Source organism: Quercus suber, unplaced genomic scaffold, assembly GCF_002906115.3.
Source record: "Quercus suber isolate HL8 unplaced genomic scaffold, Cork oak 2.0 scaffold_930, whole genome shotgun sequence".
In the NCBI taxonomy this organism is placed as follows: Eukaryota; Viridiplantae; Streptophyta; class Magnoliopsida; order Fagales; family Fagaceae; genus Quercus; species Quercus suber.
In genome coordinates this window covers 58,158-130,246 of record NW_027070353.1, presented here as the reverse complement: position 1 = coordinate 130,246, position 72,089 = coordinate 58,158, and the positions used below count along the sequence as shown (strand labels likewise).

General features: G+C 36.0%; 4 protein-coding genes and 2 pseudogenes across 4 annotated transcripts; 4 read left to right on the top strand and 2 right to left on the bottom strand.

The window, feature by feature from the left end:
• The first annotated feature begins 22,243 nt into the window (after nt 1-22,243).
• On the top strand, nt 22,244-23,377 carry LOC111988488 (chitinase 10). Its single transcript, XM_065768411.1, is given in 3 exon segments — nt 22,244-22,315; nt 22,317-22,733; nt 22,870-23,377. Coding segments are annotated over 3 exon segments (813 nt in total). The 5' UTR covers nt 22,244-22,283; the 3' UTR covers nt 23,234-23,377.
• A 359-nt stretch (nt 23,378-23,736) lies between these two features.
• LOC111988487 (chitinase 10-like) lies at nt 23,737-25,314 on the top strand (annotated as a pseudogene).
• A 10,438-nt stretch (nt 25,315-35,752) lies between these two features.
• LOC136065342 (uncharacterized) lies at nt 35,753-38,226 on the bottom strand. Its single transcript, XM_065768409.1, has 3 exons — nt 38,011-38,226; nt 36,638-37,152; nt 35,753-36,551 (listed from the first exon to the last, which is right to left on the bottom strand). The coding sequence occupies exons 1-3, from the start codon at nt 38,224-38,226 to the stop codon at nt 35,753-35,755; spliced, it is 1,530 nt and encodes a 509-aa protein (XP_065624481.1).
• A 5,394-nt stretch (nt 38,227-43,620) lies between these two features.
• LOC136065341 (uncharacterized) lies at nt 43,621-44,907 on the top strand. The gene has a single exon (XM_065768408.1). The coding sequence runs from the start codon at nt 43,621-43,623 to the stop codon at nt 44,905-44,907; it is 1,287 nt and encodes a 428-aa protein (XP_065624480.1).
• A 9-nt stretch (nt 44,908-44,916) lies between these two features.
• LOC112028473 (uncharacterized) lies at nt 44,917-48,222 on the top strand (annotated as a pseudogene).
• Nucleotides 48,223-64,862: 16,640 nt separating this feature from the next.
• LOC136065340 (uncharacterized) lies at nt 64,863-66,350 on the bottom strand. The gene is made up of 5 exons (XM_065768407.1): nt 66,178-66,350; nt 65,798-66,066; nt 65,554-65,691; nt 65,235-65,447; nt 64,863-65,083 (listed from the first exon to the last, which is right to left on the bottom strand). The coding sequence occupies exons 1-5, from the start codon at nt 66,348-66,350 to the stop codon at nt 64,863-64,865; spliced, it is 1,014 nt and encodes a 337-aa protein (XP_065624479.1).
• Nucleotides 66,351-72,089: the final 5,739 nt, after the last annotated feature.

The following is a 72,089-nucleotide window of genomic DNA, read 5'->3' as shown; positions in this document are numbered from 1 at the left end:
CAACATTGTTTGGAACTTCAAGAAAATGGAACATGTTAGAAATATTGTCTTCCCATATCAGTTCTGCATTTATATACTGTAATATTTTCACTCATTTTTTAGGCATTATATTTCATAATCTTCACTTGATTATATATGGTCATCAGTGTAGAAAGTTCTTATTTAGCAATTTATTAGAGGACCATCCTCACAAGCTAATTATTTGTCTCATTCCATATTTTCTACAATGATATGTCCATGTAGTGACTTACTGAGGTTCAATCCTATCCTATTATTAATTTACTTTATTTGTACTTTTAATATATATTATAAGGTTCTGAGTATTGATTGGTCAGCTTAACATGTAAAATTTAAAAGTGAAAGATGTTAAGATTTTGCAACTTGAAAGCATTTGATGTTTAACATTTCTATGTTTGAATGGTTATTGATATTCAATTCAATAGCATCAGGTTGAGACTTGATAGTTAGGTGATAATGCCATGTCAAATAATGAATGCTCCATTGCACGTATTAGGTTCTATTTTGAGCATGAAAGACACATATTAATAGTTATGCTATGCACAATTCGTTTAATGTCTTTCTATTGTGGGAATGAGCTATTAGTTTACCTACCTATCAATAATAATAATAATAATAGTCTACCTTCTAAAGATTGTTCCCAGTATATTACTCTATTTTCTTGGAGGTAGTCACACTCAAAAGCTATTGATTGGAATGTAGGCTATTTAAAAGAGAATTTATGATTTTGCTTATATGACAGAAAGTTTTCAATTCTGCTTTTGTATATATATATATATATATATATATTGCATGCAACTATTTAGAGTTATATGCATTGATTTTGTTTCTAATTTGTTCACTTCATTGAAATAGTATCATCTCATGGTTATGTTGTTTGATGATGTGCAATTTTATAACTTTTCGAAATCCAATAAAGTCTAATGAGTAGGAGCTTTGTGCATGACTACGACCTTTTAATGAGCAAGAAGCTATAGTTGTATATCACTCTATTTTCTTGGAGGTAGTCACACTCAAAAGCTATTGATTGGAATGTAGGCTATTTAAAAGAGAATTTATGATTTTGCTTATATGACAAAAAGCTTTCAATTATGCTTTTGAATATATATATATATATATTTTTTTTTTTTTTGCATGCAACTATTTAGAGTTATATGCATTGATTTTGTTTCTAATTTGTTCACTTCATTGAAATAGTATCATCTCATGGTTATGTTGTTTGATGATGTGCAATTTTATAACTTTTCGAAATCCAATAAAGTCTAATGAGTAGGAGCTTTGTGCATGACTACCACCTTTTAATGAGCAAGAAGCTATAGTTGTAAGATTACAAGATTTTATTAACTTAATTATAAGATGAAAGGCAAGTTAAGTTGCTTAGATTTTGTGTAAAATGTAATTTTTACTTGAAATCAGTTTTCACATGCAGGTTTAAAGATAATAGATGAGGTCAATATTGTCATAGCATTGAGCAACCGTGATAGCTAATTGCGGTTGCTATTGACTTTGGTGTAAATTAAATGTCTAGACTCTAGAGCAAAGATAAAAGTGGCAATAGTGTTTATTGAAATTCTTGACACAATGAGTGTTTTTAGATGCATGATCTGCAAAATACATTATAGCGAACATTGGATTTGTGTAATGAGGTTGATTTTTAGTTAATATGAAATTGTATGTTTTTATTGTTGTAAAATTGAATTTTAATTCTGGCTTTGAGCCAAGTAAACATACAACAGTTGCAATTCTTTGCGATTAGTTTTCATATTGTCTTTAATGTTGTTGTTGTTTTTTTTTTTTTTTTCCTTATTTTCTTTTATCTTTTTCGCGGGGGGGGGGGGGGGGGGGGAATCAACCTCTTATCGATTCTTTTAGCATTTTTTTTTAAATTTATCGTGTGGTAGGTTAATTATCTTTTTATTTAACTATTCCCTGCATTGCACGGATTAACGACTAGTTTACCATATAATAAAAGTTAGGGGCAAGTGACTGCACAAAATTGCAACAAATTTTAAGATAAAAATAACATATTATTTATTCTTATCAACTTTTTTTCTATTGTTTTATCACTTATTTGGATAAAGTTATGTTAATAACAATTCCTTCTTTGGGGTGTGTGTGTGTGTTTTTTTTAATTAAAAATTAATTTCTACCTTAAAAAAGAGGGGAGGGGGGGGGGGGGGGGGAATTCTATCCTATCTTCTTACTGCCATAGTTCACGTTTTTTTTTTTCTTTTTCTTTTTCCTTTTTTCTTTTTTTTACGTTGTGTTGATGTTTTTGTCGCTCTATTCACATTGCCTCTCTTCTTTTTTTCCATTTGTTTAATTTGTATAGAATGGCAACATGTACATGAAATCGTAATTTTAATAGAATTTAAATATATAGCCAAAAAAAAAATCTATCCTATATTTCCTTACCGTAATCATTTTTTTTTTATACATTGTGTTGATGTTTTTGTCGTTCTATTCACACTGCCTTCTTCTTTTTCCATTTTTTCATGGGATGGCAACAAACATGTTGATTAGAAATCCTAATTTCAATAGGATCTAAATTCTATATCAAATGAAACTCTGTTAATATATATATATATATATATCTCTTTTGTAGAGAAGCTTACCCCAATATATGAATTCCCAAATCTCATGATAACGCAGTTATGCATTCTTTATTCGTTTTTATTTTTTTAATCAATCAGTTCAAACAATTCAAAAAAAAAAAAATCTCTTTCTTTGTTTTTTGTATTTTGTTTTTATCAAATTAATTAGGCTTTGAGTATTGGTTTCCTTTTGTTTAAGCTAATTTATATGTTATAGTTTGAGAATCAATGATTAAATAGGGTTATACATGTTTATAAAAAAAAAAATAGCTAGACACATAGTTGTCAAATCGTGAATCGTATCGTGAATCGATTTTTAATTTTTTTGTATCGTGTATCGTATCGTATCGTGTATCGTAAGATACACAAACACTTAATAAAATTTATAAAAAATTATAAATATACATATATAAATGATATATTCATTATAAATTTTAAATATGTTCAACTAATGACTAATTTATTCATCACTTATGTAATAATATTTAACAAACTAATTAAATAAATCAAACTAGCATGTGTTCATAACATACACATTAAAATTACTTAAATTCAAAAGTGATAATATATTACAAATGACTCAAAAATAAAAATTTATTTTCATCATATTCATCAAATTGCCTAATCAACCCCATCTAAGTTAACGCTATCATCATATTTATAATTTTGCAAATTTATTTCTTCATTAAAATTTTCTTCATCGTTATTCGTCATTAACATTTACTATCTCTTCTTGTTCTTTCCATTTCTATAAATTTTTTTTGGCATTCTAGTTTCTTGGACTTATAACAATAACAATTAAAATAAAAATAAAAAATTTTATAAAAATTTAAAATATTAAAGTGAAAGGTAAGTGTGTACTGTGTAGTCAATTGTAAGAGGGAGGGGAAAAAAACTTATGAATATGTTATTTTAGTAAGCTAAATTAAGAAAACTAATAATTTTGTGTTAAAAACAAATCTAACAACTTGTTAGATTCAAATAAAAGTACAAATTTTAACAAAAAATCTCATTTTAAAGCATTTGTCTATGTATCGTACGATACGTACAATTTTACGATACGATACGATTCATACGATACACACACTGTATCGTACGATTCATGAACACTTACGATACGCTGATACGATACGAAATTTTTTACACACGATTCGATACGTATCGTACGATACGTATCGCGTATCGTACGATACTGACAAATATGGCTAGACATGTGTTGATGCCCACTTTTGACAAAGGACCCAATTGCAGAAGAAGCCCAACAATATGAAGAAAGTGAGAAGAGAAAATAGTAAAGCAAGCCTAGCAAGCTGAATTGGTAGGAATAACGGGCAACAGGCCCACAAGAATAATAGAGGTAAAGAGAAAGTAAATAGGTCGAGGAAGCCAGGAAATGAATTAGTAAATTCATTGGGTTGGCTTAAAGGCCAATAAGCCCGAAAAGTAATAAGAGGTAAAGATGTGGTAATTGGGCCAAGGAAGCCCAAAAAATTTAGAAAAAAACCCATCGGAGTAAAAGAGGTAAAAAAGAAGTAAATGGGCCGAGGAAGCTCGAGGAATGAAATGGGCTGACACATTAGGAATATTGGCCAGTAAAGCCCAAAAGAGGTGAAGATATGGAAAGTGGACTAGGATGGTAGGAGCATCAGCCTGTAAGCCCACGAGTAACAAGAAATAAAATAGAGATAATGATATAGCAGAAACAATGAAGTAGCATGATAGGATCCCCAGCTAAAAGGCCCATGGACACAAGAAAAAAGGGAACATGGGCTAGGCAAGCAGGAGAGGGCCTTCACCCAAGTAATGCTCAGCCCGGGGAAGGAGTGAAAGGCAAGGGCCATAAGACCAAAAGCCCTATATGTCATTCACGCTGCAAGAGTTAAACACCCACCAGAATGTACAGCAGTATCAGACAAACACGAAGGCAGCAGAAATAATGTGAAGGCCAGAAAGAAATGGACTTAGACAGAAGTAGAGCATACACAAAGGGCCCATGCACCACCTACTTGCACCCAGCCAATACATGGGAGGTGGGCCATGGTTCAAGGGTATCAAAGGGTTTGGTCTGGCGGTAGGGAGAAAGAGGGAGTCTATTTTAGGGTTCCTGCTCAAACTTCTTTGGGAGAAATATCCTACTGGGATGGCATCTCACCGAAAAGAAGAATAAGATGGGTCCACTTGATGCATGCCATAGAGGTAGGTGAGGGAGAGGCTCAATCCTTATCCAAATGAGAGTAGTAAGAGCAGAGGAAAGTAAGAAACAAGACAAGCCATTTTGTTTGGGAATAAGGAGGGTGCAGCCAACACATTCAGTGCAATGGTAGTGGCTGGGCAACCGGCAGGCCAATGGGCAATCTTGGAAGGACACTCATATGGAGTCAAAAGTGATTGAGGGGTAAAAATGAAAAATCTTATCATGGCAAACAATATAAAGGGTGGTAGTTTTGAACAGTATAAGGGCATCAAGAAAAGAGGCATCATCACCACGAAAAGAAATAAAGGTAGAACAATGAAGAAAAATGAGAGAAAAGAAAAGGAAAACACATAAATCAGAGAAAAGCATGAGTGCTAGGAGTAGATGCATGCATCAATAGGCTACCCATTTCTCTCCCTCTTGACAAACCCAGTCTCTAAGAAGTTTAGAATGAGAGTTTAAGTTATCTAGGTCCTTTTTCCAAAGTGTGTAATCTCTATGGTAGAAACCTTCTCTAAGGTTACTCACATTGGAGATCGGCTCCCTTTTTGGACTTATATTTGCTGAATAGCTAAGTCCATATCTTTGGCAGACGAGTTTTACATTTTGATTGATGAATGACTAGTTTGTAACTTTATTACTGAACTGCTTGCTATAACTTTGTTATTTGTGGTTGTATTATTCTACCATAACCTTGTTAGATTCCTTTGTCCTTTTATTTAGATGTTGTAGGCACCACATTTTGTACCCCTTACGACTCGAGCCCTCATTCCCCAATTATGCTTAAACTCTAAGACCCAATGCCAGTTTAGAGCTCAATCAAATATTAAATTGACTTAAGGAATATTAAAATGGAAAGTATAACCTTTTAAATGAGTAAAAATTTATTTTTGAAAATAAAATGATCAAAGTAGCCCTCAGCCTGCGTGCGTGGGTCGCGACATGCGTACGTGAGCTAAAGCATGCGTATGCAGGCACATTCTTGCATACGCAGCTAAGGTTTAAAAGCATAAAAAATGTAAGTTTTTTGTAATAATGGTTGAGATTTAGAATGAATCTCACATCGCCTGGAAGCCATTCCAAACCCCATTTTCTCAACTATGAAAAGCCTTACATGGTACATTTTCAAAACACACAAAAATCTCATGGGAAAAACCTAAAATTCACTAGAAAATAGTGAATCAAAAGGAAGTTTTTTACAAAACACCCTCAAGTTATTTTTTTTTATTTTATTGATTGAGACCTTTTCTAGCCCCAATCCTTTTAGTTTAATGTTTCTAATCACGTTTCTATTGATTTGTGAATAGATTGACTGGGAGGAACAGTCAAAATCAAGCTTGAAAGCTTATTTTTTTGAGGTATTCTTTTGAACTTTTCTTTTTCCATTTCTGCCTTTAATTTGTTTCTTTGTTTAGTTTATGTTTATATATGTTTGTTTAGGTTAGTTTTAGGCTTTCTTAATGTCTTTTTTTTTTTAGCATGTTAGGTTGCTAGATTTACGTTTTCTATCTTGTTTTGGCTTCTGCCCTATTTCTCTGTTTTGGGTTTTTTGAGTAAGGATTTGCGTACACATGATCTACCCTGCGCACGCAGGCTGAATTCATGCGTACACAGACTTGTTCTAGCGTGCATGATGTTGTTACCCAAAAACCCTAATATTTTGTTTGTTTTGTTTCTGCATTCACATGTTTGTTCTGTGTAACCTCTTTTTCATATGTTTTGAGCCCCATATTTGCCTATTCACCTTTTAACATGTTTGTTTGTTATCACATGTTTAAATTAGGGTTTAAATTAAGGTTTCTTAGTTTTAATACCATTCATTCACATGTTCATGCATTGATGCCATAGGTGTTGTGCTGCTGAGAGGAAAGTAAAGGGTAAGTCATGCATTAGCAATGTCCCCGCATTTGTGTTAGAGTTTCACTTTGATGATATGATGGAACATGCTTAGATATGTTTTTAGGGTTTATGATATGCTTTCCTTGCTATGATGATATGTATGTTGCCATGCTTGGGTGGTTGCCTTGTTTGATACATGATAGGATTTCGTATGCTAAGGTTTCTTTTGTGTTTGGCTCTCTTGCTTTAGGTTGATAAGTATGTTGTTTTAGGATGAATAATGTCATGATTGTATGCATAGATGTATGCTGGTGTGTGTGTAAGTATAGATACAAGTATCGAACATGCTTTTAATAAGGTTAAAATATAAGACACAACAATGGGAAGCCAACCTTAGGGTTGGGCAATCTTGGGTGCCTAACACCTTCCTAAGAACGTACCTAAATTTCGAACCTATACTCTGGTAGTAAGATCAAAGGTCCTTCCTCGAAAAGTCGCTATATTCATGATTCTTAGACCATATAACTAGGTGGCAACTCCGACACTTTTACCCCCCCCCCCCCTTGTGTCCACATGCATAAGTATTATTTGTTAAATGTTATAGCTACTCTGCCGCATTGCATTTCCTGCTGTAATATATGTAACTGGTGGCAACTCCGACACTTTTACCCCCCCCCCCCCTTGTGTCCACATGCATAAGTATTATTTGTTAAATGTTATAGCTACTCTGCCGCATTGCATTTCCTGCTGTAATATATGTAACAGTTGTTCCTACCACGGGCACACTGTACATTCAGGACTCTTGCCAAGATGCATCTATGCTGAAATGACCCAAGTTATGTGCAAACTGGCCTAAGGTGTGTTTCACTTAGGCTAATCCCAACTCTCCTACCTCAAAATCACGGCCATGGTACAGTAGGAGAAATCAAAGCCCAACAACACAAAAGACCCACCACAACATGAATTTGACAGTTCCAAGAGAACTAATGGTCTAATAGATTGACCAAATTATCAAGATGTACACATGCATTCATTGAGAAATATGTTTATATGTTTTTTTTTTTTTTTTTTTTTAAAAACGGTAGTGGGGCTTGCAAAGCATATTGAATTAGAAGAAGCATGAAAAGCTGGGCTTGCACCAGTTTAGGTTAACGAGGATGGAAAAGAGATTAATCTGCATATTCCACAATATGTCTGCACCTTGGGAGTCCATAACTTCTTCCTCTTAATGTGCTAAAGCTTTCTTTTTTCTTTTTTCTTTTTTCTTTTTACATTTAGACTTATTCACAGTTTTATATTTTATTTTTTAATACATGATCTTTTTGATAGAATAACATAACAAATTTTTTTTTCTTAGTGAAGTGAAACTCACTCGTCTCTCTTCTCCTCCTCACTCATAAAATAGCTCAATTCTCATATGAGTCTCTCTTTACTTAACTAAGCTTTTATTTTCATTTTTAACGTTTCATTGGAAACTCAAATTGTTTTAATTATTGAATTAGGATTTCAACTTAAGTTTGGTTTCAATTCTTTTTTGGATTGTTTTGAATCTTAAACAATTCAATAACATTGTTTGCTAAAACTTGAATGAAAAAATAGAAAACAAATAAATGGAAAAAGAAAAAAAGAAAAAAAAGAACCATGATATTCAACGTTGACCTCTACTTGCCAAGTCCATTTTTCAGTTGCAGTTAATTATTAGTTCTTTGTCTTAAGTAATAAGTCTTGATGGTCACAAATTGTTGATTAAGAACTATGATAAAGAGGAATACGAATACACTAAAAACATTGATTATAAAGAGATATTCATCATCCTCAAAAGGTTTTAACTACTTTTAATATAATATTAAAAAAAAAACTATTTTCAATATATTTTCTCATTATTATTGTTGTTTTACAATACTCATTATATTGTAGCTCCATTAGATACATAATTTAGATGGACACACTTTATTAGAACCAACTACAAATGTCATAATAACACCGTCAATATGTTAGATGAAAATTCTAAAGTGATGTAATAATCATTCATTTAATTATTGGTTCTCAAATAAACTATATATTATATAACTTTATAAACAAACATGGGTCTTTAACTAGAATTATGCATCTAAATGAAATGTTTATTGCGCATTAGTTGTGTGTGTTAGACTTTCAGTCCTTATAACCCTAGGTTACTACTACAAATGTTAGACTTTTTTGTAGTAGTGCTCTGGTTATGTAATATATTATAAACCTATTACCAAAAAAAAAAAAGTAATACGAATACTACTTTCGTATTCGTATGTTCTAATAAGTATTACTGTTTCTTAAAAAAAAAATGATTTTTTTTTTGTGCGTTTGTGAATAGGATCTATTCACGTTGTTCCTTTTTCCTATTTTTATTTGCCGATTCATTATGTAGTGTTCATAGAATTGTGTGTCTATTTGTAAATTAATAAATATATTTTTTACACGTGACTTTTAATTACTATAATAGTTAATTTACTTTAGGTACAACTACTAAAGTTTTAAGTGACTCATTAATTATTAATATAATCTTCAATTCATATTGATAATTTTAATAAGCTATGCATTGCATGAGAATAATACTAGTTATAGGATAAAAGGTTTTTTGAGAATAGTTATTATAGGATAAAAGTTAAGTCATTGGGAATGCCAAGTAGATACCCCATCCAATTGCCACTTGTATGGATTTTACTAATAAGTTTGTGTTTATCACTTTAGTTTATTTTTTATTCATCTCAATTTGGAGATAAATTGATAAAATGGACTTTTTTTTTTTCCCTTCTTTATGTTTGATGTTCAAAATAGCCAAGTAGATGTCCATCCAATTGTCATGTGTACAAGTTTTACTAATATTTTTACTTTTAATTTTTTGAGCATCATGGTTTGTTCATCACTTTATTTTATTTTTAATTCGTCTTAATCTATAGAGTGAAATTAATATAATGAATCTTTCGTCTTTTTTTTTTTTTTTTTATCCTCAAAATAGAAAACTATCAACATTGTCATATGATAATATACTTATAATTAACACTTATTATATTAAAGTGATTTCAATTCTATAAAGAATCCTAACTAAGCCTTATGTCTATGCATAACCATAGAACAATGCTTCCTCACAAAGTTCTCTAAGCTGAAGCTCCGACGATAGTTACTGTCAACTTGGCTTTTTTGCGAACTTAAACAATTCTTCATGGAGTCCTTGTAGCAGTCGTCCCACCAAAGGATTCTCATCTTTTTTGAAACATCGTATACGGGCTAGTAAGGAAGCTTTCAAACTTGGATTTCTTAAAACAAAAATCTCATTTAGAGTGGTAGATGCATCAGGATCATTTGCCCTCAAGGGTGAAGGGGGCATGTATTGCCTTAGGACCGGATTTTCTTCTGAAATTGATGGTTGCACTTGAGGAGGAATTTCCAATATTTGGACGACAAAGTCTACATTGAGCATACTGGCAAACCGAGGGCTCAAGGAACCTTAGGGAAGTTATTTCCTCCAAAGCCTCCGAAGTGCTCAAAAACTTGCAGATTGCCTCGATAGTATCCGAAGATGAAGAAAAAAAGGTTATTAAGGCTTATGTTTATACATAACCATAGAACAATAAATAGTTGGTTGGCTGGACTTGGTTTCATTTTTTATAGGTAGAGAGAGTAAGGAGGAAAAATAGAGACGATTTTAAAATTTTCATTATACTATTTTAATTTCTCGTTAGGAAATTGAAAAATAAAATCTTGAATATCAATCTAATGTACTCAACAATTGTGTTCTAAAAACTTAGAAAATGGTATTTGGTAATTTACTTTAAAAAATTACTATTTTTACTTTCTTAAATTATGAATCTGTGTTGTTCACACTTCAGATTTTTGCTAGATGTTCACAATAGAAAAAAAATTTATTAGTCATCTCATCTAAAAATATATGAAGTTGTTGGTTTTACAAGTTGTTCACACTTCATATTTTGTTTCATATAAAAATATAAAACAATCTATTTCCTACAAGAACAACAACAAAAAAATCCCGCACCTTGTAACCAACAAAAAAAAAAAAAACTTCATTCCTTTGAAAGGCAAATGCATCTCATGAAAGATTGATACAATATTTGGAAGAGATGCTAATCTGAAGGGATATTGATTGAATAAAACCCCTTGTCCGACAATCAAGCTTCCCTAAATGATGGTAAATTCTAGTCTAGTAACCAGTGAACTTGATACAAAGATAAAAAGATATAATGGATTTTTTTCTTTCTTATGCTCAAAATAGCCAAGTAATAGACCTATTCAATTGCCACGTGTACAAATTTTACCAATAGTTTTACTATTGATTGTCCAAGTGTCATGTTTTGTATTTATATTTTTTTATGCTCAAAATAGTAAATTATCACCATTGTCATTTAATGTTATATATATAATTTGAATTTACATATTAAAGATATTTCAATTCTATAATAATAATTTCTTACTAACTCTTATGTATATACATAACTATAATTAATGTTTGTTGGATTAGTATGAGACTGTGTTTAATCATTTTAAACACATTTGAAATAGATAATTAGAGAGTATAGTTATAGCTTTATGATAAATCGTGATAGAATTTATATTCTAATAAATAACAACTAGTTATAAACTGTTTATGAATCTCTATTGTTATAACTATTGACTTATATATAAAAAAAATATTAGGTTATGTTTGGTAACCGTTTTTGTTTTCTAATTTCAAAAACTTGTTTTTGGGAATATAAAGAAAAAACAATTTTCTTATATTTTTGAAATCAAAAACATGTTTGGTTAGTTGAAATTAAAAATAAAAAAAAATAGTTTTTTGAAAAAAAAATAGAAAATACTAAAATATGTTGTTACTAAGATTTGAACTTTAATGATAACTCATTAAGTGAGACAGATTCATTAAATTAAATATATATTTTCATTAACTTTTAAAAATTAGGAATTGAAAACAACATTTTGCATCTTTTCAATTTCCTTCACAAATTGAGTTTTAAGAACAATTGTATTTTCTGTCCATTTTTTGTTGCCAAACAAGTTTTTAAGTTTCAAAAATAGAATTTTTTTTTTTTTTTTGAAAACAGAAAATAAGAGAAAAAAACAATTACAAAACATACCCTTATTTTTTCCTTATTTTTGTAAAGAAACTTGATATTCTTAAGGCTTGACAATGGTTTAATAATGTTGGCAACCATAGAACAATAAATTATTGGTTGGTTGGACTTTGTTTCATTTTTTAGAGGGAGGAGGTAAAAAATAGAGAATTTTAAAAATTGTCGTTATACTTGTTTTAACTTGTCAAGCTCATATACGGGCTCTCGGAAGCTTCCTTACAAGCCATGTACGGGCTCTCAAAAAGATAAGAATCCTTTCATTTGGTGGGACGACTGCTATAGGGACTCCGTGAAAAAAAATTTAAGTTTGCAAAAAAGTCAAGTGGACTATAACTTTCATTTTTTTTAATCGCGGCGAGGAAGCATTGACCTATGGTTATGTATAAATATAAGGTTTAATAATAAGTGTTTATATAATTGAAATCACTTTAATATAATATGTGTAAATTATATGTATAAAATCATATGACAATGCTGATAATTTTCTATTTTGAGCATAAAAGACAAAAAAGGCAAATAGAGAATTTGAAAATTGTTGCTATACTTCTTATTAAACCTTATATTTATACATAACCATAGATCAATGCTTCCTCGCAAAGTTCTCGGTGCCGAAGCTCTAGCGATTAAAACTCAAAAAAAAAAAAAAAAAAAAAAAAGGCTCTAGCGATTAAAACTCAAAAAAAAAAAAAAAAAAAAAAAAGGCTCTAGCGATTAAAAAAATGAAAGTTAAAGTCCACTTGACTTTTTTGCGAACTTAAAATTTTTTTCACGGAGTCCCTATGGCAGTCGTCCCACCAAATGAAAGGATTCTCTTCTTTTTTGAAAGCCTGTATATGGGCTTGTAAGGAAACTTTCAAACGTAGATTTCTTGAAACGAAATTCTCATTTAGAGTGACAGATGCATCCAAATCATTTGCCCTCATGGCGCGAAAGGCTCATTTGCCTTGGTGTAGACATTACATTTTGTACCTATTAATAAATTTTAGTCTCCGACCCCAATGATGAGCTTGACATATGTCAACTAAGGGAATTTAAAATTTTCATAATAATTTGAAAGTAATCACAAATCAAAAGTGCTTAAACCGCTTTGAAATCGATACTGAAAAATGACTTTTGCTCACTATTTTGATCATAACTTTTTCTCCGCAAACAATTTTTTACTGAGGTTTGTTTCATTGGAACGTAATCATTCTGGGCTTCAATTTGAACAAAAATTTTACCTAATCTAGACTTATATCAAGTAAGTTATGATCATTTGAAGTTCAGCTAATTGAGCAGTCCAGTTTTCTGGGTTTTAAAACTTCATTTTAAGGGCCCAAAACATCATGCTTTGATGTGGGCCGGCCCATAGACCCTTGAGAACGTCCAAATATTATTAAAAAGCCCCAAAAACTCTAATTTTAACTTATAAATACTCATCTTATGTCTCCAATCGAAACCCTAGCTAGAGAGAGTTATTTTTTGGCCTCTATCTTCTTTAAAACCCTAATTCTTTTTTTCTAAATCTTGTTGCAAGGAAACCCAGGTATTCCCATAAACTAGCACTATAACAAAGTAACAAACTATTTGTCCAAAAAAAGAAAACCATAGTAACAATTCTGTAAATATTTCTTATTAAGCTATATGTTTATAATATACAATTATATATTGGTGTTTTTTTATTATATTGTAATTGATTATAGATTTCTTAAATTTCTATTGCGGTATGGTGTTTTATAATAATTTCTTATAAAAATCAAATTCTAATAAATAACAGCCAGATATTATTTATAGTTCTCTCACTTTTATTCAATTCATTTCAACACTTGAATAAATAAGTTTTTAATTCGGCTTATAGTGATTTTCCCTCCTAAAAGTTTATGTGATTCATTCGTCAATTATGAGTTCTTCTCCGACTCTAAGTCCTCTATCTTCTTTAAAACCCTAATTCTTTTTTTCTAAATCTTGTTGCAAGGAAACCCAGGTATTCCCATAAACTAGCACTATAACAAAGTAACAAACTATTTGTCCAAAAAAAGAAAACCATAGTAACAATTCTGTAAATATTTCTTATTAAGCTATATGTTTATAATATACAATTATATATTGGTGTTTTTTTATTATATTGTAATTGATTATAGATTTCTTAAATTTCTATTGCGGTATGGTGTTTTATAATAATTTCTTATAAAAATCAAATTCTAATAAATAACAGCCAGATATTATTTATAGTTCTCTCACTTTTATTCAATTCATTTCAACACTTGAATAAATAAGTTTTTAATTCGGCTTATAGTGATTTTCCCTCCTAAAAGTTTATGTGATTCATTCGTCAATTATGAGTTCTTCTCCGACTCTAAGGCCCTGTTTGGTTTATTTTTTTTGTTAACTCATCACTCTTTACTCAATTTTTATCACTGATCACTCATCACTTATCACTCATCACTCTTCACTCAAAAATACTCTAATTTCTATAACTCAGTTTGGTGAGCTGTTTGGGTGAAATATTTCAGTGGCTTTTTCGATTCAATCACTCACCTTTATGTCACTCACTGGTCCCACAAAAATCTTTAGACCTCTTCTTCCTTCTTTTTACGCCCTTCTTCCCATGATACTTTCTTTTCTTGTTCCCACTTCGCTTCCTCTATAGTTCTGCAAAGGTATAACACTTTTCATTCTCACTCAACCCTCCAACTTTTTTTCTTCTTCATATTTTATGCTTTTTGCTATCTGGGTTTTCAGTTTCTGTCACACCCATTTGCTTGTTTTTCTTTTTCCTGCTTTTATTTTATTTTTTATTTTTTATTTTATTTTATTTTTTGTGGTTGTAGGGAGGCCATTATTGGGTTTACTGGGTTTATTGTTTATGTTGTGTTATTTATTTGGTAATATTTGTAATTTGCTTTATGCTTTTTGCAAATTTTAATTTGGTTGGGATGCTCTTTGTGATGCTTCTTTTGCCATGTGTGCTCTTTTTGGTTTCTGTTGTACACATTTTCTTGTTTTTGTTTTTTCTTGGCTAATATATGAGAGTTTATTGGGTTTTAGTTAAAATGCCTAAATTAATTCTTGTGGATATACAGAGTGTTCTGTTCTTGGGTTATATAGGTTTTTTTGTTCTTGGGCTGGGTATATACTTCCTTGATGCATTGGGTATTTTCAGTTGCTGTGCTGTGGACTTGGGAGAAGGAAAATGGAAGTGATGAAAAGTAGTGAAGTGAAGGTAGTGAAGGGCTGAAGTAAGTTGGGAAAGTAAACACAAAGTGCCGTTGGAAGTGGAAGTGGGTCTGCTGTGATTTGATGTAACACGGCCGTGGGACCTAAAAGCAGCTCTAAAATTACATATATTGCCATGGAGTTAACAAATCTCAAAACTCAAAAAAATGAAAACAAGCCCAGAGGTGTTTCCAACTTTGATAACTCATATCCCAAAATTCTCAGTTTTATTAACTGAGTTCACATCAAGAAAAAAAGCCAAACAAACTTCATGCATGTGGGGTCCACGAATTTTGAGATATGAGTTAACAAAACTCAATTTTTTTGAGATATGAGATATGAGTTTGGCAAAATCCAAACAACACCTAAGATTCCTTTTGTTGATCATTCTCTTCTTAATATTTAGCTTGCCTTTCTTTTTATATAGATCATATGGAAGATCACTTAAGATTTCTAACTTTTTATTTTATATATTGTAAGAGCAAGAAATTAACCCAAGCTTAATTACTTGCTTATAATCACAATTAATTTCTATTATGAGTTTAATACAATCCGCAATGGAAAATTTGAATAAGAACTAAATAACTCTTTACTGTCAAAATAGTGTCAAGGACTTTATTCATATACTTTTACTGTTACATTCCTCACTATGTGTTTTAATCCTCTTTTTCTTTTCTTCTTACTTTTGGAGAATCTTTTAAAAAACCGCCCCTTATCTATTTCTCTCTTTCCTTTTATACTCTCCCTTCTTCTCCTTTTTTAATTCTTATCCTTTGCTTAGTTTGCTTCATTTTCTTCTCCAACATGCGTTATAGTAGGTGATGTCTTGATGTAGTTCAGCAGCCTTCTGTCCCATCAGGCTCTTCTTTTTCTCAAGGTTATGATGAACAAATACTTTTGGACCTTTTTGTCTTATTCTAATTAGTTATCTATTGCATTAAATGCAACTATATTAGGTGGGTTGTTGTGGATTTATCAAGAAAATCTAGAAAGCGTCCTCAAATATTCACGCATACCTCGAAAATAATTTTTTGTTGCTCGGAATCATGGACTGGTGTGGGCAGTATAATTAATAGGTTTTCACCTTGAATGACTTTAGTAGTTATTCATGTCCGGATCCAAGGTGATGGGTCCTATTAGGTTGAGTTCCGAGGTTTGAGACCTTGAGGAAGGTCTCCAATGATTTCCTGTTCACCTTTGGTCCTTACTTTGGGATATGTTAGGTTGAGTTCCGAGGTTCGAGACCTTGAGGAAGGTCTCCAATGATTTCCTGTTCACCTTTGGTCCTTACTTTGGGATATGTTCCCTTCTTAGGAGGCTTCATATCTAGGAAGGACAAGTTCTGGGCCCATTCTAATCTAAGGCCCAATGCTTATTTGGGTTTTATATGCCATCTCCCTATATATAGATATATATATATATATATATAAGACGACTTCTATCTATCTATAATTTATAAACTATACATGAAAAAAAGTGGTCCTAAAAGTGGTGGTAGGGACAAAGTCAAAATTTTGAGTTAGGGGGTGTCGTTTTATACTGTTGGTTTTGTGCAGTTCTGACTCTATTACTACTTGGTTACTGAGAATTATTTTTTTTTGGTATAGATAAGAATGAAATTATTTTTGTTTATAATTTTTAAAGGGCAGGGTTGTTTACTTTGGATTAAATTGGTTAATTAAACTTAATTTTTTTTTTTTTTTAGTTTTACTATTAGTAATATTTTTTTTTTTTTTTGAGAAACTTGGGGCTTGTATATTTTGTTTTTTTATTTTAGATCTATAAATTTTTTCATGGTCACTAAAATGAGGAAAATATTAGAGTTACAAACCTTTTTTTATAAATTACTGATATGATACGGTAAGTGGTTACTTGTAAGTAAAAAAATGATGTGAGTGGTGGACTCATATGCAAACCAATAAGAATTTGCTACTAGAACAATTTGTAAAAATGTTTTTAAAAAGTTTGTGAGTATAGTATTATTCTTAAAATAATCAATGATATTATTTAAGGGAAAAAATATATAATTTTATAAAATAAAATTGTTAAAATTAGTACACACAGGGGGGCCATTGCCCCCCAGTCCCATGGTGGCTCCGTCCCTGAGAGGTGGTTATCCCATATGTATAAAAACTAATTTTGATAATTTTAGTGTTACCATATGCTCAAAAAAAAAAAATAGTGTTACCATGTTTCAATTAAGAAATATAGTTAATAATTTTGTTTTAGGAAGTAACCCATGGCTTTGCTGCTTCTCTGAATACATTATACGTAATTATAAGTGCGTTTGCCTAACGCGTTTTTGCATTTTGCATTTTAAATCCTGGGTCCCACAGAATTGTTCACAGACTAGTGAACTTGTGAAAAACGCAGCAATAAGTTTGCTACAGTGTTTTGTGTTTTAAAAATTATTTACAGTGTTTTCAACAATAAGTTTTTAATTTTCAGCAAAATAAGCAGTATCCAAACAAACCCTATATAGGACCCACGGTTCCATGGACAATGTACATATTGTTCAGGGACTGGGATAAAAAATTTATATATACATAAAATAATTTTTTTACTAGTTTAATTTACCTTCTTTTAAAAAAAAAAAAAACTTTAAATATATTTTTGCACACCTTGATCATATATCAGCCAAGCTCAAGATCAAACAATAACATAGCTCATAAATCTCTCTATCTCTCCTTGATATGATCTCATGCTCATGAATCTCATCTCATCTCTCTTCTCCATCTAACTATCTTGGTATCTCTGACTCTAAGAATAAAGAATTAGTGTTTGTGAGTATCTATCTCTTTATAATAAATTTATATTATGTGTGTGTATGTGTTTCTTTTAATAATTGTGACTGTGTGCATTATTTTTTATTTTGTTATAATATTATTTGTGTGAATTGTGGTGTGTGTGAATGTGTTTGTGTATAGTATAAATACAATATAGCTTTATATAATTTAATAATTTAAAAATATTTAGGGTTTGTTAAATGTGTATGTATCGTTAATTGTTATCATATTATAATATTTTTTTTCGTTATAAAGTTAGTGATTAAAAAAAATTGTAAAGATATAATTTTTCAAGCATTTGATTGCTTTTTTATGGTTGTGTGGATCAATAATTAATACAGTGCTAGTGGATGGAATATTCTCATTTATTTTATAATATTTTTATAAAAAAAAATGGAAAATAAATAATAACTACCTAAAAATTAAAATGTTATACAAACTTAACAAAATAAAATGGTCACACCTACTTACATTGACAATATATAATGATAACTAATAATAAACTATCGTGTAACAATTTCAAAATATGAAAATTTATAGATGGAAATTACAAAACTTCATATATATATATATATATATATTTTATAACTCGATATATTTATGTTATTTTTTTTATTAAATTTTGTTTAATTTAAGTTTATTAATAACTCTGTTGAAAAAAATAATATATAATGATAACTGATAATAAATTATCGTGTAACAATTTCAAAATATGAAAATTTATAGATGGAAATTACAAAACTTCATATATATATATATATATATTTTATAACTCGATATATTTATGTTATTTTTTTTATTAAATTTTGTTTAATTTAAGTTTATTAATAACTCTGTTGAAAAAAAAATTTCTTGAGCAGCCAATGCATGGCTCATAAATTGATGAATTGTTCTGAAATGACTTGGGCTAGAATGTGTGACCCAGCGTTTGTACGCAAGCCCTACCAAAAGGTCCAAAACAACCTAACCCAACATTGGCTGAACACCTCAACCTGACATGCACATTAGTAAATTCAAACTGTTTCCTAAATATTAAACATCCAGTATAGTCTCAGGAAAATTTCTATTAACATACAATCAAACATGATTTGAATTAAAAAGAAAAGTACATTCGTAGGAGTATTTAAAAACATTTTCAAAATATTTTGCTTCATTTTTTTTTTTTTCCAGTTGAATTTTATTGTCTTGTGCTTGGTTGGTGCCCCTTCTCACCGATGCATCCACACATCTATTCGCTTCTATGTAATAGCGCTTAACATTTGGCACATCAAACAACTGCAATTGTCAACAAGAGAAGAGAGACTATTATTAGTATCATAAAGAGTTGGAAAAAATTCAAACACTTTTTATCTATTGATTTGATTCCGTACAAGCGTTTGTTATATTTTGACTATATTTCAGCCAAAAAAAAAAATGAAGATATGCAAAACTATCTCCTAGGTCCCAGCAATATACACTTCTTCAAATCGGTTGGTGTTATGTCTGCCCGTGCACAACACAATTTCTTTCATAAAAGCTTATGAGTATTAAAGTTCTCATACCTAAAAACTTGCAAAATGCATTTTGAATAGTGTTACCAGAAGGGACTTATTACTGTATTTTGATTGGAAATTAGATTAAAATTCAACCAATTATTCTTTTGTGTGATGGCTAGGTTGCACTTACTCTACGCCCAAAATCGATGCGGCAAGCCTACACCCACCCACCATTGTCCACAATTAGTTTGTGCATGATATTTCCTAATAGTGTGTTTAGAAGTTTGGAACGGAAGGAAAGTAAAGGGTAAAGTGAGGAGGAAAAGAGAAGGAGAGGAATGGTTAACTAGGGGTGGCAAAATAAGCTCAAATCTATTTCCCCACCCAAATTCACTCACTCTAATTAAATCTAAACCCACGCAATTATTAGTTGGGTTAAATGGACATCAATTCAATTAGACCTAGTAATTATTGAGTTTTAACTAAAAACTCATTGAAGCCCATTTAACCCAAAAATAATAGGCGTAAATGCGCTTTTAGTCCCTAAATTTTGACTTTTTTCCATTTTTGTCCCTACATTTTAATTTTACAACTTTTAGTCCCGAAACCAATTAGTGCGTGCCATATCAGTCTTTACCGTCAGCCAACTAATAGAAAAAGCTGATGTGGCTAACGACACTATTAAAATAATAAAATAAAAAAACCTAAAATACAATTTAATTAAAATTATTTAGGCGTAAATGCACTTTTAGTCCCTACATTTTGAAGTTTTTCCATTTTAGTCCCTAAATTTTATTTTTTCCACATTTAGTCCCTAAAACCAATTTACGCTTTTTATTTTAGTCCTTCGAGCCCCATTTCGTCACCAATTAACGGGGGAACAGACGGGAGCTATAAAATATTATTATTTTTTAACCCTGGTGAATAAAATAAGGAAGAAATCAGATTCAAGCTCACGTGATAAATCACGTGAAGCATTTTAATGCACTTACCACCTACCTTTGGCGCGCAGGTCTTCCCCAAATCAGACTGAAATCCCTAGCTCTCTTCCTCTGCCTCACAACCAACAGCCACCATCATCAACCTAAAGAAAATCCCACTTCTCTCTCTAACCACCACCATCATCATCAACATCTCAAGATCCTCAACCATTTTAAAAAAAAAAAAAGGGGGGTCATTCTTGCTAATGAATTTTTTTTTTTTTTTTTTGGGTTTTAAAAAAAGGTGTCCAATCTATGTACTATTCTCATGAATTTATGGAGTACATTCATTCCACAAACATTAGGCAATTACAGGAAAGAATCAACTTGTTTTTTAAATAAATGAACATAAACAAATTTTTTTTCAGAATCAAACCCAAACTATTTATAAATAACTCAATTCATTTACCACCCTAGGTGGACCTCATTATGTTTATGTCTTAATATTAGGTTTTTCTCCTACTAAATAAATCACTGTGGGGAGGTAGGAATACAGTGGTTGCTTCCAAATTGTTTCCAATTTTTCCTAAAAATGAATAAAAATCCTATGTTGACTTTAAATTATTTCAATTTAGACTTCACAGATCACAACACAATACGATACTAGCAGGCTGCTTCTCTCTGAAGTCTGAAGTATGAAAATAGTAAAGGTTTTACTAAAGGATGCATTTTGTTGTATGTATCAGCTGCCTCGATCAAAAGAACTAAAAAATAAAAAATAAAGTGATGGTAAGCTGCCATTGCCAAGGTGGGTTTTACTTGCATACAGTCAGACAATGCAGCGGGCCGGGATCGGATCAGACACAAAGCCTAAAATATCTAAATAAAATATCCTTTTTAGCAGTCAAAGAAAGCATGAGACGTTTGTACATTTATGGATGCATCTTTTAGCACTTGGCTCACATTGAACTGTTTAGTCAAAGCACTACGTACCGTGTGAAGAAGGGATCATATTTGGCTAGTGCTTGCACACATGGCGTGCACAATTTTTTTTCTTTTTTGGCTCTAAATACAGGGCAGCGTACGCAAGCATGAATTGTGATGATCCAAACATAAAATATACATGTATATGGGAAATTTTTATTCCGCACACTAATCCATTCAATTTTTTAACTGAAATCGAGACTTGAAGTATTTCTAATTTGAAAGGAAATTGTGACTTTAAGTCACAATTTTTGAACAAAAGTGGTGAATGTCTATAATATGTGTAAGTAAGTGTGTGAAATAGACATGACTCTATACCCTCAGCCACAATTAGATTACCTTAAATCTCAGCAACATGGTGCTTGCGTACCCGATGAGGCTGGATCCAAGAACTTGGTGGGCGTAGGCGGACAATAATGCTTGTGCTCTATATCACAAAATTTTATACTAGTAAATATGAAATTGGGCACATTCCCATATCCCACCTGCAATTACACACACGTTTCCAACATGGCCTATAAACGTGGCTGGACTTTCATCTTATATATTAGCGATACATTTGCAAAGAATATCAGAGTTTAAAGTTCAAGTTTCAACGTAATAAATAAGCCATTTTTGGATTTTCATCATTGGCTAAGAAGATTGGAGATTGAGCAGAAATGCAGCTTTTGAAGCATTAAAAAAATGTTTATCAGAATACAAAATTGTAAAATGAGAAGTAGTGGGTCTTCCACTCTTATCCCACAACCTGAGCCGCAGGCCGATTGATGCTCCCATTCGCTCATATAAGTAGAAATAAATATGCTGGGTGTCGACATTTCCACTTGGACAATGCTATGTCAACTGTCTAGACCATCTCAAACGATGACCTAGTCAAAAAAGGCTTATACAAATGTAATTTCATATTTGTAGATTCAGAGAACATTATTGTTCAACAAAATGCTTCTTTAAATTTTTAATACCCAATGAAAAGGAGTGGAATGGCAAAGTCAAAAACTTGACCTCTGACTTTATTAGAGGAATTGTTACTCTCCAAAACGTGTCCTTTTCTTTATATCTCACAAAATTTAGGGGACACTTAGCATTGCATGAATCTATAAGAAGAGCCTTTCTTGCTCTCCCATTACCAAGCAAGCAAGTTTAACCTTTTAGACAATGGCATTCTCAGCCTCCTACTCTCTTGCTTTACTCATTCATTCTCTTCTCCTTTACATCATGGGGTACTGAAGCTCGGGGATTCCCCATCTCTTTTTTAATTAGCAAAGAGCTTTTTGACACAATATTTCTGCACAAAGATAACAATGCATGCCCAGCCAAAAACTTTTACACATACGATTCTTTCATCAAAGCATCCAGATGCTTTCCCAGATTTGGTAGCACAGGAAGCTTAACCACACGCAAGAGAGAAATTGCTGCTTTTCTTGGTCAGATATCCCATGAGACCACAGGTGGGTGGCCTACCGCACCTGATGGACCTTATGCTTGGGGTTTGTGCTTTAAAGAGGAAGTTAATCCACAAAGTGTTTACTGTGACTCCAGCAACACAGAATGGCCATGCTATCCAGGCAAATCTTACAATGGAAGAGGCCCCATTCAACTATCTTGGTAATGTTACGTGACTACATATATATTAATTATCGTGAAAATTACTATGTGTTTTGCATGCATGTGAGATTGTACGTTTCTTTAACTTTAAGCTAGCTAGGAAAATTTCTAATTTGTTGACTTGGAACTATGGCAGGAATTTCAACTATGGTCCTGCTGGAAAGGCCTTAGGATTTGATGGACTAAAGAACCCTGAAATTGTATCAAACAACTCTTTGATTGCATTCAAGACAGCTCTATGGTTCTGGATGACTCAGCAGAATCCTAAGCCCTCATGTCACAATGTCATGGTTGGAAGATATGTGCCCACAGAAGCTGACATAGCAGCCAATAGAACAGCCGGATATGGGTTAGTGACCAATATAATCAATGGACTTGAGTGTGGAAAACCCAATGATGGACGAGTGAATGATCGAATTGGCTATTTCCAGAGATATGCTAAGTTGTTTAATGTTGATACTGGACCTAACTTAGATTGTGAAAATCAGAAATCATATTAAAAAATTTCCCAGTTTGGTGGCTGTTAGCCTGTTACTATTTTGGGACATTGACTTTTTCTAATTTAACTTTTTGTTTTGTATTTTATTGTATCCGATTCTCTATAAAAATTTGAAGAATAAAGTGGAATTTTGTAATGGGTTAAATTTGTTGTACATCAATTGCTTTACACAGTTTTACACACAATCCAAAAATTAATTAAAATTGTAATTTGAAATCATGATTTTCAAGTTTGAAATTTTGACCATTGGCCTTATTTGTGAAATTTTAACTTTTTACGGTGTTTTAAATGTGTGTCCAAATCAATCATTTAAAAATTAAAACTTTAAAGTTAAATAACTAATACTTTATATGCTATCAAATTTAATAAAAAAAAATTAATCCTAAAAGTAAGAGGTTCTGTATCATTTGTTTTGTCTCAAGAAATCACAAGGAGAGGCTTGCATTACATTAATCCATAAGAAGGGCATATCTTGCTCCCATTACCAATCAAGTTTAACCTTATATAGACAATGGCATTCTCAGCCTCCTGCTCTCTTGCTTTTCTCTGTCATCTTCTTCTTCAGCTCTATTAATTTCCTTGCATCATGGGGTACCCAAGCTCGGAAATCCCCAGTCTCTTCTTTAATTAGCAAAGAGCTTTTTGACACAATATTTCTACACAAAGATGATGATGCATGCCCTGCCAAGAACTTTTACACATACGATCCTTTCATCAATGCATCGAGTTGCTTTCCCAAATTCGGTAGAACAGGAAGTTTAACCAAACGAAAGCGCGAAATTGCTGCTTTTCTTGGTCAGATATCCTATGAGACCTCAGGTGGGTGGCCTAACGCAACCAATGGACCTTATGCTTGGGGCTTGTGTTATAAAGATGAAATTAGTCCAAAAAATGATTACTGTAACTACTCCAGCAACCAAGAATGGCCGTGCTTCCCTGGCAAATCTTACAAAGGAAGAGGCCCTATTCAAATAACTTGGTAATGTTACGTGACTATTAATCATGTATACATTAATTGGGGTGATTATAGGTTTGCATTATAGACTTAAAAAAATGTGTACAATGTTATATAATTTTTGCAAATGTGTACAATATTGTACACATCAGTTTAGTCTACAATATAAAATTTATCCATGTAAACTAAGAACTTTCCTACTAATTACAATGATAATTTTGTGTTATGCATAGGAATCTTCTAAACACGAGTACATGTGGGCCATATAATATGGTACTTAGAAGATTTTGTGTTATGTATATGGTATTTAGAGAAAAAAAATTTATGTGTTGGACATATAAAACATATGTCTCATTGACATGTGAGTCTCATGCATAAAGAAAAATATTTTATGTATTGGATGTATGAGACACATGCCTTACTAACTTGTGGGTCTCACGCGTGTAGGACTTGCATATCAGTGAAACATGCGTCTCATATATCCGGCATAAGAGATGCTTTCTTGATTCTTAGAAGTTAGTACATTTCTTAAAGCTAAAAGTTTTTTATGAGAAACATCTAATTTTTCTTGACTTGAAACTATGACAGGAGTTTCAATTATGGTCCTGCTGGAAATGCCTTAGGATTTGATGGTCTAAAGAACCCCGAAATTGTAGCAAATAGCTCCTTAATTGCTCTCAAGACAGCTCTATGGTTCTGGATGAGTGAGCAGAAGCCTGCCCTCATGTCACAATGTCATGGTTGGAAGATATATCCCCACAAAAGCTGACAAAGAAGTCAATCGGGCAGTTGGATATGGGTTGTTAACCAACTTAATCAATGGACTTGAATGTGGAAACCCCAATGACAGACGGGTTAATGATCGGATTGGCTATTTTCAGAGATATGCTAAGCTGTTTAATGTTCATACTGGACCTAACTAACTTAAATTGTGAAAATCAGAAATCATATTAAAAAAGTGTTCCTTACTATTGCTATGTTTGTTTTCTAATGTTTTCGAAAAGAAAAGTGGCTTTTTCATAATTTTTCTGTTCTGTATTGTAATGTATTCTATTCTCTATGAGATTCAAAAAAATAAAGTACTAATATTTTGTAATGCCTCAAACATAATAGAAAGGTTACAAGGGACACGCCCTTGAGTTTATACTTTTCCTAAATCTCCCATTGATCCAATTGTGGCTTGCATGACTAATTAATCTATCTCCATAAAGTAGAATGGAGAGAGTACTATATTCACTACATCCAGAGAATTGCTGGTATATGAATATTCTTCATCTTTATATTGTGTCCAATGTCAAACTCATTCATAATGGGATGCTTAATTTAAAGAGAAGTGATACATCCACAATATTTTTACAACAAATCATAGATAATTAGTTGTTATTAATTCAAATTTGAATCTACCATTGAGATTACTTTTTTGCCGCAACAATAACAACTAGTAACAACCTCCCATTTAAAATTTATTATGAAAATGTTGTGAAATGCTAGCACGTATTGTCTCTTCAAATTAAAAGTGCATTTAGCAATATCAAAAAGCCAATTTTTGGGTTTTTTAAACTTATTTTGGAGGGCCTCACATTAAACCCAAAAAAGATTAACAATCGATAAATGCATTTATACACACTAGATCAAGTTATTCATGCTTATTGTGAAACTCAATTCAATGCATTTCTCACATTCATGCTTATTGTGAAACTCAACTCAATTCAAGGCATTTCTCACATTCATGCTTATTGTGAAACTCAATTCAAGGCATTTCTCACAAACAACATCAAATCATCCGCTTATTCATGGATATACTTGACCAAGAAAAAATGACCTTAGCCATTTTTATCACTCTCAAATTTCACAATTAATTATGATTATATATATATATATATATAGATTGTGGGAGGAAGAAGGGGAGCGGTGAGATTGAACACAGACATGGAATACTAAAAAAAATATATCATTACTACTAATTACCACTTGAACCCTTAATTATGTGGGTTTTTTTTTTTTTTTCAAGTCATGGTTGTTTAGTGGATTGGGAAATACCGGAGGTCCAAAGCGGCAAAACGCAAACTCTAGCATTAGGCCGTAATGTAAGCATAGGGAAGGGTTGGAGAGAGTTGGCCTAGAACCTGAAGATCCTTTCTTTTATGGCATAAATGCACTTTTAGTCCCTACGTTTTGGTTTTTTTCTATTTTGGTCCCTACATTTTAATTTTACCACTTTTAGTCTTAAACCAATTAACGCATATTATTTTCGTACTTTCTGTCAGTAAACTAACGGAAATATTTGAAGTGGCTGGCGGAGGAATTAAAATATTATAAAAAATGTCACATCAGCATCTAATTTTTTTTATAAATAATTTATCAATTTTAACTAAATTAAAAAAAAAACAGAATTAAAAACATTAAAATATATAAATTTAGATCTAATTGATTTTAAACAAGAACACACAAGAACATATCATAGATTTAAACATTAACACAAGAACATAAGAGCACAAACCCAAAACCAAACACAAACTCAAATTTAAAAACACAAAGAACACAATAACAAACATAAACTAAATTTAAAAATTTGACCATAAGCCTCTCTCTCCCTCCATTACCAAAAAAACCCTTTGTCTCTCTCTTTCTCCGATGGCTCTCTCAGACAAATCTTCACATCAGTCTCTGATCTCAAGCTTCCTCTACTCCTCTTCCTCCATTGTCTCCACCTTGCACAAATCCTTCGGTCTTGACAAGACCATGCTCAATGTTGTTGCTCCAGTAAGCTCCAACAACGGCGTCTTGTCTTCGACCAAGAACTTCGTCATTTCAGAGCCAAGCGAGCCCGACAAGATCGAGATGTACTCGCCGACCTTCTACGCCGCCTGTACCATTGGCAGTATTCTCAGTTGTGGTCTCACTCACATGGTCGTCACTTCTCTCGATCTCGTCAAGCGCAATATGCAGGTCCAATTCTTCTAGATCCCTCGCTCTCTTCTGTTTTCAGCTTCTTTTTGGCTTAGGTTGTTGATAGTAGGTTTTCTCTAAGATTGGTGGCTGTGGCGTTGTGAACCCCAGGCAGTGGTGGTTATTGATTGGTTTGGATTCGTTGGTTGTGGTGGGTTTGATGATTTTTCTGGGTTAGAGGTTTCATGATTTTTTTAGGGTTGGTTTTAATATTTGGGTTTGATGATTTTTTCATGTTAGAGGTTTTGGTGGAGGATAGGAATTTTGTATGAATTTTTGCATGTTTATTTGATAAGAAAATACAAGAAAAGAAAAAAAAATCTTAGATTATTTTAATTTTCTGGGCAACTCGAAGAACATGAAGAACATGTTACCCATTGTTCTTCCGAAAATAATGAAATTTTTTTATTTAGTTAAAATTAATAAATAATTTTTTTTTTTTTAATTTAGATGTTGATGTGGCATTTTTTAATGCCAAGATAAATTCTTTTATTATCTATATATTACTAAAAGATGAAGCGTAGCATTTAATGTTCCTACGCTCTTATTGAGCCACATCAGCAGTCATGTCATTATCAATTTTTTTCTAATTTTTTTTATACAATTTTTTAACATTTAAAGTGAATTAAAAACTCTATTATATTACAATCAAAATATCATATTTAATTTATCTTATTTATTATTAAATTTTCAATTCCATTTTAACTTTTCATATCCCCACTACTCTCTATCTTAACTTTCTTCAACCTTTCTCATTCCATTTCAACTTTTCATATCTCCACTACTCTTAATATTAATATCATTCTATCTTTTTATCTTCCTTTATTTTTTACTCTTCTTATTCTTATCCTCATGCTATAAAATTGTCATTCTCCTCTTATTCCTTGCATAATTTCTATTTTTCCACACTCAAAAGCCTCTCTCTCTCTCTCTCTCTCTCTCTCTCTCTCTCTCTCTCTCTCTCTCTCTCTCTTTATATATATATATATATATTTTCCTTCAATTGTTGGTATATATATATTTTTTTTAACTTTAGTGTAATAGATTGACCATCAAAACATACTGATGCAGTATTGAAAGCTCCACCAAATGCATCGTAGAAATCAGTTTTAGACACCACTAGAAGTCAATTAGTTTGCTAAAATTGGAATTGACAGGTAATCCAGCTTGATACGATTTAGTTTTATATTTTATGTTGTTATCTTTTCTATTCTCATTGGTGGTTAAATGTTATATTATTGCATTATAAAGATAGTATATAAAAATATAATATTATTTTATTACATAGCATAACTAAAATAATATGGTGTTTATTGCTATACATTTCATTTTTATTATTTTATTCTCATCTTATTTTATTCAACATTTAAATTTAGCAACATCCTCCATATCATAATTATTTATATGTTGTCTCATTTTTTTTAAAATTTAACATATAATATTTTATTCAATAAATAAAATTGTTCTTATAAAATCTTCTCATGAAATGTTACAATGCATCAATGGAAAAATGAAATACAAAACAAATATCAATTTAGAAACACTCGATTTAAAAAAAAAAAAAAAAAAGGAATAAACAATTTTCTTATAAAGTATTCCCATAAAACTTTACAGTGTATTAATAGAAAAAGAGAATACAAAACACATGCTATTTTAGAAACACTAAATTTATAATAATAATAATAATAATAATATCAAATCAAATGGAATAAATATGGAATAAATAACACATGCTATTTTAGAAACACTAACTTCATGACAACAAAATGGAATAAATATTTAGTACATTAGAATTATCATCAAATTTGGGAAAACAATAGGATGTTAACAAAGAGGGAGAGAAAGATATTAGTAAAAGAAATCAAATGTCAATTAAATAAATTAATTAGTAACCGTTAATTGGAAAACAAAGAGACCGATGGCTAAAGGAGTAAAAAATTAATTAAAGATGACCTTAAGAATGTTATTATAAACTTTACAATGCAAATAAATAAATCGTTAAATTCACTTAATTAAATCATATAATCAACAATTAAATAAAATCATACAAAATTTAAACCTGATATTAATCAAACTCTAATCTAGAAAATCATATTTGTGGGGAAAAGGGGGCCAGGCCCAAGTTAATGGGCTGAATGCCCATGAGAGGACTGTTTCACATCCGAAAAGAGGGATGCGGAAAAGACAAGGCCCAGCTGGGAGTGGAATCCTCTTGATGAAGGATCATCGCTGTCCGAGGAGGATATCTCCAGTCCGAGGAGGACATCTCCTGTCCGAGGAAGATGTTTTGCTCTGATATGATATCGGAGACTAATTGAGTAGGGGAAAAGCCCGAATGACTGTCCGAGGACTCCACCTGATCAAGATAAGCTCAAAGCATATTCAGGAACGATAAGGATGGGGAAATGTCTGAGGGAAAGGCTGCTGCCACCGTATTCAATGCATTGCAACAGCTTTTCTGGCCGCATTTATGTGGAGAAGACCTCAGAACAGTGCATCCCAACCTACCGCCACTCACACAGAGATGAAAAGAAGCTGTCTGACGTGACAGGTACTTGAGCAAGTTCATGGATGGGGAGCACGTGGACGATGGAGATGAGGGTAGGAGTGACTATATAATAGAGGGGAGCACCTGTCAATTGGACCCCGGAAGAAGGGGGGAGAAAAGAGAGAGAAGGGAAACAAGAGAGATGAAAATATCCATTGTTAACCCCCCCCCCCATTACGTTAAGAGCTTCCTTCCTTTATATAACCTCTCTTCTCCTCATCTCCATCGTCCACTTGTACCTCATCCGTGAGTCTACTTGAGTATATGTCATGTCAAGCATCTCCTTTAGCTCTGTGTGAGTGGAGGTAGGTGAGGATACACTGTTCAGGGGTCTTCTCCACATAAATGCGGCTAGAAAAGTTGCTGCAGAGCATTAAATACGGTGGTAGCAGCTTTCCTTTTAGATATTTCTTCATCCTTATTGTCTCTCAGTGTACTCAGAACTTATCTTGATCAGGAGGAGTCCTCGGAAGATCATCTTGACTTTTTATTCGTTCAATTGATCTATACATTTCGCGTCAGAGGAATATAACCTCTTCGGACAGAAGATAACCTCTTCGGATTATAATCACTCTTCTCTCTGAGGGTCCCACTTCCAGATGGGCCTTGCCCTTACCACCTCCTTCTTCTCGGTCGCACAGTAGTCCTCATTCGGCCCACAATGTTGGATTGGGCCATTTTCCCCCCCACAATAGCCCCTCAAAATTTTAATTTTTCCCTCGCATCCGAGGAGAAAGAATAAGATTTTGATCTGCCACGTAAGGAAAAAGAAATAAAAATAAAGAAATTTAAAAGAGGGAAGTCATAAATATCCCCGTTTACACACGCGCGAGCATATAGACAAGCGCTTCATTATTGCCGCTGTCAGTTCCGTATTCCCAAAGCGCTGTATTAATTGCTCCAGGCGGTGTTTTGTCCTTTGCATCCAATGGTGGGTTGTTGATCCAACGGACAGGGTTCTTCTTCGGGATTTGGACGGGATAAATTACACCCTTTCACCTGTCCCTGTATATAAACCCCTAGAGGAGGCAGTTTTTCTTTACTTTATGCATCCTCAGAATACCAAGAGAGCTCTTTCATTCAAAACCTTTCAAGCTTCTTCGGATTTCTGTGTTCTTTGCTTCCAGGATCCACCAAGAGTCCATTTCGAGTCCAGGGATTATACCCCAATCTTGTTTGTGTAAGTTTCGGCACTTCTTGATTCTTTATTTTCTTCTTGGCTAATATTTTCTACCATCAAAACCCATTTCCTATCCACTACTTCAATCGTTCTCTAAAAATGGGCAAATTCCAACATCTCGTCGATAGTCCGGCGTTGATAGAGGAATTTAAGCAAAATTATGGTATACCGCGGGGGGTGAATCTGAGATATTGCCCTCCGGAGTGAATACTAATGGCCCGAAGAGAAGGAGAGGTCATAATCCCAATGATAGCCTTCATTGAAGGGGGAATGACCCTCCCAATGGGTTCCATTACCTTGAACTACCTTCACAACCACAAGCTCTCTCCTGAGCAGTGCGCGCCCAACACCTTTAGGATATTAGGAGTCATCGATGCCTTGAACGAACAATTAGGACTAGGGCTGACTTGACATGACTTGGCATATATGTATGAATGTCATAGCCAAAAAGGTGCGGGATACTACCGTAAATCCCGATCCGATATCGTTAGATTGTTCTCCTGCCTTCCTAAATCAAATAAAGGGATGAAAGACGACTATTTAATCGTCTCGGGCGCATGGCATGACGGTCTACACTGTCCGACTGAGTCAGGAGAGCCAGGTGTGACTCCTTAGACTTAGGATTTCTAACAATAGTCTTATGATCTTTATTCTCCATAACCCTCTTTTTTTTATGTCATCATATTTCAATCTTCTGACCAGATCTGTTTGTTTGTTTGTTTACAGATAAGGCACATACTGCTCCTCGGCTCAACCTTATCAACGCCCCCGCCCTTAATTATCTACTATGCTCGGAGATATTCGTAAGTGAAGACGGACAGCTCCGGTCCATCCCACTCATACTCGGCTATACGCCCAAGAAAGCAGACATCCAGCCGGTTGGCAATGCCATTACACAGGGTGATTACCGGCTACGGCGAATAGACGTCGCTCGGCGACACTTCTTAGCACCATACAACCTTCAGCCTGTTCCACACCCTAACCCCCAGGGCATTCCTTTGCTAATCCGACCACTTCAACAAGTTCCTCTCGAACCGGTGGCCATAGGAGAAAGGGTCGACTCTTCATCCACTTCGTTAGAGGAACAGATTGACAAATTTAAATTTGAAGGGGACGCTTCAGGGGGGGACAAATAATACACTCTATAGATTTCGAGGAGGAGGCCGACAGGCAATCCAGCGTCTGCCAACCACTTTTGCTAACTACAGTCCCTGAAGACTCTTTCGAGGAAGAAGAGATGTCTGATTTAAAGCTTCTTTTGAAGAAAAGGGGTACTAAGACTGAGTCCAAGGGGACGGGGACTTCTCGGCCAGTGGTGAACTTACCTCCACCCCCACCCCCACCTCAGGTCTCTGATCCAGCCTTGAAACCGATACCGGATCTAAAGAAAAAGAGGTCTCTCGAGCCTGAGGAGCGGGAGGTAGTGGTACCACCAAAGACCACCAAGCAGTAGAAGGTGGTAAAGGACCACCGCAGCAAGAGGGCCTCTTCGGTGGAAAGCAGGGAGGAGCCTCTAGTGGCCGACGTGCGCCGGGGGCAACGCACGTGGTCTCCCAGGCTGGAACTAGATGGTGTTCCTTTTTCCTGGGAGACCTCGGTTAGGAATTATGACGGGGGTAGAGCTGGGCTCATAGCTGAAGCTTTGGAGCAACCACTGCTCCTCCCCCGAGATATGGAGTCATACAGGCGCTTCAGCCAGTATGATCTTTTCATGTCCCTGAAGAGGGACCTAGCCATGGTAAGCGTGCTCACTTGGCTCTTCGGTTGGAGTAGTAATTTTCTATATTTTATACTAACTTTATTACTTTACTTGTTCAGATTACACAGCAAGTCTTCGTGGCCGAAGAGTGGAATTGAAAAGCCTACGTTGAAGCCCAAGTGAAGGCCCATTCTAGGTCCGAGGCAGAAAAGGCACTGGGCAGCCTAAAGGAGGAGGTCTCTCAGATCTCGGACCAGCTAAAGGGGGTGACCCAGGAAAGGTATAGCCTCAATGCTGGTCTCAGAAATGCTGAGACCCAGGCCGAAGCCCAACGCAAGCTGCTGAATGACATTCAGAACAATCTGGCATTTGAGAAGGCCCTTGTGAAGGAACTTCACGCCGAACTCCAGAAGGCCAAGGAGGCTACCAAGCAGGCTCAGAGGGACGCTCAGCTGGCAAAGGAGGTGACCGATGCCGAAAAGAAAATGGCCTACCAACTGAGAGTAGAGACGACCGAAAAGGGTCTTACTGAGCAATTTGCTTCGATCGCCCGGGACTACTGCGACATGACATGGGGCAAGGCGATGAATGCTGCTGGGGTGTCTGCTAACTCGGAGCTGAGGCTGCCTAAGAGCATCTATTATGACCCAGAAATCCGAGAGCTTCCAGAGTTTGATCCCCCTCCTCCACCACAATTCTTAGAGGTCTCGAAGCAACCTTTGGTCGGCGAAGCTCCCCCAATCATCCTTGAGCCTCCCAAGGATTCCAGCCAGCCAAGTGATCAGAGCACCCCCGCTGAGCCACCTAAGGAAAAGGGTGAGGTCGTGGAAGAAAAGAAAACATCCTGGGAGCCCAAAGATCAAGCCCCAGCAGAAACATAGACTTTAGTTGTTGTTGTTGTTTTTTTTTCTTTTTTTTTTCTTTTTTTTTTACTCTTGTTCTCCCTTTATGTAGGGGGTTGTAAACTATCTTATTTTGATCAATAAAGTAGTTTCTCTTTTACTTTTGGTGTATTTGTTGCATACCATATGGTTTTCCTTTGCTACAAGTAACTTCACTTTGTAATTATGGCAATGTAGGCAAACATAATTACTCTATCCTGCTGATAATATATATAATTAAAATTGATTCCGAAGAAGACAATACGTAAAGGTTACTGTTAAGGGATGATCGTAACAAGTATTATAAGAGTTGGACAGATCCTTTTGCATGTATACTAGGAATGCTAACACAGGTTAGAGTTGACATTAAACACAATTAATAATGTCAGGCAAGATTTATCCCAAAAATAACCTTCAATATTAATAACAGCACAAGGATATTAACTAACTAAAAATCACCTGGTCCGAGGGTCACAGGCATGATAGGGTTTAGGTTAAAATACTTATGGGGAATGCCCAAGAAGTGTTAACTAACCCAAATCATCTGGTCCGAGGACTACAGGCATGATTGGATTTAAGTTTAAACATTTAGAGAACTGATAAGGAGTGTTAACTAACCCAAATCATCTGGTCCGAGGACTACAAGCATGATTGGATTTAAGTTTAAACACTTAGAGAACCAATAAGGAGTGTTAACTAACCCAAATCATTTGGTCCGAGGACTACAGGCATGATTGGATTTAAGTTTAAACACTTAGAGAACCAATAAGGAGTGTTAACTAACCCAAATCATCTGATCCGAGGACTACAGGCATGATTGGATTTAAGTTTAAACACTTAGAGAACCGATAAGGAGTGTTAACTAACCCAAATCATCTGGTCCAAGGACTACAGGCATGATTGGATTTAAGTTTAAATACTTAGAGAACCGATAAGGAGTGTTAACTAACCCAAATCATCTGGTCCGAGGACTACAGGCATGATTGGATTTAAGTTTAAACGCTTAGAGAACAAATAAGGATGACAAGTTATCATAATGAACAAAGAAATGATTCAATTAATAATAGTACCTTTTGAGGTTATTTGCATTCCAGGGGCATGGTATTACATGACTATCCAAATCTTCTAAGAAATATGCCCCAATGCCAACCCCTGAAGTAATGCAATATGGTCCTTCCCAGTTTGGCCCTAATTTCCCCCAGGCTGGGTTTTTTGCAGTGCCAACGACTTTTTTGAGTACCAAATCACCGGGTTCTAAGGGTCTTAACTTGACGTTGGCATCATAGCCCTGCCTAAGTTTCTGCTGGTAATGAGCCAGCCGAACCATTGCATTTTCTCTTTTTTCTTCGATCAAATCCAAGCCTGCTTCTAGGAGTTCATCATTGCTAGTCGGGCTGAACGAGCTAGTTTTTAGAGTTAGGAACCCCATTTCCAAAGGAATGACAGCTTCAGCGCCATAAGTCATCGAAAAAGGAGTTTCTCCAGTAGATCTGCGGGGCGTAGTTCTGTAAGCCTAGAGCACGTGTGGCAACTCTTCGACCCACTTGCCCTTCGCATCATCCAATCTCCTCTTTAATCCATTAACTATGACTTTATTAACTGCCTCAGCTTGCCCATTCCCCTGAGGATAGGAAGGGGTAGAGTATCTATTCGTGATTCCCAGCTCGCTACAATATCTCTGAAATGCATTACTGTCGAACTGTAAGCCGTTGTCCGAGATGAGAGTATGAGGAACTCTGAAACGGGTAATGATATTCTTCCATACAAATCTTTGCACATCTACGTCTCGGATATTGGTCAGAGGCTCAGCTTCGACCAATTTCGTGAAATAGTCCATGACGACCAGAAGATACTTCATGTTTCCTGCGGCCTTTGGGAATGGACCCACTATATCCAAACCCCACTGCGCAAACGGCCACGGACTAGATAGTGGGTTGAGGACTCCACCTGGTTGGTGTATGTTTGGTACGAATCGCTGACCTTGATCGCACCTCTTTACATAGTCATGGGCTTCTTTTTGCATGTTTGGCCACCAATACCCTTGGGTAAGGGCTCGGTGGGCGAACGACCTACCTCCAGTGTGACTCCCACAAATTCCTTCATGCAACTCTTCTAGTAGCGACTCAGTCATCTCTAGATGAATACATAATAAGTATGGTCCTGAGTAGGATCGTTTGTATAACTTTCGGTCTTCGGACAGCCAAAATCTAGTGGCCTTCCTTCGAATCTTGTCAGCCTCTCCCCGCTCTTCCAGCAAAGTGTCATCCTTCAAGAATTTGATTATAGAATCCATCCAGCAGAGACTATCTCAGATCTGGTGGACTCGGACTGCATCCCCTCCTGTTCCAATAGGCTCATGGAAATTCTCGACGAGGATAACTCTCGGCAAGTCTTGCTCCGAAGAGGTGGCTAGTGTGGCCAAAGAATCTGCGTGCATATTACTACTTCTAGAAACATGTAGCAAGCTGAAAAATTCGAATTTCGCCTGCAGATGTTTGATTCGATTTAAGTATCCTTGCATTCTTTCATCCTTCGCTTCAAACTCCCCCTGTACTTGGCCCACAACTAATCTTGAATCCGAGAACAACTCCACTGCCTTTCCTCCCATTCTTCGAACCATAGACATTCCTATCAATAGGGCTTCATACTCTGCCTCATTATTGGTCGCACCGAAATCCAGCCTTAATGACTTTTTAATGATGATTCCTTCTGGAGATGTCAAGACTAGCCCTACTCCAGAACCTTTCCAGTTTGCAGCGCCGTCTACATACACTTCCCAACGGGCAGGATCTTGTTGAGAAATCATGCCAACCGATTTTCCATCCATGTCTCTCTTTGTCGTTACCTCTTCTAAGCTGGGCTCCGTGAACTCGACCACTAAGTTCGCAAGGATCTGCCCTTTAACTGAAGTGTGAGGCATATACTTGATATCAAAGGCTCCTAAAATAATACCCCACTTGGCTATCCTCCCCGTGTAGTCGGCACTTCGAAGTACTGTCTTAAGTGGGAGTTGCGTGAGCACAACGACAATAGGTGCTTGGAAGTAGTGGGGCAATTTTCGTGTTCGAAGTACTACTGCCAAAATAGCTTTTTCCAATGGCAAGTATCTGATCTCGGCTTCATGTAGAGACTTACTTACACAGTAAACCGGCCTTTGTATACCTTGATCCACTCTTATCAGCACTAAACTTACAGCATAGGGGACCATTGCGATATAGGCAAATAAGACCTCATCTGGTTCAGGGCTAGACATAATTGGTGGCCGAGCCAAGTAGTCTTTGAGTTGTTGGAAAGCTGAGACACATTCTTCAATCCATTCAAACCTTTCCACTTGTTGATCAGCGAGAAGAAGGGTTTACACTTATCCGGGGACTTGGAGATGAATCGGTTCAAAGCCGCTACCATCCTTGTTAACTTTTGAACCTCTTTCGGATTCCGAGGAGGCTGCAGATTTTGAATAGCTTTTATCTGATCTGGATTGACCTCAATTCCCCTGTGCGTTACCATGTAACCCAAAAATTTGTCTGATCCCACACCAAATAAGCACTTCGAGGCATTCAAGCGCAACTTATGTCTCCTAAGGGTTTCAAAAACGTTATCAAGGTCCTTCACATGCTCAGAAATAACCTCGCTTTTTACCACCATGTCGTCTATATAGACCTCAATGCTTTTGCCCAATTGTGATTCAAACATCTTGGTCATCATTCGCTGATAAGTAGAACCCGCGTTTTTCAGACCGAATGGCATCACTTTATAATGGTAATTACCAATGGGGGTAACAAAAGCGGTTTTCTCCTAGTCATTTGGGGCTAACGGTATCTGATGGTAACCTTGGAAAGCATCCAAGAAACTCATCCGAGGATGACCGACAGTAGCATCTACTAATTGGTCAATTTTCGGCATAAGGAAAGGATCCTTAGGACAAGCCTTTCTCAAGTCCGTGAAGTCCACACAAACTCGCCACTTTCCACTCTTCTTCTTTACCACCATCGTATTTGCCAACCATTCGGGGTAAAAAACTTCTTTAATAGCCCCAACTTGTTTGAGTTTCATCACCTCTTCTTCGACTGCATCCGCATGCTCTTTGGATGGCCGCTGAGGAGGCTGCTTCTTGGATACACTCAGTGGGTTAACCCTCAAATGATGGCAAATGAACTCTGGGTCCACTCCTGGGGCTTCATAAGTACTCCAGGCGAATACGTCAATATTTCTTTTAAGGAAATTAATTAGCTCTTCTTTCTCTGGTTAAGGTATCTGAGATCCGATTTGAAAGTATCTTTCAGGATTGGTCTCAATTAAAACCTGCACTAGGTCCTCGCATTTAGCGCCTTCATCATGACCTTCGATGGGTGGTAACCGACCCCTTAACTGCTATAGGTCTCCCTCCGCCCTGGCTGAGGATTCAATTTCTGGCTCGTGTCGTATGGCAGCCACCAAACATTGCCTAGCCGAGGACTGATCTTTGCGGATTTCACAAACACGCCCTTCGGATGGATATTTGACTTTTTGATGCAGAGTGGAAGAAACAGCCCCTAGCGTGTGTAACCAAGGTCTGGCTATAATTACCGTATACGGGGAATAAACATCTACAACAATGAAGTTCACTTCCACTACTTTTGAGCCAGTCTGTACGGGCAGCCGTATCTGTCCTTTCGGGGTGACCATCCCTCCCTTGAAGCTGACCAAGGGAGAACAGTATGGAGTTAAGTCATCAAGCCTGAGGTTCAACCCCTTAAAAAGGTCAGGATACGTAATCTCCACCGCGATACCCTGGTCTACCATCACCCTCTTCACATCATATCCCCCGATCCTAAGTGTGACTACCAAAGTATCGTTGTGAGGTTGAATGGTTCCAGCTTTATCTTCGTCCTAAAAGCCTAAAACGGGCGGGACAGCCTATCTAGAGCTCCTCAGATCTCGGCCTATATCCCCTGCTGGTATCCGAGCTACTGACAGAACTTTGGACGGCCAGGACCCTGTTCTTCCTGGCGCTGCGAAAATGACGTTAATAGTACCTAACGGAGGTTTCGTAGAATCCCTCTTCTCGGACTTAAAGTTTACTTGACCTCCTCGGCCACTGGAATGGTGCAAAAGATGCCTCAACCTGCCTTCACAGACCAACTGGTCCAAGTGATCCCACAAACTTCTGCAGTCTTCAGTGGCATGCCCATGGTCTTGATGGTATTGACAATGGAGATTGTGATTGCGCCTCTTCGGGTTCCCTACCATTTTACTCGGCCACCTAAAGAATGATTCATTATTGATCTTTTCCAGGACTTGATGAACTGGCTCCTTGAATACTGTATTGACTGCTTAAGCATTCGCTGAGCCCGACTGCCCAGCGAAATCTCTCCTCGGCTTATTGTTGTTGTAACGATCCGACCTGAAGTCCTTCCTATCCTGGGGGATAACCTTATCCTTACCCTTCCCTTGCTGCTGATCTTCTTCAACCCTTTTATATTTTTCAATACGGTCCATAAGTTGACGCATGTTAGTGACAGGCTTACCGGACAAGGATATCCTTAAACCATGATCAGTGGGGAGACCCAACTTAAATGTGTCTAGGGCCATTGCATCAAAATTGCCCTCCATATCGTTAAACATCTCCCAATATCTATCCGAATACGCCTTAAGGAACTCACCTTCACGCATGCTCAAGGATAGCAGGGAAGACAAGGGCTTGGCCACCCTTCGGCATGTGACGAAACGTGAACCAAAAGCTTGAGTGAGCTCTTGGTAGGAATTGATGGAGCCTGCTTTCAGGTTGTCAAACCACCTCATGGCCACGGGTCCAAGACTAGAAATGAATACCTTGCACATTAGAGCTTCATCTCTGGAGTAGACAGCCATCCTTTGGTTAAAATGGCTCACACGTTCCACAAGGTCAGTTTTACCGTTGTAGATAGTAAAGGTTGGCTGGTTAAAACGCCGAGGAAGTTTCGCTCCTTCAATCCTACGCGTGAAAGGTGACCTGGAGATTTGATTCAAAGCCTTGCTCATGGCATCATTCCCCACCCCTCCATGTGATGGCCTTTGAGGTTGCTTTTTGCGAGGATGTTCATCCTCATATGAAAAAGATTCACTGATTGGAGTTCGAGACCTTTGTTCATAAGTGATGTCTTGTTCGTCACCTGAGCCATCATCAGAGTGCGAGGCAGCACATTTTCTTTTCACATGGCGCAGCTCCCTTCTTAACCTTTCAATCTCTATTTGCATGCTGTTTTTCTCTGCATGAGAAACATGACTTCCGCCACGAGGTTGAGTTCGTTCAGTGTGTGTAGTATGCACACTGCCTTCACAGTCTTCTCTTCGCTCCAAATTGAGAAAAGGGTCTATATGTTGGGACACCCCAGATTCTGCCGGTTGTTGCCCTGGTTTAGCCATGATCAACTGCTGCTACTTCCCCCTACACTCAAGCTCTTCCCACAGACGGCGCCAATTGTCGGGTTAGGATTTGTGGCCTAAGCTCAAAGCAATGAATTTGTAGAGTATGGGTGAAAGAGCTAGTTTAAGTATAGGATCAACAACAACGCATCACAACCTTCAAGCACAAGCCAACATGAACTTACACGTAAAGAATGGATATCTGAAGAGCTATATTATTGATTATCTAATGAACACAGATCTTAGGGTTACAGTCAAGTTCTTTCCTTTCTCTCTCTATTTCTTCCACCCCCCCTTTATGTTAGGAGCTTCCTTCCTTTATATAACCTCCCTTCTCCTCATCTTCATCGTCCACTTGTACCTCATCCGTGAGTCTACTTGAGTATATGTCATGTCAAGCATCTCCTTTAGCTCTGTGTGAGTGGAGGTAGGTGAGGATACACTGTTCAGGGGTCTTCTCCACATAAATGCGGCCAGAAAAGTTGCTACAGAGCATTAAATACGGTGGTAGCAGTTTTCCCTTTAGATATTTCTTCATCCTTATCATCTCCCAGTGTACTCAGAGCTTATCTTGATCAGGAGGAGTCCTCGGAAGATCATCTTGACTTTTTATTCGTTCAATTGATCTATACATTTCACGTCAGAGGAATATAACCTCTTCGGACAGAAGATGACCTCTTCGAATTGTAATCACTCTTCTCTCTGAGGGTCCCACTTCCAAATGGGCCTTGTCCTTACCACCTCCTTCTTCTCGGTCGCACAGTAGTCCTCATATGGGCTCTCGGCCCATTATGTTGGATTGGGCCCTTTTCCCCCCACAGTTATTATTAAAACTTTTACAATTATGATATGCCTCTGAAATTGCATTTTACCTTGGATGATTTGTCTGGGTGCTGGATAATTTGGCTTTGTTCAATGTTGATGACTTGGGGGAGTTGCTATATTTGTACAAAAAAATTTTGTGGTATTAGATTTCTCCTCCTTCTTTTATGCAACATTCTACTTTCTGTTTATTAGAAGCTAATTATTGAAATGTATTGTGTTGTCCATTATGTGTGATTTTGTGAATTTTGAATGCAAATTGCCATTGCTTCCATTGTTCACCTCTATGTATTTCCGGCAAAACCTTATGAGCTAATGGGGGACCGCTTCACTGAAAGTATTTCAGTTCTTGGAGACTATTTTGCTGACTGTCCTTATGAGTTTGATGTGATGTTTAAGTTATTTATTTTTCATAAAGTCAGTGTTTTGCATAGTGGGAGCTTTGTTTATTGAGTATTGTGCTTCTTTGCAATATGACTAAGATGGTCATATATCTTGTTGTGACAATTATTGCAATGATGTATGTCTTGAAATGTCTCGTTGGTGGTGGTCCTGGTTATGGAAAACCTTAAACAAACCCTCTTATATTGCACCTCTAGTCCTTTTGCCCTGGTTTCATTTCATGCTATGCATGAAAAATATTGGTTTAATTTAATTTATTTTGTTTTTATCTTTAAGCTATAGATGATAGTGATACATCATTTTTTAGATAATAATTAGTAAGGTATGTCATTCTGCCGCACCTACATGAACCTACATTACTTTTCCCACATTATGACCTTATTAAGAGTATCCCAAAATATACTAACTATATGTGTTTGTGTGGGCACCCCAATGTGATTCACATAATTATATTAATAATTAGATTTCTGAAAGAATTATTAAATTTCTTAATATTCGTAGTAGAGAAAGATTTTTCCATAGCAATAATTGTTATAAAATAAGCCTCTGACAATCTAAAATATAAAGACAACATCAATGTAATTGATGAGGACATATCTTTTTGTGAAAAATAAGAAATCCTACTTGGTCTCTACTAATCCGACAGAGATTTGTTTGGAACTGGATATATATATATATATATATCTCTTTTTTAATAGGGTATATCTTCTGCTTGGCTCAAAAGGTAAATCAAGCTACTTGACATTGGCTTGGAAAAAGGAACCATTCAAATAACCTGTTGCTTTGGCTCAAAAGCTAAACAATCCAATCTTGAAAAAATTTCTACTTGTCTCGATGTTTTATGTCTTGAAAATTCAAGCTAGTTGAGCTCTGAATAAGAAATTGTTCAATAGCGTTCTTCAGACAATACCAATTTAACCCACCTTCTAGGCTCATTTCCAATACTATCTTTGTAGGTATAGCAGTCAACTACAAATGTGGGGCCTGTTAGTTAAAAAGATATAGTAATCCTCAGAAGTGGGCTCGGGGCCCAACGGCCCAGTCCGAGGACGCTTTGTTATCCGAGGATAGCCTAAAATTTTATTATTATTATTAAATAGATAATGTAGGAGAAAGGAGTGGATATAGTGTACAGCGGCATAACGCACGTCCGAGGACACCAAAAGTTCGAGGTGAATATAACTTTCATTTTATTAAGGAGACTCCGCAAAGTTGTATCTGAACTGGAAATTAGGTACAAACCTAAGAAGGAGTCGGGGAAGGTATCAAATATCTTCCAAGGCCGTCACCTCCACATTAAATGCTTTCCAGCTAACCCTCTGGCCGCATTAATGTGGAGGTGATACCTGAACAGTGACTAAGCAGCTTTATGGCCACTGAGCAGAAAGTTCCGGTAGGTGCTAGATGGGACAGAAAGGAGCTCCCACGATAAGAACTACACGTGTACAATGGAAACGGAGGGGAGAACGGAGTATATAACATAGAAACGAATGAAATAAGGGGGGGACCGAGATAAAAAAGAAAGAAAGAAGAAAAGAGAGAGGGACTGAAAGAAAGCCGAGGAGAGTTTTTCTCAAGGAATGAACCTAAAATATCCCTTGTTACTTGATGAGTGTAACCTTTCCTGTCAAACAGCACTAGTCCTTGTACCCATGCTCTAAAAATTTATTGTTTGGGCTTGTTGGGCTGAAAACCCATTCATACTCAGGGTCAAATCCAAATTGAGTCCCTACAATTGGCGCCGTCTGTGGGAAGAACTTGATCTGTTGAGAAAGAAGGGCAGGTGTGATACTCACGATGGAAGAGGGAGTACCGTAGCAACCATTGACAGGCCCGCAACAGGCAGATGCTAATCAGCACCAGGCAGAGTCTAGGGGCTCTCAGCACAGTAATCCGTTGGTGGACCACGAACACGGGGGGGATCATGAGGGAAGTACCCGAACAACCCATACAGATAGAAGCCGCTCTCGAGGGAAAGGCCATGCTTCCCCTGTAAAGAGCGGAGGAAATTTGCAGCGTGAGATTAACAAGTTGAAGAGGGAATTGCGATATGAGCGACGAAGGTGTAAGGCTCATAACTCTAGGCACTCCTCTGAGGAGTCAGATGACACCAGTTACAGGCAAAGGTCGAGAACTCCACCCAGCGAATCTTTTTCGTGTGAGGAGGAGTACCACCATGGGCGAAGAAATAAGAGCCCGACTCGCCAGGGTCAGGGGAATGATGCCTTGAACAAGGCTTTGGATCAGGTCTTTAAGTCGCCCTTCACGCGACATATTGAGGACGCTAGTCTTCCTCGGCGATTCCACCAGCCTGTGTTCACCATTTATAATGGTCGAACAGACCCAGTGGAACATGATAGCCACTACAGCCAGAGAATGGCTATTCATTCCAGGGATGAAGCCTTAATGTGCAAGGTTTTCCCGTCTAGCCTGGGCCCAGTGGCAATGAGATGGTTTAATGGCTTGAGAACTAACACTATTGACTCTTTTGAGAAGCTCACCCAGGCCTTTGGTGCGCGTTTTATTACATGTAGAAGGGTTGTTCAACCCTTGGGGTCGCTACTATCCATGTCTATGCGGGAAGGGGAAACCCTAAAAGCCTACTCAGACAGGTACTGGGAAATGTTCAACGAGGTGGATGGGGCTCACGACGACGTGGCTATGAACACTTTTAAAGAGGGTCTTCCAACCGAGCACGGTCTGAGGAAGTCTCTGACTGGCAAGCCTGTTACTAGTGTACGTCAGCTTATGGATCGGATAGACAAATATAGAAGAGTAGAGGAAGATCAGATGCAAGGCAGAGGAAAGTCTAAAGCAGTAACTCAAGAGATGAGGGATTTCAGGCCGGACCAGTATAACAACAACCGACCTCGGAGGGACTTTGGGGGGCAGTCAGGGCCTGCCAACTCCCAGGTGGTTAGCTCCGTGTTCCGAGAACCAGTGCAGCGAGTTCTGGAGAAGATAAAGGATGAGTCGTTCTTTAGGTGGCCCAGTAAGATGGCGGGGGATCCTACAAAGCGTAATCGGAATTTTTACTGCCAGTACCATCAAGACCACGGACATATCACCGAAGATTGTAACAATCTGTGGGATCACTTGGAGCAGTTGGTGCAAGAGGGGAAGTTGACCCAATTTCTGCATCACTCCGGCGGCCGAGAAGGCCACGCAGGCTCAGCGTCTCAAGGGGATGCTTCAAGGGGACCTCATTTGGGCACGATAAACGTTATATTCGCTGCCCCGGGGAGAACTGGATCTTGCCCTTCCAGGGTAATGTCTGTGTCTCAGTCCTCAGAGGAGGGCTCCAGTTCGAGGCCGAAGAAAGCCAGACCAGGCACCTCGTTGGTGTTAGGCTTCTCAGAAGAGGATAAGAGAGGAACCATACAACCGCATGATGATGCTTTGGTGGTTACGATTAGGATCGGAGGGTATGACGTTAAGAAAGTGATGGTTGATGATGGAAGTGCCGCCGAGGTAATGTACCCTGATTTATTCAGGGGGCTGAATTTGAAACCTGAAGACCTGACAACATATAGTTCCCCGCTAGTAGGCTTCGAGGGCAAATCGGTCACCCCGTTGGGAATGGTTAGATTACCCGTGCAGACTGGTTCAGATATGGTGGAGGTGGATTTTATTGTGGTGGATGCCTTTTCTCCGTATACGGCTATTTTGGGAAGACCATGGTTGCATGCTTTAGGGGCTGTTTCTTCCACTCTTCATCAGAAAGTGAAGTATCCCTCAGGGGGCGAGGTTTCAGAAATTTTGGGAAACCGGAACATGGCTAGGCAGTGTATGATAATGGCCATTCAACATTGGCCAGAGGCAAGTACTTCGGCTGTAGCCGAGGGTGATTTATAGCAATCAAGGATGCAAGGAGCCCAGCTAGGCGCGTCCCCAGAGGAAATGAGGTGTGAAGATTTAGAAAGGGTCAACGTTGGTGATGATCCAGAGAAGTATTTTCAGGTCGGGGCTCAATTGCCTTTGTTAGAGAAAGAACAGTTGGTCGAGGTTCTTAGAAGAAACGTTGATGTGTTTACATGGAGTGCCTATGAAGCCCCGAGAGTGGATCCGGAGTTCATCTGTCATCATCTGAATGTCAACCACTCATGTATTCCAAAGAAACAACCACCTCGGCGTCCGTCCAAGGTACACGTCGAGGCTATTAAAGACGAGGTGACCAAGTTAAAGCAGGCTGGGGCAATCAAGGAGGTATTTTATCCTCAGTGGTTGGCCAATACAGTCGTAGTGAAAAAGAAAAATGGAAAGTGGCGTGTGTGTGTTGATTTTACGGACCTTAACAGAGCGTGCCCAAAGAACCCTTTTCCTATGCCCCGTATAGATCAGTTGGTGGATGCTACAGTGGGCCATCCTCGGATGAGTTTCTTGGACGCCTTTCAAGGCTACCATTAGATCCCACTCGCATTGGACGACCAGGAGAAGACCGCGTTTCTCACTCCCACTGGAAATTACCACTACAAGGTAATGCCCTTTGGTTTGAAAAACGCAGGGTCTACCTATCAGAGAATGATGACGAAAATGTTTGAGCAGCAGTTGGGCAGAAACATTGAGATTTATATTGATGATATGGTCGTAAAGAGTAAGGTAGTGGCCGAGCACGTGACGGACCTTAACCACACTTTTGAGATTTTAAGGAGGCATAAATTGCGGCTGAACGCATCCAAATGCTCATTTGGGGTAAGTTCAGGTAAGTTCCTGGGTTACATGGTGACCCATAGGGGAATTGAAGTTAACCCTGATCAGATTAGAGCCATAGCTAACTTGCAACCACCTCGGAATCCCAAGGAGGTCCAGAGGCTGACCGGGATGACCGCCGCATTGAGTAGATTCATATCCAGGTCGGCGGATAGGTGCAGGCCTTTTTTCTTACTGCTCCACAAGTGGAAAGGATACGAATGGACTGAGGAATGTAACTTAGCATTTCAGCAGCTGAAGGAGTATCTATCTCGGCCATCCATCATGTCTAGCCCCAAGGTAGACGAGGTTCTTTTTTCCTACCTAGCGATCACCACTTATGCGATTAGTTTTGTTCTAATACGAGTGAACAATGGAGTACAGCGGCCGGTCTATTATGTGAGTAAGTCTCTTCACGAGGCCAAAATACGCTACCTGCCATTGGAAAAGGCCATTTTAGCAGTGGTGCACGCCACCAGAAAACTTCCCCATTATTTTTAGGCGCATACAGTGGTTGTCCTGACTCAATATCCGATCAAAGCAGTACTTCGAAGTGCAGACTATACTGGTAGGGTTGCCAAGTGGGGCACAATTTTAGGGGCTTTTGATGTTAAGTATATGCCCCGTACTTCCGTGAAGGGTCAGGTGCTCGCCGATCTAGTGGCCGAGTTTGCTGAAGGTCCTGAAGAGATAGAGACAAGCCCAGGTGGCATGGATGAAAAATCGGTTGGCCTCATTTCCGCGCAACCTATCTTACCCTAGTCGGTGTATGTGGATGGGGCAGCAAATCAGCGGGGGTCTGGAGTGGGACTTGTATTGATATCTCCTGAAGAAGTCATCATTGAGAAGTCTCTTAGGCTGGGATTCTCAGCTACTAATAACAAAGCGGAGTATGAAGCTTTACTAATAGGAATGACAATGGTCAGTAAGCTGGGTGGAAAAGCTGTGGAAATCTTCTCGGACTCGGGGCTTGTGGTGGGCTAGGTCAGAGGGGAACTAGAGGCTCGAGATACAAGAATGCAGGAATACTTGAGCCAGGTTAGGCGTATACAAGCCAATTTTGAATTCTTTAAAATAACCCATGTCCCTAGGAGTGGAAATGCCCATGCAGACTCTCTGGCTACTTTTGCCACCTCCTCGGCTCAAAACTTGCCTCGGATGATCATGATCGAGGACTTGGGCACACCTACCCGAGGAACAACGGAAACGCTGTAGGTCAACCAAATCAGTTCAGCACGTAGTTGGATGGATCCTATAATACTATTCCTTGAGAAGGATACGCTGCCCGAGGACAAGTCAGAGGCAGAAAAGATACGAAGGAAGGCTCCCTGATTTTGGCTATCCGAGGATAAGAAGTTGTACAAACGCTCTTACTCTGTGCCTTATCTGCTCTGTGTACGCCCTGAAGCGTCGGAGGATCTGCTAGAAGAACTACATGAAGGAATTTGTGGCAGTCACACTGGAGGAAGGTCTTTGTCTCATAGGGCGATCACCCAAGGGTACTGGTGGCCAGGCATGCAAAAGGAAGCACAGGAGTATGTGAGGAAATGTGATCAATGCCAAAGGTTCGCACCAAATATTCATCAGCCTGGAGGAGTTCTCAATCCTCTTTCTATCCCTTGGCCTTTCGCTCAGTGGGGCTTGGATATCGTTGGCCCTTTCCCTAGAGCAGTAGGAAATAAGAAATACCTGTTGGTTGGCACAGATTATTTCACGAAGTGGGTTGAAGCTGAGCCTCTGGCTAACATCAGGGATGTTGACGTCAAAAGATTCCTATTAAGGAATATCATTACTCGATTTGGGGTTCCTTAAACTCTCATCTCGGACAACGGTCTGCAATTTGATAGCAAGGCTTTCAGAAGGTATTGTTCCGACTTGGGGATAAAAAATAGGTATTCCACCCCAGCCTATCCACAGAGAAATGGACAGGCCGAGGCTGTCAACAAAGTCATAGTGGGTGGACTTAAGAAAAGGCTAGATGATGCAAAGGAAAGATGGGTGGAAGAACTTTCGCATGTTCTATGGGCGTATAGGACGACGCCCCGACGATCAACAGGGGAGACCCCATTCTCAATGACGTATGGAGCTGAAGCCGTGATCCCTATTGAAACTGGCTTTCCAACACTGAAAACTAGTAATTTTACCCCGGATGGGAATGATGAGCTGTTAAGGAAAAGTCTAGACTTAGTAGATGAGCGACGAGAAAAAGCTATGGTTCAATTAGCGTACTACCAGCACAAGCTGAAGCAGGGTTATGATGCAAACGTCAGACTAAGGCCGTTAGCTCCGGGGGACTTGGTGTTGAGGAAGGTCTTGGGAAATACCAAAAACCCAGCCTGGGGAAAGTTGGGGCCCAATTGGGAAGGGCCATATCGTATTACATCTGTTGCGGGGATAGGGGCTTATTATTTAGAAGATTTAGATGAAAGAGCCATACTCCATCCCTGGAATGTAAGCAACCTAAGAAGGTATTATTATTAACAAGTTGTGTTTTACTTTCCTTTATAATTTATCTTACTCCCGCAATATGTGCTTCTAAAAATGAATGGAAGTATTAAACAGAAGCTAAGTCATGTCAGGTCCTCGGACCACAATTTAGTGGAAATTATTACACTATGAATGGAAGTATTAAACAGAAGCTAAGTCATGTCAGGTCTTCGGACCACAACTTAGTGGAAATTATTACACTATGAATAGAAGTATTAAACAGAAGCTAAGTCATGTCAGGTCCTCGGACCACAACTTAGTGGAAATTATTACACTATGAATGGAAGTATTAAACAGAAGCTAAGTCATGTCAAGTCCTCGGACCACAACTTAGTGGAAATTATTACACTATGAATGGAAGTATTAAACAGAAGCTAAGTCATGTCAGGTCCTCGGACCACAACTTAGTAGAAATTATTACACTATAAATGTAAGTATTAAACAGAAACTAAACTATAACAAACTATTTAGACATCAAACTTACTTGGAATCTAGGTCTTCTGAAAGGGGTTCGTGTGACTAGAGATGCATATCGAAGTAAATGCTATGAGCATCACTTAAAGCATTTCAAGGGGATCAATACCCCTCTGAATGAAATGTAAAAATGCTATCCTCGGTACGTGTAATTCTCTAATGAATGTTACAGGGAGCCTTTATAAGGCCGCGGAGGTCACTGTTATAGCCTGCTTTGAGTTCTCAATAATCTAGTATAAAGTTATGATTCTTCCCTATCATGTCAACTTTCATCCTTTTTACAGTCCGAGATCATAAGAAAAGTAGATAAACAAACGTAAGTAATGAAGAACAATCATACATGAAATTATATAGGTGATAAACGAAACCCCAAATATCTCTTATAATTTGCCAAAAAGAACTACGCGTTGCAACCAGGAACATCCTTAAAAGGATTTAAAAAAAAGAGAGTGGGGAAAGAAGGAAAAATGAGATGAAAAGGACACTAAAAGGAATTTGACTACAAGCATTTATTTGGTTAACTTTATTTGGAGCTTGGGAGGGGCTTTGCCAGCTACCTCAGGAGGAACGTCCTTTTCCTGCGCCATGGGAGCGTCTCTAGCAGGCAGGGTAGTTGAGGCTAAGGCCTGTTCAAAAGTATGAGAGGCCGCTCCGTCTTTGGGCCTTGCTACTTCTTTGGCCGAGGATAGATCCTTTGCTTTTTCAGGCACTGATGACTACTCCTGCTGATTGAGTATGGGAGGAGCCTGAGTCTGAACTTCCTTGGGTAGCTCAGCAACAATAAAAGCTACCTCCCCTTGTGAAGTAGAGGGAGTGGAGGCCCGAATAGCTGGGGGGAAGTAGATATTTTCAGGTTTCCTTAACTCTGAGGAGGATTCAACTCCAACTCGGTCGAGAGCCTCTTGCCAGGTCAAGGCACAATACTCCCGGCACACGACAGGCACCTCAGCTCGGAAATTTTTCTCTGTCTCGGCAACGCCCACATTGTAACCCTGCTGCTCAGCGACGTCTTTTTCTTTTTCAGCCTCGGCTTTGGCTTTTTCAGCCTGATCTCTGAGCTTCTGGACTTCTTCCAATTGTTTCTGCAGGGCCAGCACTTGTTCCTTAGAGGCTGCTAACTGGGCGTTGCGTCACGCAGAAGCCGCCCTTGGTCCTCGGCCTGTCTTTGGAACCCCTCCAGAGCTGAATCAGCACTCTTCCGAGCATTTTCCTCGGCTGCTAACTTCTTCTTCAGCTGCACAATGTTTTGCTCGGAAGCATTCAATGTGCGTACATCTGTTATCTTTTTCTTCCTCTCCTCGTCTATTTGATTGTAGTAGGATTCGGCTATCTCCTCCAGCCTAAAGATGGCTTGAACGGCCTAGAGAAAAAAGAGTTAGAAATACGCAAAAAAAATAAAATAAATAAATAAATAAAATAAAATAATAATAAAAATAAAAATGTAATGGTAAAAGCGTCATACCATGCCTAAATATCTTTTGGTATTTTGAAAGACATCGTCCCTCTTGATCGCTCTCAACTCAGCCATGTCCCTGGGAAGAAGAAGTATTTCCTCTAATGCTGAGGCGACTCGGCACCCAAGTCTGTCACTAAAGTCCCTAATTGAAGCATCCTCCCTCAGAGGCCTCTTATCGAGCATAGGGGCTGGGAGCCAAGCCTCAGGATCCGAGGACTGAGTGGTTGTTTTATCCACCCCTCGTTGTGACCCATGACTTGTTTTCTGCTGCTTAGCAGCTCTTTGGTCCTCACCCTCACTAACAGTGTGAGTCCTCCCTGCGTCCGTCACTTCTTTGCCCTTCGGCTCTCTCCTTCTCTTCGGATCACTGGGCTCAGTCACAGTTGGTTGGGGTGACTGACGAGGCGGAGGAGGGAGAGGTAGAGGGATGACCTGAACTTGCTTTTCCACCACCTTGCCAGGCTGGCCCTCAATTACGTCTTTCAAACTCCTCTGACTTCTTCTTTGGATAACCATTTTCTTAGAAGTCACCTCAAGAGATTGGGGTTGATCAAAATCTTCAAATTCGCCGGCAGAATCAGGCAACTCTACAAGTCCTCCCGAGGTGTCTTCTTCTTCTTCTTCTTCTTCTTCTTCTTCTTCTTCGGCCTCTTTTTCTTTTTCTTCTTCTCCCTCTCTCACTTTCTGGGGAACGGAGCGTGATGATGAAGCTCCTATAGACGGAATGGCCTTAGGCGATGGTTCAGTAAAGGGCACACCTTCAGGAATTGGGGTGCCCTCAGGAACAATGAATCCCTTAAAGGCTACACTGATACGGTGAAGCCGATGATCTTTTGCCTTTATCACGCACTTGGGAGCCTGAAATGCTTTTGAAGCAGGGTCGTACTTGAGTATTAAGTGTGCTGCTCTTAATTGGCCGTCGGAGGGATTCACATACACCTCGGACCGCAGAATTCTATCTAGGCTCTCCCTATTGATCAGCCTGAAATTGCGTCTAGTGGCGCGCTTGTCTGCAAAATAGTTAAAACATAAAAGGAAATTTTTGTTAGAAATTAAAAAAAAAAAAATTAATTAATCTGACTTATTAGGGGCGTACATCCTAGGAACCCCACCTGGTTGTCCCTCTTCAGTCGGGCAAGGCAAACCATCATGCCACTCCCCAGAGAAAATAAGGAAATCGTCTTTAAAACCCTTGTTCGAGGTAGGGAGGCACTGAATCAATCTTACTGCAGGGTACCTAGACTTAAGGTAATATCCCTGATCCTTCAAATGATTAAGGTTATATACCCAGTTCACATCGTGATGGGTCAAACCTAAATTGTACAAGGCGTTTAAAGCCTCTATGCTCCCAAGCACCCTAAACATATTCGAGGCGCACTGCGTGGGAGATAATCTAAAAAACCTGAGGTAATTTCTAGTCAGATTACCCATTGGGATAGTCATCCCTTTCTCGATAAAAGCTATCATAGGGATGACTACCTCCCCCGTTTTTCTATCGTGCAACCAAGTTTGGGGGGAAGCGTATCTCATACCCACTGTTGAGGGAATCCTATACTTAGCCCTAAATGATTCTATTTGCTCCTCGGAATCAACTAGATACTTAAATCTACCCATTTTCTAACAGTAATAGAGAAAAACTGATACAGAAGATAGAAAACTAGGGAGGGTTAAGGAAACTTACAGGTTTGGAAAATAAGCTCCTCGGACTGGCTCTTAGTATTTATGAGAGCGTGGAGTAATGAGAGAGAGACAGATTCAATGAATATGTGCTGAGAGGGAGTAATTTGTAACTGAAAAAAGATTTGATTTGAAAGGCACTTTATAAGGGCACAGAAAGTGGGAGCGGGAATAACCCCGCCCATAAATGCAAAGGATCCCCCACCGTTAGATTTGCATCAGGTCGTTGAACGTGTGGGACAACAGAGCAGTTATCATTTAATAATGGCGTGCTCATGATGCCGAAACGTCAGGAGCGTGCCTTGGGCAAACAAAAAGACATTCAGAAAGCGGGGGAAACCTACGAAATAAATGAGGGCTGGATATCAAAATCTCCCTTTTTCCCGAGGTGGCAAAAAGCGAGATTTTGAGGGGCTATAGTGGGGCCTGTTAGTTAAAAAGATATAGTAATCCTCAGAAGTGGGCTCAGGATCCAACGGCCCAGTCCGAGGACGCTTTGTTATCCGAGGATAGCCTAAATTTTTTTTATTATTATTAAATAGATAATGTAGGAGAAAGGAGTGGATATAGTGTACAGCGGCATAACACAAGTCCGAGGACACCAAAAGTCCGAGGTGAATATAACTTTCATTTTATTGAGACTCCGCAAAGTTGTATCTGAACTGGAAATTGGGTACAAACCTAAGGAGGAGTCGAGGAAGGTATCAAATATCTTCCAAGGCCGTCACCTCCACATTAAATGCTTTCCAGCTAACCCTCTGGTCACATTAATGTGGAGGTGATACCTAAACAGTGACTAAGCAGCTTTATGGCCACTGAGCAGAACGTTCCGGTAGGTGTTGGATGGGACAGAAAGGAGCTCTCACGATAAGAACTACACGTGTACAATGGAAACGGAGGGGAGAACGGAGTATATAACATAGAAACGAATGAAATAAGGGGGGGACCGGGATAAAAAAGAAAGAAAGAAGAAAAGAGAGAGGGACTGAAAGAAAGCCGAGGAGAGTTTTTCTCAAGGAATGAACCTAAAATATCCCTTGTTACTTGATGAGTGTAACATTTCCTGTCAAACAGAACTAGTTCTTGTACCCATGCTCTAAAAATTTATTGTTTGGGCTTGTTGGGCTGAAAACCCATTCATACTCAGGGTCAAATCCAAATTGAGTCCCTACAACAAATAATAATAAATGCCATCTCAATGATGAATAATCAAATGTAAAGTAATAAATATGCTTTTGATTGGTAGCATTACATATGCATATATAGGGATGGACACAGGATTTCAAACTGGGGGCAGAGATAAGCGAAAAAAAAATTCAAACACACATCCATATAGTCACTGGCGGAACTAGGAAATTTTCTTAGGAGAAGCAAATTAGTTATGCCTACATTGTGTTAATAGGTTAAGCCTACGTTGGCTCAAAATGCAAAAAACTCAAGTTAATTTAGCCCAAATTGTGGCCAAAATTAAATTATTTTATTTCACAAACTAACTTTAAGTAAACTTGTGCCTACATTTTTTTCATTGTACTAAATTATTTGTACTTAGGTTAATAGGTTTGAACTTACCTTTTTACATTTTAGAGCTTTTCTAAGGAGTTACATCTAATGTTTCAACATTTAGGATAAAAAATTGATTAATAGGTATGAAATTTTGAAGATTTATACAATAATTTTGTTTAAAAAAAGTGTGAACAATGAAGTGCAAATTACTATTTAAGTGCAATTAGATCAAATCAAACAATTAAACAATTATTTGTCCTCCTACTATTATAAGATATAAATAGATAATCTAATATTCTAATATAAACCACATTATTATATGTTATATTATTATTATTATTATTGTTATTATTATTATTATAAATAGATTTATACAATTTTTTTTTAGGGTTTTCATGGGCTTTTGAAAACTCATAGACTGGCTGGCTGGGGGCCTGAACTAAAAACCAAGGGGCCCAAGCTTTTTTTTTTTTGAAAATTTAACATACTAAAATTTTTTTTTTTTTTGGACCCAAGGGGGCCCGGGCCCCCTTTGCCCCCCACCTAGGTCCGTCCCTGTGCATATACAAGTTATTATTTTCATTTCATTAAATGAAGTTTTATTACTTAATGAAGCACATAATTGAAACAAAAAGTGCAAGAACCTTTTCTCTTGCTTGGGTTAAGTCTAGCTGGTTATTATGTATAAGAGGGTTTGTTTAAAGTTTTAGGGGTATTTTGGTAATTTTCTTGGTTTCAGGAGCATTTTGGTCATTTTTTGAGTTTTGGTGGATTTTAGTAATTTTTAGATTTGGGGGTATTTTGGTCATTTTTGAAGATTTTAGAGTATTTTAGTCATTTTCACTTTAATGGCATTTTGGTAATTTTGATAATTGGTTAATTGGGTGGGTTGGGGTTTGTCCATAATAATTGAGTTGAGTTGGATTTGGGTTAGAAGCAATTAGTTAAATTAGTTTTAATGGGTAAATGAATTTTATATACTCAACCTAATTATGTCACCCCAAACCAACCCATTTACCACCCCTATAGTTAACCAACTATTCTCCTTATTTTGATGTTTTAAAATTTGGTCACGTTAACGGATTTTTTAGAGCGTTTGTTAATAGAATATTCACCTTGCCTAAAACTATATTGTGTCCCCTATTACCAAAAAAAAAACTATAATGTGTCTTCTCAACCTTGTTCTTGTACCTCATCATCACATACAGTGGAGTAGAGAGTCAGTATGGGTCATCTTTACGATGAGTGTCATTCTATCTTTTAACACCTTCCTCAATTTTGGTACAAGTACAGGTGGGCTGCCACCATCTTGGCTCCAGTTCCATGTGTTTGGTGGTTTTACTCAGTTTTTATGATATTTTTTTAAGGATAATTACGAATTTGAAGCAACTAAATGATCAAAACATTTTCTTAAGAATCATATATCTCTTATCAAAAAAAAAAAAGAAAGAATCATATATCTTAATCTCTTATATTTTCTATCATTTTCAAGAAGGGAAATTTAAAATTAAAGATTTCATCATTGTCATAAAACATAGAGCAATGAGATTTTGACCTGGAATTAATGCAATTAAGGACCAATCAAAATTAATTTCTTATAAGCACATGGTTTATTTTGTAACGTGCTAGATTGCATATTATCGTCAGTTCTTGACGTGGCTTGTCAACGAGAAATCAAATTTTACATACACACGGCAACACTATTATTAAATACTGGGTCCTACTTAATAATAATAATAAAAACCATTTGAGCTGTACCTATTTCTAAATAGTACTTTGCCTAGTAGGACACTACTTTTGTGTGCTTGCTGTAGCGCCTAGCCAGTCTACCTCCTATTTACAATTCTCTCTCTCTCTCTCAAAAGCAAGAATTTGTGCAATAAACCCAAAACTTTTAACTACTCAAATGAGGAAGATAAAAGGTTTACATAACATTTTAAAAGCATTCAGGATTAAGGTACACACAAAACTTCACACATATGTTATTATATTTTTAATATTTATACATTGATTTATTTTTCCAATTTATTTTAAAGAGTTAAATTACATGCTTAAATTGTGTAATTAGATTAATCCCTTGATTTGATTGTTATTCACTATGAATTAATAATTTTTATTTTTATTTTAAGAGAAATGCTATGAAAATTCTAAGTGGCAGATTGTTATTGGTTATTATGTATGGGTAAAAAAGTAATTTAAGTTTTGAATTTAAATTAGAACTAATAACAACTTTTCACCTTTGATTTATTGTAAAAATGTTGTAGACGTAGCATCCCTCTTTAAGATAATGCTATGAAATATGTAGTTAATTGAGATTCTAAAGAAACCTGATCATAATAATGAGTTTGGATCAAATTCTAAAGAAACTCATATTGAAGTAGATTTTGCAATTAAGTAATTAAACTAGGTAAGAAAAAAATTAAATAAAGTTTGTAGTTTATATTAGATTGTATATGACAATTATATTTGCATATAGTTGTTTATGTATTTTGTTATTTGTGTCGATTAATATTTCTTAGATTAATTTTACTTATAATCTTGTCTTTTAATCTCGCTTCCTAACCCAAATCTAGGCTCCGCCACTGGTTGGATTATTATGTTATTTATGCCATTTTGATTGTGCTGAATTAAATTTTATTTTAGAGTAGTGTTCATGTTTATCAAATAGTCCAAATGAAAAATGACATTTTTACTCTTCAGTTAATTCAAATTTAAGGTTTTATCTCTTAGAGTTCGTTTGGTTGGAGTGATTTTGGGAGAGATGAAAATTAAAGAGGGAAAATAGAAGAGAAAATGAATAATTGAAGTATTTGATTGGGGGTGATTTTGTTTTGTCCTCATGCCCACATTTTGGGGGGGGGGGGGTTTGTTTCTCTCTAAATTGGAGAAAAAATGGGCTTAGATGAGAAATTACCCATCTGCCCCTTTCCCTCTTCCACATTATTTGTTTTGTCTTTTTTTTTTTTTTTTTTTTTCAACGTTAAATGTTTAGTATTTTTATTTCTTATTCATTTTAATTTTATGGGTATGATGACAAATTTATACAAACAGTATTTTTTAAAATAATAATTATTTTAATCAAATAAAAAAGTTTTCTGTCGTTTTTTTTTTTTTACTTTTTCCTCCCAACCAAACAAACATGAATGAAAGCTAAGAGCATCCGTAGTAGTTGTTGCAAAAATTATGCCATTTTGCTACACCAAAAGCCTATTTTATTATTTTACCACATCATTTTACAACATCTCATTTATCAGATGTTTTATCATTCAATTCTATACATTAAAATAATATTTACTACACATTAAAATAATATATTATTCACTCCCCCATTATCATCAACAACAACAACAACATCAACGGCACAACCACCAGCCACTAATATCCACTGCCGCAACAACACCTCTACTGCAAACCAACCACCACAATTACTCACCACTATCAGATCAACCCAAATTGCAGCAAAAAAAAAAAACCCACAACCAGAGAGAGGCAGAGTGAAAGGTAGACAGAGAGGAGAGGAAGAGGGTGAGATCGACAGCGACCTCGAGGTGAGATCACCTGCCAAACCCAAACCTATCATCGGCTAAACCCACTTTCAAGCTCACACCATGGCAAACCCATCTACCACCATCGATGAACCCAAGAGAGAGGCAATCTTAGCCGTTCACCACCATCGCAAACCCAATAAATCAAGCTAATTAGTCATCATCGTCATACAACTGTGAACCCACAACCTAACAAATCAAGCTAAAGAGAGAGATCATAAATTAGAAGCGACTCAACCCCATTCGCCAACTTCTCCACTCGTTTTGCGAATCCGATGGCGCCGCCGATTTCAACAAAGTCATGGCTACCTTTCCTCCTCTCTTGGCCACCGCCGCCGCCTTCTTCTGCACTGTAGATAGGCTTCTTGCTCGCGTCCGATTGTGAGAAGAGGAAGAACAGGGGTTGGGAACTTGGGAGAGATATAGATTATGAGAAGAGAGAGAAAAATCAAATAAAAATTGAGAGGAGAGAGAAAGGTCGAATAAAATATTATTTTTTTGTGTTTGGCATTTGTGTCCGTATCATTGCAATTTGAAATGGTACGAACACAAATGGTAAAATTTGGCATATATAGAATATCTGTTGTGAGATATTTTTGATATTTGATGTGTCAAATGTGTCAAATATTTGGCATTTTATACATTTAGCACATCTATTGAGTGCTCTTGTACTAGTGCAACACAATGTGAACACACAGTAATATTCGATTTTTGCCACTTTTATCATCGCGTCGGCCCAAGTGCAATGAGAACTAACTTTTACACAAAAAGCTTGGAAATTTTCAAAAAAGTCCGAGGTGAGAGAAACAATAATGACGTTAGGGGGAAATTTGAAAGCTTGAAAGGAAGCGGTGCGGCTTTGTGCCAAAAGTATTTGACAAGAAAAGACTGAAAATGACGAAATTGTCNAAAAATAATATAACTTTTGGCTTTGAAATAGAAAGGGGAAAAGAATAACCCCCTAACAGAAGACCGGAGAGGGTCTAAAAAGGAAGCCATATTTCTCAAGGAGTAATAACCTTGCCAAATAATCAGCACTAGTTCTTGCACCCATGCTCTAAAAATTTATTGTTTGGGCTTTATGGCTGAAAAATTTTAAATATATATTTTTTATAACAATTACCATTATTTATAAATTATTTATTTAATATTGATTTTATATTTTAGTATATTTTTATTATTATTGCCTTTTATTCCCCCCCCCCCCCCAAAAAAAAACTAAAATAGTGGCTGTGACTTTTGTAACTACTCAGTAGTTACAGAAAGTTACAAGCTATGCCTGTGGGCATGACATATGGCATCAAAGCTTAATAAGAGAAAGCCACGTGGAAAAAGTAATCATCAATAACTTATTTTTAAAGAAGACAACTCTCCACTCCCAAACTACCTATACAAAGAATCATTCTCTTGTTATTGTATTTACTTGTCATTTTCTTTCAACCCTCGTTTGGGGGAGGAAATAGAATTAAAAGGAATAAAAAAATAATTTTTAAATATTCTTCTCTTTTCTTGTTTGAGAGTTTTAATGGAGGGAATGAAAAGTCTATTCCCTTATTTGAGAGTTTAAGTGGAAGGGAATAGAATGAGTAGGAGAGAACACTCGTTCTCTCTTTATTCTCTTAAAACCTCATATTTTTATTCCTCCCTAAAATTAGGAGGAATGAGAGAGAATGAAATTAATTTAATGAATTTTTTACTAAAACTCTCAAAATACCCCTATATATTCAACCATTTATTATAAAATAGAAGTATAATAGTAATTGTCATAAAATGATTCCATTCATTAACCCTATATTACTTAAAAACAAGATTACTTACATTCCTTTCATTTTTATTTTTATTTTCCATTTCTTTATTTTAAAACATTTAAACAGGGTTACTTAATTCTATTTCATTTCTTTATTTTTCATTTATTTCACTTTCTTAAACTCATTCCAATTCCATTCCATTCTATTCACTTATGAACTCCAAAACTAACCTTTAGTTAGTAAGATTCATAAAGGCGATCATGCATGTAAGTAATTTACTTTTTCTTTTTCTTTTTATTTTTCCATTGTTATTCTCTTTTCTTTTTGTATCGAATACATTGTTACTCTTGATTATATTGTAGTTTCGTTGAATTTAATCTAAGATCTTAGTTGTTGGCATGGTATATCCTTATTTCCTTATCATCAATCGATCTTCTTTCATATTTTGCTATGATCCATTCAGTTTGGCATCAATTTACTTTGTCAGCACAGTGTTTTAGCATAACTTTGATCTACTTAGACTCCTGGTACTTGATAACTTAGAAATTAGAATCTCATTTAGAACATAGTCATTTATTTTTACTTAATTACTGTTGCTAGCATTATCTCCAATAACCACATTGATCATGAAAAAGTCTCTTAATTGACGCATCACCAAACCACATTCCTTTAAGAAAGGAAGTCAAATAACCAAATTAAGATCATAAACAAGGACACCAATGCCTAACAAAGGTCATTGATCCACCGACAATCACATCGATTTGACAAATTAAATTATATCAAACACAACATATATTTTAAACCAATAAAGATAAACTAATCCAAATACACCCTTCAATATCAGCCGCTATCAAATAATCTCGCTTTTTTCAGTGTTGAAAACAAATAGAAAAGAAAAGAATCCATGGTTATTGCCTTATTTAATGGATTTTTTTTTTCTTTAATGGCGTAAACCTTTACTTTAGAGAAAGAGGTGTTGAAGGGCTTGAGGCTGCGATGAAAGAAAAGAACATTTGATCGATGTAAGCAAAAATATAGGTTCAATTAGCATTACTTTTATATAATTTTCAAAATTTCAGAATTTTGGGGGTTTATTTTCTTGATCATAGACTTTTTAGTCCTTTTATAATACCACATTACTAAAACGTGCGTAATGAATATTCTTACTTGGAAAATTATTTTGTTTGTTCATTCACTTTAAACTTTCCTACTTAAAATTACATCTAATTTGTTTGTTCATTCACTTTAAATTGTAATTAATGATATATACCCAAAATATACAATCATATTTTTCAAGTTTCAAAATTTCAATTAGTTAATTGATAAAGTTATTTATTATTGAATAAAGGACTATAATCAAAAAAATTTTAGAAAATTTAATGAATATTTTGATATAATGATTAAGAGCAATTATTATGAAAGATTTAAAATTGGTTGTATTTATTACTAAAAAAATTATATCTGAAAAAAAAATCTTGCAAAAGTTGAACCCATAGATGGAAACCCATTTAAGAGAACAAGGATGAATGTTTTTTTTTTAAAGCAACAAGGATGAATGTTCATTTTCCTTTACAAACGTCACAGGCTCAAAGCACATGAAACAAAACTCACTTGCAACTAATTTTATACGAAACAACTTGACTTACCAAGTCAAAGTGTATGGGTTTTCATAAAAAAAAAAATAAATAAATAAATAAATAAAAAAATTATAAAGAAAAAAGAAAAGAAGAAGAGATAGTCAAAATGTATGCTTAAAACGGATTAGTAATCATATATAAAAGGAATTTGGATACAGTGGATTACTTGTCGTGTTGAAACTTGAAAAATGAGATTTGCTGCCTCTACGGTACCGTGTACAAAGTTCAAATAGTTAGGTGACATCTTGACTCTTGAGCCATGACCATTGACCATGACGGCATGACCACGATTCATATATTAATGTTGAATAGATTATTATATGCAACAACCAAAAAAGAAAAAGAAAAAAGAATTACGCAGTTCAATAATTCCGCAGAGTTTGCGATACTACTGACCATTATATATATATATATATGTATAGAGGAAATAATAGGTAACGTGCTTCTGCTGCAGCAGCATCAAGATTCAAGACCGCACCTATCAAAAAATATTAATAATAATAATAATAATCATGACAGCAAGCAAAGCGAAAAAAGAGTTTCGAAGTTTTATAGTATTCACGTCCGTTTATATATAACAGAAAAATGTATAAAATTTACAAAGTTTTACTTAAAATTGATCAACATTAGTTTTTGTATAATTGTGTAAATTTACAAGTTTGTTACAATAACTATGTAAATTTAAACTAACACTATTCATTTTGCATTTAGCTGTTTATTCTTTTATTTACATATCTCGAGAATGAAAGAAGAGAATGAATGATAATTGTTATGTATGAAGAAAGAGAAACAATTAAAAAAATCAAGAAAAAATTATAGTTTAATGAAATGTAGTATAAAATAGATAATCTGATGTGAGATGTTTGGAAAAGTAAGTATATAAAATAGAAACAATAGGTTTTATGCTAAAGTAGATAGAAATTTTTACACGAACTGATGTGAATTCTCTTAAATTCTTAATTAATACTAAGACTTGTGGGACGTAGTATTAATGTATGCAAAATTATTAGGGCACACAAGAATTCGACATTGCTGATGTTGAATTCTACCTGTAACTCAATTTGTTAAAATCAAGTTAAAAAAATAGGGGCATTTTGCCAAATACTTTGGGAATAGGAGTATTTTGCTGCATAATTTTAAAATTAAGGGTATTTATTCATTTTGCCCTTCAATATTTTGATTATATGTTCGTTTAGGAAAAAACTTATCTAGATTTGTGTTGAAAGTGTACTAAAATATATATTTTTTCCTTTAAAGAAATGAGAAAAAGTGAAAAGAAAAAAGAAAAAAGTGAGGTTTGAAAAAGTTGTACATAAAAGTTAAAAGTTAAAGCTAAAAGTTTATCCCAAACTCACCCTATATATGGGTTGGGTAAACCGATGTTCTTAAAGTACTTTTTAATGAACTATTTTAGAAAATTTTTAATATCACTTTTATGAAAAATATGGAAAACTATAATAAAAAAAAAAATCAATTACCTTTCTATTTTTTTAATATCACTTTTATGAAAAATATGGAAAACTATAATAAAAAAAAAAATCAATTACCTTTCTATTTTTCCATAAAAAAGAATATTTCCTAATGAATGTCCTTATATTCTTTTATAAAATCATATATATATATATATATAACCAAATCATCCAAAACTCTCACAATTTTCCACGTCAGCACGATATTTAAATAAAATTATCATTTTATTTAAATAAAATTAATTTTGTTTAGTCCAAACTTAACAAAGAGTGAAACTCTATCTCTCTAATAAATCCAACTTAAACTCAAACTCATAATTTTTTTTGAACAAAATTTTTTTTTGTTTAATCCAAGCTTAACAAGGAGTGAAACTCTCTCTAACAAATCTAACTTAAACTCAAACTCAAACGTTGATAATTTATCTCAAAATTTTGCGTGGTTAATCATGAGTACTATAAAAGTAATGCAAACCCCAATATATTTTTTTAAAACCGAGAAAGTAGAGGTATGAGCTCTTCTTATGTTATTTTCTTCTCATCTACTTTGTTAATTTTTTTTAATGGTTTTTCATGTATTTTTTAAAAAGTAATTTTCGTACATGAACCACCAAACTCTCTTTATCCATTTTTTACAAGAAAAAAAAGTTTGCAATAATTGAAATTATTCTTTTGAAAGTAACCCATCTTTCCTTTATATTTTTCTATTGTTTAGTCATATATATTTTGTTTTGTTTCAATAATTTCTAAGCAGTGAATCATCTAATTCTTTAATATTTTTTGGTCTTTCAGAAGTTTTAATATTTAAAATTTTGAGTTATTTTTTTGCAGTATTTGAAACTGTCTGACAATTTTTTTGTAAGTCATTACACATTCAAGCAATGGCTTCTTCATCAAATTGTAACACAAATTGAAGTCATACAGGAGCAAATCATGCAATGGTGTAGTTTCTTAATCAATTTAAGATTTTATAAAATTATTTTAGTTTACCCCACAAATAGGTAGGTTTCTGTGTATACCACGGGTTAGCGACTAGTTATACTAAATACCATGACTCTCTTAAAACCAACAAAAAACAAAAACAAAAACAAAACAGGACTCTCTTAATCAAAACTCTTTAATGAATTAACATAAATGTCAAGCTTATATGTTTAAGCGTAGGGTATGAAAATACTTTGATTATATCATCTTTTGTCATTTTCACACATCTAAAAGGCATTTTATCAATGTAACAACTTAAAGGCACGTTATCGTTGTAGTTGTCAAATGCTTTGAACATTTAAAGGGCTATTTTCATATAAAACTCTTTACTACAATAAAGATTCCAGCCGTAAAGAGATTTTGGATATTTTGTGGTCACATGCTAATTAAGGACTTCCAAGAGGAAAACAATCTACTACTCGTTGGGCCAAAGACCAAGTGACCAACTAGTGGAGTAACTGGAGTTGGCTGAAGGCATGTTGAAGCAAATGAATTCTAAATAGAAACCTCAAGAGAAAATTATAGAGTAGAGCATCCACATTGATGGAGTCCTAAATTTAGCAATATGGCTCCACAAAAAGCTACTTTATCAATTTTACCTCTTCACTTTACAATACACTCAACATCAATGGATCTATATTTTTAGTTATTTGATTAAAATAATATAAAGAATTCATTAAAATAAAATAAAATAAATATCCACTACAAAAACTTTTCAAACAGCCACAACCACCTCCACCACCACTCCACTAGCAACAACCTCAACCACAGGCCACAACAAGAAAAAAAAAAAAAGAAAAAAGAAAAAAAGAAAAAAAAAAAAAAAAAAAAAAAAACCACCACCCAACACAGCCACAACCACCAAAACCACAGCAACCAAATTCCTATTTGAGTAAAGATCAACCAAAAATAAACCAAACGCACACAAAAAAACCAAATCACCCAAATTCCAATCTAAGCAAAGAAAGAAAAGAGATGGGTTTGTGGGTTGGCGAGATGGGTTGATGAGATGGCTAGCAGCTGGGTAGCAAGTCAGGGAGCAGCAGATCAGCAAAGGTGGAGGAAGGAAGGAAGGAAGAAGAAGAAGAAGAAGAAGAGAGAGAGAGAGAGAGCGAGAGAGAGAGAGAGAGAGAGGGCAACAAGAAATGAGAAGAAACGAAGAGAAAAAGAGATTTTTTATTTTATTTTATTTTATTAAAAGACAGTGTGAACACAATAATTTATTTTATTTATTTTTATTTTTTACATATGAGCTACAGTGCAAAGCCAAAAGTAGTTGTGCACTGTAGCTGTAGAGACAAAAAATATGGCTTGGCTCCACCAATGTGGCCACATTTTGGTATTTTGTGGAACTAAATATAGCAATATAGCTTTTTAGCACCACCAATACTAATGCTCTAATAGAGTATCAAAATGCATACCTCTTCCAAGGTTTGAAGGATATATATATATATATATATAGTGTTTTGTCGGTGGGAGTGGGTCAACAACACACTATCCCTTTAGGTCAGTTGAGAGAACATGATGGATTCTGATTGCCTTTTGGCATTCCGTCACAAAAAGGGAGAGTACATTTGGACACTTGTAGAGAATTTTTGTTTGTTGGAGCTTGTGCAATTTAGATTGTATCTAGGTGCTTCACTGTGTATGTATCAAGGTTGTCAAAATTAGGATCCTACGTAGGATCATGGAGGTAGGATTGGATCGTGGATAATAAGATCCTACATATTTTCAGATTTTAAGCAAAAAACCTATTGATAGTGACTTTGTATGTTATATAATCACTTAAAATATGAATCCATCCATTAAAAAAAAATTGCATCATAAAATGTAATTTGCACGCACTACATTGTTTTTATGTCATTCTATCGAAACAAAATATATTTAACTTTTGACATAATGTATCTAAAAAGTTTAGTACATGTTTAATTAGCAATGAAGTACCAAAATATTATCTACACATATGGAAAATATTTTCCAAATTTTAAGTTCCAAATCCAAAATAAGTTAGGCGAGTAAGCATATAAAAACTAGCTAACTACAAATTTAGAATATGTAATCCAAAAGAGAATTCTCAATCTAAGGTAAACTAGCTAATTATAAATATGAAATCTAAAAAAGAATTCCCATTCTAAGGTTCTTCTAATCTAATCACTGTCATTGTCATATCCCATTTCATCATCTATATCCTTCATAGTATCAACATCCATGGCGTAATCATTGAAATCCCTAACTCTCTCAAATCCAGGTGGGGGCCCATCACTATCATTATCATTAGAACCATCATCATGCTCATGATATTCATTACTAACATCATGAACTAGCACACTTTTTCCTTTGGCAGCAACTCTTGAAACCTCATCATCACCTAACATTGATAACCAAAATATACAAATTTTTTTGATAAGTAAAGTATACAAATATAAATTAGTGACTAGTGGTCACACATTCAAACTATACATAGGTAACTTGTATAAATATTAGCTATAAAGGAAGGCTTTAAAGTTATAAATAAATACCTTCATTGTCTTCATCAAAATCTACACTATCATCTTTTGAATCTACAAAATCTGCTACTAACCACTCATCATCAGGAGACAAATTCTCCAAACCAATTTCTTCTTTTGTACTCAATGGTTTAGCTCTTTTCTCTTTTATCTTCAAGTTGTACATAAAGAGGACCAAGTCATTCATTTTTTCTGGTGTAAGTAATTTCTCCTTTTTGAATGTACCTATAGTTTTAACAATTTTAATTGAGAATTCTCAAACAGAGGGGAGGGGGGAAGAAACAAACTTTTACTAAGAAAGAAAATGGAAAATCATCTTGTCATAATATACCAAAGTCATTTGGTCTTACCATTTCAAAAGCACTCCAATTTCTTTCACAACCAAATGAGCTCCATGTTAAGCTCAATATTCTTATAGCAAATTTTTTCAATTCAAGACAGTCATCTCCATATGATTCCCACCACTCAGCTGATACATATATGAATTATAATATCTTAGTCTTAAGAATATAATCTACAACTAATAAAGATGAATTTGAATGTAAAAAAAAAAAAATGAAAAACAAAATTGTTACCTGGCTGTTTAGTATTTCTGGCAGCTTCAATACCAAAGAGTCCCTTTGCTTGTTTGAATTTTTCAAGTTGGACATCTATCTTTTTCCTATCACTAACTTCTAGAACCATTCGTTGAAGACACGTATACAGTCCTAATTTAATATCTGAACTTGGATCAAAAGAAGGATAATAATGAATAGAAGGGTTCAAATAGTATCCCTCAGCATGCAAAGGCCTATGAAGTTGCATTTTCCATCGATCATCAATAATATCCCATATCTCTTTGTAACTACAATTTAAAACAGTGGATATTATATTAAAAAAAAAAGACTATATATTTTATAAGCTAATGAATTAAAAACAAATGTAAATTTGAGGAAGATATAAATAAAATGGTCACCTCTTTTGAACATTATTGAAATTTTTCTGTATTTCTTCTTTTGCTTTTTGCATTTCTAGATAAATGAATCCCACTGGAGGTGTATCAGAGTCAACCATGCGAAGTACCTTTAAAAGGGGTATTGTAGCCTTCAAGCATTTGACAACAAGTTGCCAAAAGCCGTTGTTATCCATAACTATGGCATGAATTCTTTTCCCTTCTTTTGTTTTTGCAAATTTACTACACCTCCATTGTTCAGAAGAAAACATTGTCATCAATTCTCCTTTGAACTCATTAAGGCATGACAATGTCAAATATGATGTTGCAAATCTAGTGGTAGCAAGTCTAATCAATTCCCTCCTTTAAGTGAAATCCCTCCACCAATTTAAAAGCATAGCTCTAGAATATATGTACGTTGTAATCTTCTTCCCCTTTGCAATTGTGTACTTATCGTCCTTAATCTTTTTTTCAAAATCCTCAAGCATCAAATCCAAGCAATGGGCAGCACATGGAGTCCAAAACAAGCACTTTCTCTTCTACATCAACATCTCTCCAGCTAGTTTGTAGTTTGCACCATTGTTAGTCACCAATTGCACAACATTCTCCTCTCCAACCCTATTCACAACTTCATCTAACATTTGACAAACTTTTTCAGCTGTTTTAGATATGTCAGATGTGTCTATAGAGTATAGGAAAATGGTTCCTTTGGGACTATTCACCAAAAAATTACAAATGGATCTCCTTTTCTTATCAGACCAACCATCAGACATAATTGAACAACTTGTTTTTTTCCATTCAACCTTATATTCTTCAAGCATTTGTTGTGTAAAATCTACCTCTTTCTTCAAGCATGTCTCCCTAATCTCATGATAGGAAGGAGGCTTGAGGCCAATTCCAAATCTTTAAATCATATCAATCATTTGCAGAAACTCCAGATTTTTGACACAATTAAAAGGGATGGCACTTGTGTAGAAGAATCTAGCAATTTGTTGGATCACTAGATCACGTTCTCCTTTTTTAAACACACAATTCATTGTTACTTGCGTTTTCTTTGTAACAAACTTATACATGGAGCCAATGTGTCTACCCCTCCCTTTGGTTGAATGTAGTTGTTGTACTTCAACTAATTCATCATTACTGCCATCATCCTTTTCTTCTATAGTATACCACATTTTCTTTTTTATAGATGCTTCAGCTTGGGCATACAAAAGAGCCACAAATTTTTCCCTCACCTTTTCTAGCACACTAGGACAAACTGAAACATTTTTCCTAGTCCTAACTAAATGATGCTTCAGCCTATATATACCCCACTATGAATTTCTTTGCAATAATTACATTGAACTTGCCTTGAACCTACTTCAACACCATGTTCCCATCCCAAGTCAGACCTATTTCCTAGTGCATTTTTTTGCTTAATTTTCTTTCTAGCCAAAAAAGACATTGTATATTTGTACTAGAGCTACAAAAAAAGACACCAAGATACAGAGCATGCTAAAAAAATCACATAGAAAATTCATCAAACAGGTTATGTGCAATTCTAAACTACTAATTGTGTTTACTAATATTTCTCAAAGAATCAAATACTGAAGATTCTGTTTCATAATTTTTCAAATTTTACTTAATTTAGTTAAAAAAATAGAAAAATAAAAAGCTTTGTCAAAATCATATACACAACTCAACAATCTGGAATCAAACTATCAAAGTACAAATAAATGATAAACTACTAACTACCAAAACAAATTACTAGAAAGCTTAAAGGTAGCAGGATGGCTCACGGCAACATCATTGAGAGGGCTGAGAGGTGCTGGGTTTTTGACAGAGGATTGAGGAGGCGCGAGACTGAGGCGCTGGTGCTAAATGTTTCTAAATATTTTAGGTTTTGTTTTTTAAAACATTAAATTTAAGAAAACTTAAAGGCAGAGATGGCTCACCATTGAGAGGCCTGAGAGGGCCTGGGTTTTTGACAGAGGACTGTGGAGGCGCGGGACAGAGCTGCTGGAGCTTAGTGTTTCTAAAATATTTAGGTTTTGTTTTTGAAAACGTTAAACTTAATACTATATTTTTTTTGAGATTTTATGTTGAGATAGGGGTAAATTTGGGACTTCAATTCATTATTGGGTTCTGATAACCCATTGGGCTTGTAGGTTTAGGACCTTTAGGTGGACCGTGGATTATCTTACCGGACTTACCCAAATGACCCAAATGAATCTCACTTAAAAAAAAAATGGTAGGATCGGTAGGATCCCATACCATCCTATGATCCTACATACGATCCTAACATTTTTGCGATCCTGCTATAATTTTAATCTTTTTGGTGAGGTGGGATCGTAAAATTGTGTGATTTTACGATCCAGATTGTGATTTTGACAACCTTGGTATGTATCCTTTTTTTGGCTCTTGATGTATTGTTATTGGGCTATTTATGTTAGGGGGAGATACCTTGTTATCTATATTTCTTGTTTCACTGCTCATTGATTTATATTTATGAGTTATTCATGATTTATGTCTTTGTTTTGTGTTTTGTGAAGTCAAGAATTTATTTTTGTTTTATCTGTATTTTCCACATATGCGTTTATGTGTTTTTTTGAGTATTTTAGGAAATATACAGGTTGATTCAGTCGTACTACTGTCTACACTTGCAACTAATGGATAGTAGTTAGGTTGGATTATTTTGTAATAAGCATTATTTTTGTAAAGGGCTTTTACTTATGACTTTGAGCATTGTGTTTGTGTTTTGTTACAGAGTGCCAAAGGGGGAGTTTATTAGGTTCTAAGTACTTAAGAACTAATGTATTAGAACTCTAATTTGTATTGTTGGCAAACCATGATCAAAACAGGTTTTTAGTCTTGTTTTAGACTTGCTCAAAGTATGTGTTTTATGTAAAGTTGGAATCGAGCTGCTGTAGAATTCATTGTGCAATTCGGTCTGGTTCGATTGATAGAGAATTAGCTTGACAGATCGAAAGTCGAGCAGAATGTTTTTTCTGCAGAATTTCCAACTTAGCCCTGAGCCCATATGACATGTAGGGTTTTATGTTTTGCCCTAGGTATAAAAGGGAAACCCTAGCCACGTTTTTGAGGTTGCTCTACTTGCTGTGTGTGTGAATCTCTTATGAGATCTGAGAGGTGGTTGCTTTCATGCATACTTAGGATTATCAAGAAGGAGATTTCATTGAGTGCTTGATGATCATTCAGTTGCTATAATAAGAGCTTAAAGATACACAAGCAAAAGTGCTTGTACTTGCTAGAGAATCCAAGAAAGAAGGAGTCTGTGGTTTCGGAGTTTGCACGTGGTCATGTCAGTAAGTTTTCTACATGAGGTAGCAATAGGATGTTAGTGGCCTAAGTTGCTATTGTAAAACTTTGATTATTTCATAGTAGATTCATTTTTACCTTGAGGATAGCTAGGCTAAATCCTCCCCAGGTTTTTTACCGATTTGGTTTTCCTGGGTCATCATATCTTTGTGTTCTTTATATTCCGCACTTTACATTAATATGATTATATAATTGTGTTAACCTAGATCTGGAATTTGGACTAAGTAATAACTTGGCTTGTTAACTAGGTTAATCCAACTGTGTTTTAAGGGGTCTAAAAACTAACAACCTCAACTTCAACATCACCTATATAATACTGAATATTATCTTCAATATTGATAAGGACAACATCAATAATCTCTTCTTGTTGAAATACGTCATTAGCTTCTGTATTATCATTGGATTCTCCATCCCCGACTTCCAGGACATCAAACACTCCCCCATATTAGATGCATTGCACAACTTGCCAAGGTTCACCCAATTTGGTATCATGAAGGTAGAAAACTTGTTTTGATTGACTAGGTAGCATAAAAGGGTCATTTTGATATCATCAACTTGTGACATCAATGCTTGTGTAGTGTGCATCGATTCTTATCATTCTCCTTTGACCATTGGTACCAATATTGTACCATTCACACTAGGAAAAAAAAAACTTTATGGTGAAACATATATTCTAATTCCCAAATCTTGCACACATGACCATAGAAGTCATGTATTTCTCCCTTATGATCCCTTTTGGTAAATACACTGCTATTTTGGGTTACACGATGATTGTCTAGGTCCTTTGTATGGAACCTTACACCATTGACCATACAAACTAAGCACTCTTTCACTCATAATTGTTTTTGTTTGGACCCCCAATAAAAAGTTATGGCTCGATTGATTTTACACTAACTTAATGCTAAGTGCGGAATAGTGTAAAAGTGAGCGAATAAACAAACAAACTACTCTAATCCATAATTAAGGCAACACAACAGTAAAATGGAAAATAAAAGAGTAGAACAGAATGTCTTGCGGGTGTCTCGTAGGAAGGCCTTACCCACGAGATACTCGCGAGACACAGCTGTCTCTATCTAGCTTGACTCTTCGCATTCCAGCATGTGCAAGACACATGAGTTGCTTCGCGGGATGCTAAGTCGTGAGCTACTCGTGAAAACTCTTCAGTCTTCAATTGCTTGAGTCTTCACGCTCTCTCTCTCAGTTTTGTTGGTTTTGATGACTCATTAACTTTCAATCTACTCATCTATAATGACATACAACATGTGACATTAATTAGCAATAAGCAATGACCAAACTTTATAAATGTTTAATAATATATAGTGTGTGATAAAATTCAATATGTCTTACATGTTCTTTGAACCACTTGGCAAAATCTTGTTGTTGTATTTGGGTTTTGCCTTCTCCAGTAGAATTATAAAATGTGTTTTTGTGTTCAATGTTCAAAACAAGGTGATTTACATTCAGCTAAGCATTGGTAATAATATTCAAGACAACTCAAACATCATATGCATATGACATCACATACTTTAAATAAGGCTCTCACTTATCTCAGTTTCTTTCTCACTGTCAACAAAGCCCAGCCATGGTCGACTTCTCCTTGCATGCACATTACTGCTATTGATAGATCTTATGACCAGATTCACCTCGAATATCTAGTAAGGAAGTTTTGATATTAGCTTTCTAAACCCTACCCAAAAAAAAAAAAAAAAAAAAATAAAAAATTAATTTATTAATTTTAACTAAAGAAAAAAATTAAAAAAACATTTTACTGTTCTTTGGAAGAACTTGTTTTATTTTCTTTTCTTGTCTTCTTGTATTTTCTTTACAACCAAACACACTAAAATCAAAACACAAACTCAAATTTAAGAACACAACCCCAGAAATTAAAAAAAAAAAAACCCAACAAGAACAACAAACCCAGAACATTCAATCCCAAACAAAAGAATAGAAACCCAAAATATCCAAAATTTGTACACAAATTCTTCCACAAAAATCAATTGTACACAAACACCAACCCAGATCTAAATGGTTTTTTTTTTCTTTCCTTTTTTATGTTCTTATCAGAAGCAAATCTGGGTTAGGAGCAGATCTGGGTTTGGAGCTTGCTGTCTCCGGCCATGGGTCTCTGGGTATGGAGCAACGACGCCATCCCCGACCACGAAACGACTCTCGACCACCTCATCTCGTCATCGTCCTCATCAATCGAGTCTCGGCGGCTCGTGGTCATGAGAGGTAGAGCTTGGAGTCTTCGGCCATGGGCTATGGAGTCTCGGCTTCTTCGGCCATGGAGCTTGGAGTCTTTGGCCATGGGCCTATGGAGTCTCGGCTTCTTCGGCCATGGAGCTTGGAGTCTCTGGCCATGGGTGTCTGGGTATGGAGCAACGACGCCATCCCGACCACGAAACGACTCCTCGGCCTCATCTCGTCATCGTCCTCATCAATCGAGTCTCGGCGGCCTGGTTTCGTGGCTTTGGTGAGGGTGCACAGGATAAGAAATGTGGCAGTGAGAAAGACAAAGGAACTGGAAGCCATTTTCAGAAGCTCTGTGTGTGTGTGTGTGAGAGAGAGAGAGAGTGATGGATAGAGTGAAGGGTTTGGTTGGGTTTTTTTTTTTTAAT

Bases quoted from the DNA above. Each gene is read 5' to 3' on its own strand.
- LOC136065340 (XM_065768407.1), bottom strand. From the start codon at position 66,350: ATGGATAACAACGGCTTTTGGCAACTTGTTGTCAAATGCTTGAAGGCT. The intron at 65,448-65,553 runs GTATATTATGAC...TTAAAACTATAG, and splicing joins GGTAAGACCAAATGACTTTG to GTACATTCAAAAAGGAGAAA. The intron at 65,084-65,234 runs GTATTTATTTAT...TATCAATGTTAG, and splicing joins TTTTGATGAAGACAATGAAG to GTGATGATGAGGTTTCAAGA.
- LOC136065341 (XM_065768408.1), top strand. From the start codon at position 43,621: ATGTCTATGCGGGAAGGGGAAACCCTAAAAGCCTACTCAGACAGGTAC.
- LOC136065342 (XM_065768409.1), bottom strand. From the start codon at position 38,226: ATGGTAGACCAGGGTATCGCGGTGGAGATTACGTATCCTGACCTTTTT. The intron at 37,153-38,010 runs GTAATTATAGCC...TCTACTTATCAG, and splicing joins ATGTTTATTCCCCGTATACG to CGAATGATGACCAAGATGTT. The intron at 36,552-36,637 runs GTAAGTTTAGTG...AGCCGAGATCAG, and splicing joins TCGCAATGGTCCCCTATGCT to ATACTTGCCATTGGAAAAAG.